The 72089-nt window shown below is 32.6% G+C and overlaps 3 protein-coding genes across 3 annotated transcripts; all 3 read left to right on the top strand.

The window, feature by feature from the left end:
- Positions 1-5084: 5084 nt before the first annotated feature.
- On the top strand, positions 5085-6403 carry LOC131656916 (WD-40 repeat-containing protein MSI1-like). The gene is made up of 2 exons (XM_058926472.1): positions 5085-5738; positions 5843-6403. Exons 1-2 carry the CDS (start codon positions 5085-5087, stop codon positions 6401-6403), a joined length of 1215 nt encoding a protein of 404 aa, XP_058782455.1.
- Positions 6404-61063: 54660 nt separating this feature from the next.
- LOC131644446 (probable galacturonosyltransferase 6) lies at positions 61064-66384 on the top strand. Its single transcript, XM_058914949.1, has 7 exons — positions 61064-61379; positions 61465-61499; positions 62483-62657; positions 62760-63117; positions 63765-64119; positions 64722-65237; positions 65337-66384. The coding sequence occupies exons 1-7, from the start codon at positions 61298-61300 to the stop codon at positions 65616-65618; spliced, it is 1803 nt and encodes a 600-aa protein (XP_058770932.1). The 5' UTR covers positions 61064-61297; the 3' UTR covers positions 65619-66384.
- Positions 66385-66624: 240 nt separating this feature from the next.
- Positions 66625-67389, top strand: LOC131644447 (photosystem II reaction center W protein, chloroplastic-like). Its single transcript, XM_058914950.1, has 2 exons — positions 66625-66824; positions 66939-67389. The coding sequence occupies exons 1-2, from the start codon at positions 66728-66730 to the stop codon at positions 67253-67255; spliced, it is 414 nt and encodes a 137-aa protein (XP_058770933.1). The 5' UTR covers positions 66625-66727; the 3' UTR covers positions 67256-67389.
- The last annotated feature ends 4700 nt before the right edge of the window (positions 67390-72089 follow it).

The following is a 72089-nucleotide window of genomic DNA, read 5'->3' as shown; positions in this document are numbered from 1 at the left end:
ACTTCTGCATCATAATCTCGACTGATTTATGGTCATCTCTAGAGAACATCAAGAGGTCATCAACAAAATTAAGGTTAACAATGTGTAGTTGCTCACAATATTATTATTATTATTATTATTATTATTATTATTATTATTATTATTATTATTATTATTATTATTATTAGGGGTTTGCTAACATAGACTCACTTATTTTTATGAAAGTCTATTTTAGTAAGTATTAACTAAAAAGTGGTTAAATGCACCTTAAGGTGCATGATGCTAAAACACACCTTCATAAAAATAATGCACCTTAAGGTGCATGATGCTAAAACACACCTTCATAAAAATAAGTAAGTGTATTTTAGCAAATCCCTGTGGGCTTCGCTAAAATACACCCACTTATTACAAGGTTTGCTAAAATACACCCACTTATTTTTATGAAGGTGTTTTTAGTAACATGCACCTTAAGGTGCATTTAACCACTTTTTAGTTAATGCTTACTAAAGTAGACCTTCATAAAAATAAGTGGGTCTATGTTAGCTAATAATAATAATAATAATAATAATAATAATAATAATAATAATAATAATAATAATAATAATAATAATAATAAGAGTCTTGCTAACCAATGTCCTCAGCGCAATGGTTAAGATGCACCATAAGGTACATATTCTTAAAATAGACCTTCATAAAATCAAGTGGGTCTATGTTAACAAACCCCTTAGTATTATTATGATAATTATTATTATTGTAATAGTCAATAGTTTATTGATAAATATTTTTTTGGAATAGTTGAAAGAGAGTGCTAGAATATATATTTTGTTAAAAAACTCTTTTTTAATATTATACATACCATAATTTTGTTGAAAGATTTTATTTTAATAATTAAAGTTATAATAATTTTTTTGTTTTAAAACATAATCCAATAAATATATTTTTTTTAAATTATAATTTAAAGAGAGAGTAGAGGTAGAGATAGAGATAAGTTTTCAAGAAAAGAGTGGTAGAAAGAAGATTATAAATTTATTGTTTTTCATAATATGTATTAGAATTATTTAACAAAACATAAATTTATAATTAAAATTAAAATTCTAAATATCAAGAACAAAAAGTTTAATAAGTGAGAGAGATACATAAAGAAATTTCAAGCAAATATTATTGTGAAAAAACAAAATTCATTATATATTAAGAAAGGAATAAATTATATTAGTTAATTAAAAATATTCAAAATTGAATGTATTAATATTGACCACTAGATTTAAAAAATTAAATGGAAAAAATTCAGTGTGGTGTCAAAGTTTACTTTGACATTAAATATTATCATTCATATTTTTTTAATCTAAAAGTTCATATTTATTCATTCAATTTAAATTTGTTCTACTTAATAAATATAATTTATTTCCTTTTTTATAATTAAAGATAATTTGTTTTTCAAAATGAATTTTTTTGAAAATTTATTTCTCACTCTCACTTATAAGTTATAATTTCTCCCTCCATATTTAGCGTTTTAATTTAAATCAAAATTACCAAATTGCATATTATATATATATATATATATATATATATATATATATATATATATATATATATATATATATATATATATATATATATATAGAGGAGGGATCAAATTACACCCGAAGAGTTACACCACGAGTTACACTCGTTCAATAACTACATCTCGAATTAATATATTTTAAATTCAACCGTTGGATTGAAACATAATATCATATAGATCATACCCATACAGTTTGAGCTTAATCTATAATGATTTACTATGTCATTGAATTACATCAAAATTAACGTTATATGAAAGCTCATTTTAACGTTAATCTTTGGATATCTTGATGATATAGTAAATCATTATAGATTAAGCTCAAACTTTATAGGTATGATCTATATGATATTATGTTTCAATCCAACGGTTGAATTTAAAAAATATTAATTCGAGATGTAGTTATTGAACGAGTGTAACTCGTAGTGTAACTCTTCGGGTGCAATTTGATCCCTCCTCATATATATATATATATATATATATATATATATATATATATATATATATATATATATATATATATATATATATATATATATATATATATGAGGAGTGTTATATTGACTCCAACAGTAAGTGTACAACACTTACTCCAAATCATAACCATTGAATATCATTAATCCAACGGTTTTAATTAAAATTTTATATAGAAAAATATTTCCAAAAATAACTAGATTAAATGAACAATTAAAACCGTTAGATTAACGAAAATCAATGGTTATGATTTGGAGTAAGGGTTGAACACTTACTCTTGGAGTCAATATAACCCTCCTCTATATATATATATATATATATATATATATATATATATATATATATATATATATATATATATATATATATATATATATATATATATATATATATATATATATATATATATATATATATATATATATATATATATATATATATATATATATATATATATATATATATATATAGGGGACGACTCAGGTGAGAACACTTGGTTGTTATGAGAAATGAGAACAATGAATCACGACCGTTAAATTTTGATTTTTTGATTTTAATGGACTAGATTGATTTCACTTTCTAAAGTCTTTAATATTTATTTTAAATCAATATAGAAAGAGAAACCAATCCAGTTCATTAAAGTCAAAAAATAAAAATTTAATGGTCATGATTCATTGTTCTCATTTATGATAATAACCAAGTGTTCTCACCTGAGTCGTCCCCATATATATATATATATATATATATATATATATATATATATATATATATATATATATATATATATATATATATATATATATATATATATATATATATATATATATATATATATATATATATATATATATATATATATATATATATATATATATAAAAGTTATAATTTCTCCCTCCATATTTAGCGTTTTAATTTAAATCAAAATTACCAAATTGCATTATAAAAAAGTTATATATATATATATATATATATATATATATATATATATATATATATATATATATATATATATATATATATATATATATATATATATATATATATATATAGTCGTGATATATAATATTAAAATCCTCTATTTTTTAAATAAGATTTTATTCGACCATTCTTTTTTAAAAACTTTATGAAAATACTCATTAAAAACAAATTATTATTATTATTATTATTATTATTATTATTAAAATAGTAATAATAATCATTATAATAAACAATTTTGGAAAAAGAGAATATTTATAATTAATTCATAATCAAACAAACTAATTAGAGAATAAGATCTAAGTAATTTTAATAATTTTTATACCATTTGTTGAGAATTGAGATGATTATATTCTACTAAAAATAGTTTTTTTAGGGAAAATTTTGTTAAGTTATTTTCAGAAAAAACTCTAAAAACTAAAATTTTAAAATTTATTAAAATATTTAAAAAATAATAATAGTTTTAGTAAAATATTAATAAATATTATAGATGAAAATTCATATATTTTTGTTTATTAAGATGTTTTCGTTACACATAGGTAAGAGAAGTGTTAAATATTATCTTTTATTTAATCCAAAATAAAATAATTTTTGATATTATTTTTTAATTATTATTATTATAATAGTTACAATAATAATAATTATTTTATTATTATTTTATTATTATGTTTAATAGATTATTTGATGAATATTTTTTCAAATTTTAGTGAGAGTGGTAGAATATTATTATTTGTTAAAAAATAGTCTTTTATTGTTATACATATCACGTTAAAAAACTTCTCTTTTTAATAAAAATTATAATAATTTTTTATTGAAATACATAATTATAATTTTAAAAAGTTTAATATCTCTTTAGTCCCGTATGTTAATCTTAGAGTTTATTTTACTTCTTTAATTTTAAAAAAAATATCATAATGATCAATTAATTTTTCAAAATGTATAATGTTAGTCTTTTTAGTTTAATTAGCGGCAAATATAGCGACTGATCTATGATTTTTATGTCACTAATTAGACAAAGAACTTATATGTTACATGTTAAAAGTTAAGGAATCAATATAGATTTTTTTTTTTTAAATTAACGGACCGAAATGATTCGATGATAATATATGAAAGAGATAGAGACAGAGAAAAATTGTAAAAAACAAATCTAATTTGGAAAAATAAATCGTATTTAATTTTAAAAAAGAAAATAAATGATATAGGTTAAATAAAACAAATTCAAATGTAAATGAATAAACATTGACCTTTAGATTATATATATATATATATATATATATATATATATATATATATATATATATATATATATATATATATATATATATAAAATAAAGTTTAAATTGAATTTTAAATCAAAATTTGTGTCAGACATTATATTTATTCTTTTTTATAAAAACAATCACATTTTATATAAAAATAATTAAATAATTAAATTTATTTATGAAATCCATTTTAGAAAATATATCTGGTTGAAATAAAACTAAAAATTATAGATACTCTTGAATTAAGAATTAATTGGGATTGTTGGAATAAAATAAAATTAATGGATAAGATTTAGAGTAAGTTTAATAATTTTTTGAGTATATATATTACATAAATAGAAAAGAATAAGAAAAGCATGCCAATATGATAAGAATGATTTTTTTTTTTTTGATAAACTACTTTGACTAATAGGAATATGATAAGAATGATGAGTTGTATCAAATATTTTATCCATTTTTTACTATTTAATTTCACAGGGTTAATACTTTAAATATTTTTTAGTCAAGAAGATACTATATATATATATATATATATATATATATATATATATATATATATATATATATATTTTTTAGTCAATAAAAATATTTAATATTTTTATTTAAATAGTAAAACACTTAATAAAAGATTGAAAAGTAAAAAAAAATTAAAGAATTTTATAAAATTTAAAATTACATTAGTGTGTGATCAAGTGCAACATAATAATAATATACTTGCAATTCAATCTCTATATATTGTGGTATAAGATTTAGTAGTAGATTGTGGTAAGAGAGGTGGTGGAATATTGACTAGTTTGGCGAGATAGTTTGTGTAGAGTTTGTAAATTGAGGAGTTATGAATAGGGATAATGGTAAGGTGAATTCTAATACTATCAAGTGTGCGATGATGAGAGCAAAGATTCGGAAGCCTCCTTTTCTTTATAATCTCATCGGAACACATGACCTTGAGTGGCCTTCCTTCACAATCCAATGGCTTCCGGATCGCAATGAACCGGTAAGTAAAAACTACTCAGTTCAAAAGATCATTTTGGGAATCCACGACGACGAACATGACCTCAATTATCTAATGATAGCTGAGGTCCAAATTCCTTATACGAATTTGGACTCTGATGACTTAAGCAACACCGATCGTTTCAACAACAATAGTATTCACGTTGACAATATTTTTAAAATTATCAAAAAGATCAATCATGAAGGAGATGTTTACATTGCTCGTTACATGCCTCAAAAAGATTCAATCATTGCAACTAAGTCAGATGGTCATGAGGTATTTATATTTGATACAAACAAAAAACCTTCTAAGGCTTCTAATGGTCGTGCTCTCCCTGAATTAAGATTGTTTGGTCATGAAACTGATGGTTATGGCTTGTCTTGGAGCAACTTCAATAGTGGCCATTTGCTTAGTGGTGATTATGTTGGTAATATTTGTATTTGGGATATTAATACCACTCCCAACAATCTTACCCTCGATCCATTGCAAGTTTTTAAGGTACATAAAATTCTTAACATAAAAAACATTTGTTGATTTTTATTTTTAAAAAATTGTTTTCTTTGATTATATTGATATTAGTATTTTTTTTATGATTTTGTTAGGTTAATGAAGGTGGTATATATGACATAGCATGGAATCCAAAAAATGAAAAATTATTTGGATCTGTTGGCGAAAAAAACTTGCGCTTATGGGATGTTAGGGCTCCAATAATGAACAATCCAGTTCAAAATTGTGTTGCTCATTCAAAAAGAATTAATTGTTTATCTTTTAATCCCTTCAAAGAATGGAGTGTTGTTACTGGTTCGAATGATAAAACAGTAAAACTATGGGATACAAGAAAGATAGGTAAAAGTAATGATATGTATGAATGTGTTCACACAATTAAAGAATTTGATGATGATGTTTTAAAAGTTTATTGGAATCCAAATAATGAGAGACTATTTGCTTCTGGAAGTCGTGATAGGAGAGTGATTGTTTGGGATATAAATAAGATTGGTGAAAAGGAAAATGATGGTTGTCCAGCGGAAATGCTTTTTATTCATCATGGTCATTTTGATGAAATATGTGACCTTTCTTGGAATCCTTTTGATGATATGATGATGGCCAGCGTAGATGTTAGAAGTTCTATTCATTTTTGGAAGATGCATTTGGAGATTTATTAATATGATGATGGATGAGATCCATGATAATAATGATGATGATTGTTTTCCATAACATTGTCTTGTTAGTCGTATGGAATTATTATTTGAAATAAAAGCATGTTGATTAGATTTTATAATCATTTTTAAAACTTTATAGTTTGATTTTGTTATTGTTGTGTTTCTGTATGGTGTGAATGGTGTGAACTATGAGAGTCATCATCATATGGTACCATGTTTTAAAGGCAATGTTGTTTATATTTGTTATATCGCTTTATTGTTTTTTTATTTCTTTTAATTATTGATTTACTAGATTTTAACAATTTCAGCCCATATCTTTGTTTTATATTCTCTCAGCTGCCAATTTTAATTATATATTATTTTCTTCTCTCTGTGTTATAAAGATATTTCACAATAAGTCAAAAAATAACTGTCATCATTAGTACTTGTTGTTGTTGGAGCTATCAGTATTCTCATGCATGTAATATTAATCTAAAAAAAGTTAACTAAGAGTGAGTATTTAAACATCGATCGATCTAATCAAATTTAAATTTATTGAAAATTATTATAGCTAAAAATTGAAGGATAGAAAAACACTTAGAAAGGGGGGGGGTTTGAATAAGTGTGACTTTAAAAACTCTAAAGATAAAAACAATAAACACAATACTTTTATCCTGGTTCGTTGTTAACGAAACTACTCCAGTCCACCCCCTTAGAGTGATTTACCTCAACTGAGGATTTAATCCACTAATCAATCTTGATTATAATGGTTGTCCACTTAGAAACACTCTAAGTCTTCTAGAGTATACTGATCACACCTTGATCACTCTAGGAAATCAACACTTAGAAACTTCTAAGTCTTCTAGAGTCTACTGATCACAACTTGATCACTCTAGGAACCTTTTACAAATCAATGTAAAATAAATGTTTACAAGAGTATTCAAATGCTTCTTAGAAAGCTATAATCACAACTGTGATATTTCTCTTAAGTTCTAAGCTTAAATCTCACTAAGATATTACAAGTGAAGTGAGGTTGAAGATGAAGTTTGAGAGCTTTTGAAATTGACAGCGTTTCTGTATTTTTGCGCAAGAGTTGTGTATTCAGCTTCTCATGAGAACTTCTATTTATAGGCGTTTGAGAAAATGACCGTTGGGAGCATTTAATGCGTTGCGTGTTCCGTATAACTCTGCATTTAATGTTTCACTCTTTTGTCAACTACCTCGAGCCTTGCTTTTACTGCTTCTACTGACTTTGCCTTTTGTAGCTTCTAACGTTCCTTTTGTCAGTCAGCGTAGCCTGTCATCTTGTATTTGCTTCTGATCTGATGTTTGTAGATACAACGTTTGAATAATCAGAGTCAAACAGCTTGGTGCAGAGCATCTTCTTGTCTTCTGACTTTGAAGTGCTTTAACGTGATACCATAAGAACTTCAGTGCTTCTGCTTCTGATCTCATGTTCTTCTGATGCTTCATAGACCATGTTCTGATTCTGCTTGACCATCTTCTGATATCTTGCGAGAGCATGTTCTGATGTTGCAACCTTCTGAGTCAGTGCTTCTGGCGTTGAACTGTGCGTACTCCTTATATAATTCCTGAATTGGAAAATGTAAAGGATTAGAGTACCACATTATCTTATACAAAATTCATATACATTGTTATCATCAAAACAAGAATATTGATCAGAACAAATTTTGTTCCAACAAAAAATATTAATATAATTTATTATATTTATATATTTTATAATTGTTAAATATAAAATAGGAAAGAGCAAATAAACTCTAATTCCTTTTGGGTGAAGAAACTTTGTACATACACATATAACAAAACGTACCTATCTCATCCACAAATAAACAAAAGCGACAAACCAACCAAAAACCCAAACCACCAAAAAAACAAACGAGAAAACAAATCTATCTCAACAACTAAAAGCAGTAAAAATTAGGACAAGACTATAGCTCTCCAAGCCAAAACTAGGTGCATCAAAACCAAAACCTGACAAAACACAACAAGAACACATCTAAGGGAGGCCAAAGACAGTCATATCGCTATTAACAAATGAGAAGAATGGGGTTATCAATCAATTCTGAAAAAGTACAAGAGTTTCTCACATGCCTACCAAGATACCATTTCCAATTTAAGAGGATGATCATTTCTTCCATGTCTTTCAATGTCACCAAAGAGACTGAGAATACTATGTCATTATGAGATTTCCAAATCGAACAAATCTTGGCATGCCAAATCATAATGTAACCCCCTAATCTAGACATTCCACTAAGAGGTAGAAACATCTAGAAAAGGGTCAAAAATATCTCTAGGAAAATCTACACACCACCCTTAATTAACGGAAGATCGTATTCCAGACAATAGCAACAACCTCACAGATCACACATAGGGGAGAAGACGACTCAATGGATGTCAAGCAGGAAGGACACGAGAAGGACCCCGAGCCCATTAAGCAAGTTTTCTCTAGTGAAGATCTGTCCGTGAATGAGCTATCAGGAGAACACGATAACTTTAGAATGAGCGGAACTACTCCAGATAATAGGAAGGACTACCTCCCTAGAAGTGGTCGGACGGTCAGAGGGAAACCTCACTAGCCATAAGACAATAATAGGCGGAAGCTAAAGAATAAGAATCATCATTAGAATGACGCCACCTCCATTCATCACTCTAAAATGGAAGAGTAAAGTCCATAATCATTGATAGAAGATCATCAATAAGAACCAAATCATGGTCAAAGAGGAAACTTCTCCTCCACTTAAGCTCCCAAACTAAACCTCTCCCTCCCACCTACCAACCTCCCACTCATGAACCTGGTTGAAAATGGAAAAGAGCCTTGAAAATCTAGATTTAAAAGGAGTATTTCAAACCTAAGTGTCTTTCCCAAAAAAGTAAGTGTTGCACCCTAAATTTTGCCATGCCTTTTCATCCGTATCATTTACATTTGGTATTTTTTATTTCATTAAAAAAAAGGTATATTATATTACATTTTATATATCCATTTGCATGTTAATCTCATTTAAAAAATATAAAAAAAAATACATGATCATTTTCATTTATGCAACTTGTTTGATTTTATGCTAAGTAATTTCTCTTAGTTCATTTTTACTAACCATCTTCGATTTATAATTTTAATGGAGATTCAATTTAGTTTTAGATTGATTTCTTATAAAAATTAAAATCAAGTTTTTCTATTATTTTTTGTTTTTGTTTTATCTTAATTTTTAATAGGTGGTGCAAATAAAATAAGAAAGTCCATTGAATTCCAATTATTACAAACAAAGAGTTACAAGGCAACATCAGAGAAAAGCCCAAGAGCTTTGAGATGCGGATTCATTTTGGGAAATAATACAGAAGAAAAGTTTAAAAAAAAAAGGAATTACAAAATTCAAAATATGTTTAGCATATCAAATTCAATATACATCACAAATGCATCAATACATGTACATAAACCTCTTCTAGAAACCCAGATAATACAAAGAGTAACAAACTTTTGCCAGCAGAATTTTCACGCGTTTTCTTTCTACAAAATCAGTGATTTAATCTTATCCTCTCCTCACCCAATTTCCTAACATACCCTCACTCTCACCGCACTATAAAACCACATGAACCCATCACAAGAAAGAGGGTGGAAGAAATAAGCAAAGTTACTCTACATAAATTATCACAGCTTCCTCCACATTTGCTTTCAATCCACTTTCAAAGACTGATAAAAAAGGAAATCACAGCATACATATTTTTTATAATTCATCTGCTCATTAACTCTCAAGAGGGATTCAGATCCATGAATCACCTCTGAGTTCTTATGAAAGCTATATTATCATTTGTTGTCTCGGTTTAAAAAGAGAAAGAGGAAGAAAATCATAAGAAAACTCTGCTAAATATTCATCAAAACTTCCTCCAAATTTCATAAAGAAACTGATCCAAACAATTACCATTGAGCTACAGCTTCAGATTCATAACTTTCATCAGTTTCCTTTATTTTTGAACCGAAAACACTACAACACAATCCACAAATCACCTTCACCAATCATCAAACCGTCCATCACTCAAAACCCTTCCTCACTTCATAGAGCAACTGCATCATCACCATCCAAAAACCGACTAAGACTTCCATTAACCTCACCATAACTTCCATTCAACCTCCATAAATAAACCTTCGCTGAAATCATAACCCTCACTAACATAACCATCATAGCTTCAATAACACATCAACACCGAACAACACGATTTCATCAACTCATCACAGCAACCTTCTGCATTCAACACTGTATCACAGTCACGTTCAAATTGCGACATCCTCAACATCAAATCTGCAGAACCGAATCGAAACACCGATGAAACCGATCGCGTCACCATCATTGCAACACACTCTTCAGCTTCCGATCAAGCAACTGCAGCACAACAACACGAACCTTCAACGGATTCACGCTTCAATTGGTAGCCTTTTACTCTTTTCATCATCGCTATTCGTTCATGTTTATTTGTTTGATGTTCGTCGTCCCGTATGTTGTGATTGATTCGATTAAATAATGCTACGTGTTAATGCTTGAGGTGTAGTGTGAACCGTGTTGCATTTTGTTGTTGTTCTTCATGGAAAGTAGAGTGTTATTATGATTTTAGAAACATATGAGGGAGAGCGATTTGTTGTTGTAGTTATTCTGTAGAAGAAAATTTGGAGAAGAGACTGAAACAGGGGAGAGGATTAGAGTGTCAATGAAAAGAGATAAGAGACCGAGTAGGTCAGGAAGGCGGATTGATTTCCCTTTAGTCTTTAAGGTTTGTTCCATGCGAATTGGCCCTTTAAGTTTAGCTTTTGACAATTTATTTATAGACCTCCATGGAGTGAAGGCCCCTCTTGAAAACCCAAAATACTCTTAGATTTTAGAGATGCATCTCTGAAATCACCCATTTTCACATTTTCAATTATTTCGGAGATGCATATTCGAAAACACCCATTTTTTGGTGTTTTCGAATATGCATCTCCGAAAACAAAAACCCTCCATGGCCATGGCTTCTTCTTCTTTCAAACACTGAACCAATCACCCAAATTCTCAAAATCAACAAACAACAACCTCAAATTCAATTATCTAAAATTGAACCCCAAATCTTAATGACAGTCTAAATCAAACATAGAAGCTGTTACAGGAATTAAGTATTAGATTATTATTTATTTTTTAATACTTAATTCCTGTAACAGAAGCAAGAATTTTGAATTTTGTGGTAGCAAACTTCTAAAAATGTAAAAAAGTTACCAACAAAGAGGTGGATCTACAAATTGATGGGTTTCAGTTGGTTGGGTGAGTATGGAGGTTATAATCTGTGCGAATAGGTTGAAAAGGTTATGATATGCAGTGATGATGATATTATGAATCGGTGTTTGCTGCTTATGTTTGTGAAATCAACAGGTATTCAGAGCAAAAAGGGAGTTATTTATGCGTTGATGATATTTCAGAAGTGCATTTTCGAAATATCCTAAGGGGTGATTTCGGAAGTGCATCTTCGAATGCACCTTTTTTTTCTTAAAAAATAGTTTTTTTGAATGTCCACATCCGAGATCACTTTTTTCTAGAAAAAGGTGCATTCGGAGATGCACTTCCGAAATATAGGAGCATTTATGGAATTTCGCCACGGGTTCCTAAGAAACCATGGGGGTCTATAAAGAAATTGTCTAGCTTTTTCCCCATGGTCCAACCAAATTACACTTGTCTGCTGATTTATTTGTTTTGGGCTGGTTCATTGAGCCCAATCCGTCCAAATTACTCTCTACCACTATCCTGCAATTCATACACCTCTCTACAGAGCTGAGTTTCTTTTGGGCTAGTTTACATTAGGCCTAGCTGATCTTTTATTTTAATTACACCTTCTTTTTACTATTTTATTATCCGATTGAGTTTTCTTTATTATAGTTATTTTAATATTTGTTTCTTATTCTAATTTTTACATGATAGTATAAAATATAAAAACATTTTAGTAATTTGATTTTTATTTCATTTTCATATTAAAAATATCAAAAAATATGTTCTTAGTTTTATATTCTCTTTAGTTAATCTTAATTAATTTTTGTTAGTATATTTTTGTCATTTATTCATGCATCATTTCCTATATCCGTACTAACATTTTCTTGTTTCGTGAGGTATTACTATCATTGAGCTCTTGGACTATTCATGGACATTTATAATTTGTTCATTTTTGTACATATTATTTTATTTCCGCTTTAATTTTTATTTGGGTTGTAATAATTAGTAGTAAGTTTTATCTCCATTCGTTTAAATTTGTAATCCTCATCTCCAAAGCCTTGTAATAATTTTACCGCTTTCCTTTATCGCTTTATTTTATTATTTCTTGCATGCTTTTAACCGTTTTTCAAAATAAAAGAATATTAGGTTCTTAGCCGTTTTTTATCGTAAGTCGATTTCACTTCATGTATCGCCATCAACCGTACTTACACGTGCACAATGGCACGTATAGCCGTTTTGCTTGTACACTTACACTTTTACCCTTTTCATGTTCATCCTTTTATAACTTTTATACTTGTTTGTATGGATTTTACCCGTATGAGCTTGTATGTTTTCCTCTTTCCATCTTCTTTTTAATAAAAATTCTACCCCCGCATACTTGGTCCATATACCAAACCATAACCCACTCTTTGTAAGTCGATTGCCTTGAACATCGCCATCGACCTATTTTTAAAACTCTTTTCATAATAAAATCTTGACTTTTGTCGAGTGACTTCTTTTAAAACTCTTTTGTGCACATGCACTCTTTCTCTTTTAAAATTGTTTTCAATAAAACCCTTTTTCAAAACTTTTGAGCAGAACTACAAATGCTCTAACTTCTCCATTGCACTAAGGAGGTATGTAGGCACAAGATGTTATGTCTTGCCGAGCAAACTTTTGTAAATAATATTTATTTTCTTATTTCTTTCTTTTTAGCAAATAAAAAATGATTTTAACATGACAGATATTTTCAAAAGGTTCATGTGGAGTACCACAGATGTGAGGGGTGCTAACACATTCCCCTTGCATAACCAACCCCCTTACTCAGATTTCTTTTGTGAGTTTTATCGATTTTTTCCCTTTCCTTCATTGGAATCAATAAAGTTCGATGGTGACTCTTGCTTTTACGAGTTAAGTTAATCAATAGCTTAATCTCAAATTTTCCGCCGTTATAGTAATAAGGCCAAATAAAAATTACAAAATGAGACCATCCATAAACCAATTGGAGGGATCATTAACTTTGGCTCCAAGGAGGAAAAATCCTTTCCACTAGGACGAGGTCGATCGAAGTCAACTAGCTTTCCTTCCCCCAAGATAGAAGAAGAAATAGTTACTCCATATCTTAGAAAAATAAATTTCATATTCAGGGGCTTCTAGGTATTTGTAGTCAGAGCAGGTGGGTAAGCCTTCAATAGTTAAGATTTGGAGAACGTATCTTATGCGAAAAGAACTAGTTTTCCCTCCTCTATATAATCCTATTGTGATGGTATTAAGGTTATGTCATATAGCTTAATCACTGCCTCCCTTGTTTGGTTATTTTCCTTTCTTGGACCCGAGACTCCTAGAGGAACCTCACTATTGAGTGTTAGATCCACCAGGCTTTTAAGAAAGTTGCCCGTGAAATACTTTTTTAGGAGGCGCTCTTAGATTATGTGCTTTATCTTCTTTTTGAGTTGATAACAGTCCTTAGTATGGTTCCCTTTGACTTTGTTGGTTTTGAACCACCTGTTAGGCTCTAGCCCCATTACATTTAACTTTGGAGCTGGTGGTTGAGATGTCGTGCATATGGAGGGATTCTTGCCATATCTGCTCACAAGGAGTGTTTAGGGGTTGATCGCGACTTTGTATGTCTAAAAATCTTGACTACAAGTGTACAGTTGTATCACGTAGTTTTAAAAGATATCGAACCCAAAGGACCAAAAATCAATCTACCGCTATCTAATATTACTATGTAAATCTAAGGCTAATTGATCGCGACTTTACGTGTCTATTAATCTGATGACTGCAAGTGCACAGTCGTGTCGTGTAGTTTTAAAAGATATTGAATCCACAGGGACTATGAATCGATCTACCGTTATCTAAAGTTACTATGTAAAGCTAAGGCTACTAATATTTTGATTGTTCCTAAGGGAGAGTGATTGTGAATAATAAGAAATATAATAGAAGACAGATATCAGTATGTATTTCATTTAACTTAAGGTGATCCGAAGGTCCATTGGCTTTTGCATAATTTAATTAAAAATCTTTACTAATTCAATTGGTTAAAAATCCTCGTCTCAAACTTTCGCTCTGTTGATTTAGATTACTATCCTAATCCTAATGTACGCTTTCGCCATCCCATTAGATTTTAGAAAAGCTTTTTGGAAACAACGTAATTAATAAAATGTCTGTTTTATGAAGTTGTTATCTATTTAAATCTCCTAATCTCAAACTTTCGCTCTGTTGACTCGGAACATGCTAATATCCCTAACGTACGCTTTCGCCATCCCGCTCGGGTGTAAAAACAATTTTTGAAAATAAATAAGTCCCAATTAGTTTTAATACGCTTTCGCCATTCTTAAAACTAATGTCCTATGTCTACTATCCAGTTAAAGATCTCAAACTTTCGCTCTATTGATTTTAACCTTTGACCGTCTTAAGACCTCAAACTTTCGCTCTATTGATTTTAAGACTTACTAATTAAATTAGACATACAAACCAAAAACAGGTGATAGTTAACAAAACATAATTAAGCCAATTTATTTCGGATCCCACAGTTAACTTACTTTACATACCGATACCTTAGTAATTTAGCCAGACATATTAATACAGTTAAGCATGCATGAATTAATTTGGCTTATAATAAAAGGCATGTTAATTGGCATATAATATATCATGCAAATAAATATATAAATAAAGGCGGTAAATATTAAACCTGAATTAAATAAATTGCAATTGAATCTTCGAGTACTGAACTTCCACCACAGGTTGGCTGGATCGTTCTTCAGAATTTAAATGGACGGAAAATAAAACAAGGAAAATAAAAGCGATAAATCTAACGTAAGGCTAGATTTATAAAAGGATCACAACAATTTCCGGTGTAGAAATCGTTGTGAGAAAACAACTGTTTGAATTTAAAGAAGGCAGAAAATATAAAGCACGGTACAATTTCGGCAGCACTTCGTTAGCAGGAAATTGGACATTTAGAACTGAGGTAGCAGGTTCTAATTATAGGGGAGGTTTTGCTGTGACGTTGCGTGAAAAGAGGGAGCTTTTCAGACTGGGCTTGGAGACGTGCGTCTCCGCTTCTTCAGGAAGTGCCTTTGAGTGACTTGAGACGTGCGTCTCAAGTGGAGAAAAAGTAGGGGAATGGAGACGTGCGTCTCCCTTTTGCTGATGTGGCATAGAGACGTTGGAGACGTGCGTCTCCACTTACTTGTGTGGTTTGGGCCACGCACATTTGATCTTCAGTGGGCTGGTTCGTCTCTTTTGGGCCTTTGGGTCTTCTTTAGCATATTTGGGTCTTATTTGCACTCCCTTTTTACTTCAGCACCCATTTTTCGTCTTTTAGGCATAAATAGTGGTCGTTTTAGCTCCATTTCTTCTCCTTTTCACAAATAGTCATAATAAGAGTGTAAAACCTGAAACAAAGCAAAAACTCGCGTAATATCATAATAAATCAACATAATAAACGGAAAATGCTATAAATATCTACGGATTTCAAGCTAAATATACGATATAAAATCGTGTTATCACTAATGAATATTTGTTTTTGTTGTTTTGAAGAATTGGAAAATAAATTCTAATAAAATTAATTAATAACAGGATATCAGTATGTAAATTTGCCTTACTTCGGGGGGTTCAATAAAACCTTGGCGTAAAGGTATGTCAAAATACTTTTCCGTAGAAAATACCAATTTAAAAGGTTTCGTCTCACACTGTCGTGCTATCGATTCCAACTATATTCCTAAACCAAAATGCTTTGCCGTCGCTCACTCATTTGAATTAAAAATATTTTTTAAAAACTAATAAATTCTAATCAACCCTAAAGCGCTTTCGCTGTGTTTAGAATTAATGTTCGGTTTTTACTATCTGATAAAAATCGTAAACTGCCGCTCTATTAATTTTAATCTTTATTGATCTTTTTACTTTCGTTATAAAAAACCATATTAGTTATTAAATTAAAAACCAGAACCACAAAAATAAGTTTATAAAAATTATTGCCAAATTTCATTAAACCCCGTCCAGAAGACGGTCTTACATACCGATATCAAATAATTTAGCCAGACATAATTTTAATTAAATTCATATTGATACGATAATTAAACTTAAAACAAAACGTGATATCAATAACAGGATTTAATTTATACCAATTCGCATGCAGTTCATAACATAATTCATAAAACAATTCAGAGTAAAAATAATAAAGCGATTAAATAAGGAACCTGGAATTAGAAATAGAAACTGGAAATAATTTTTGAAATATAAAATCTTCAAGTAACACAATTGTTGAATCCGTCAAAAAATTCTAGCAAAAAGACCGCATAAAATATGAGCTAGTAGACTGCGTGGACGACACTGAGAAAACAAAGGAAGGGAGAAGTTACTCTCTTGAACAGTGGCGGGGCCATTAAACTATAGCACGAGCGGCCTTTTTTTATGCTGGTGGAGCATGGACCCCACTAGGAAAGTGGTGAGCGCCACCTCCATATTATTATTATTTTTCCTTTTTCTTTTCTTTTCCATTTTCTCTTTTTCTTTTCTTCCAATTTCTTTCCTCTCCTTTTCTCTCCTTCTTCTTTCTTTCTTCCTTCTTTCTTCTCATTTTCTTTTGCAACTATTTTAATAATCGAATACCTGATACACGACAAAATACCGGCATAATAAAACATAAACAAATAAAAATTAAATAAGTACTCATGCGAGTTATTAGGGGTGTGAAGCTTTCTGTGAATTTTTCGCTTTACTTGAACGTTGTCTTGTTTATGATGGATGGGGTGTAATGATTACTTCATGATTGTTGTGAGTTATCGGTATTAGAGGTATGCTTATTAACATATTTGGCCTTTTTTATGATTTCTTTCTTCTCCCTTTATATAACATTTCGCACATGTCACCACTTCATCCATGGAAGACGTGGGTCTCTAGGCAAGATATTAATTAAAGTTCTCTTCCCCGAGGCCAATTTGAAATGCTTCTACAAACATCTTCTGGTTGGGTTGAACGTCCTTGATTATTTCCTCACTGAAAGGGGTGAGGCACTCCTTCATAGATTCAAAGATGCCTTGGCGAATGTTGAAAATGTTAATGGAAGCTATTTTTCTATGTCATCTTATTGCAAAATAGTGGACTAGTTTCTACACCAAGTCCTAATAGCTGGTGATAGAGAACTGAGGCAGGACAATATACCACTTTAGGCTTGCATTTTTTAAGGTACCAGAGAGGAGCTTACATTTTAAAGAATCAAGAACTACAATACTTGTCATCTCTATGTTGTTAGAGGCGACATATTCATTTGGATTGATGTGCCCCTACTTAGCCAATGAAGGTGGATTAAAATTCTCTGGAACATGCCTACCATAGATCATCTAAGAGAGGTTGGTGATCCAATATCTCCACCTATTATGTAAGTTTGACCTCCTACTGACATTGATGGATATGGAGGAAGTTATCCTACAAAGTTTGGATTCAGAAGTATAGGTCGTTCATGGCATTGCTCATTTTTATCATTGCGCTTTCCTCGCAGTTGGATTCCTCGTTAGGCGTAGTTATTGCCTTTTTGTTCACCATGGTAGATAGAGAGGTTGAAAGTGCGTACATCAATTTGACTGAATATTGTAATGATTGCTCAGGTTAGTTTTACTGGGGTCCCACTGTGGGTGCAAATTGTACTTACTAAAAGTAGAATATGTGACAACCTCTAGTAGTTAAGGATTGTAAGAGGCTTTAAGGCTTGTTGTAAGGTTTATTTCTAACTCACATAGGGATGTGGAAATTTCTATGTATGTGGTATTTATAGGATTTTCCTATAGTGGTATCTATGTAAAAATAACATTTTCCTTCTTAACTTCGAGGTTGAGGTATTTATAAGGGTTTATGAATATGGATCCCAGACTCTTAGGAAGTAGCAACAACTTCTGAGAGAATGTGGGAGTGGACAATTAATCCTTTATTATTCAAAAGAGCATAGGTAATTTCTCACTGACTTCTTCTGTATCATTGTGGAATAGGAACACATCACTTTTCACATTCTCCCACTTAAAGCTAGTTATCTTGGAAATAGGTGACATATTTGAGGAAGTTGTTGCTACTTCCATATGAAGGTGTGTCACATCTAGTAAACGAGAGATCAATCAAAGAAACAGTCAATCGAGAAAGAATTGTGGGTGAGGTGTTATAATACTTGCCTCCCACATCACCCCTTGTAAATCCTTTACAAATATACCAATACAAGACCCAACTATTACAATATGTATTTTTTTTTATATTTTGGAAGTAATTCATATGGAAGTTTGAGCAACGGTCGCACACATTTGTGCAATTGTCCAAATCTTTGGCATAGATGCACACACTAGTTCTATGTCATGTGGAACAATGGTTTTGCTATTTCAGTGCATTGTTGGCACTAGTTTCTTTATTTTTTTTATTTTATTGTTGGCTAGGCATACTATTATTTTCTATTCAGAACATAAATGTCTAGTTTTTGTACATGGCCATACTAATAGATTGAAAATCAAACAATCAATATGCAAAATTGTTACATAATTTTTGTATTGTTATACATTTTTTAAAATTATAAAGCTTATACCCTCTTGTTTGGTTTGTTATTGCTTTTGTTCTAAAACTCTTACGTGGCCTTTAAATTTAAATGATTTTATCAAGAACTTTTTATTAGTCTGTTAATAAAACTTCCATTCATTTTCTCCATGTCTTTGAATGTTTCTATAATTAAACATGAGTATGAGATATAGACAAATCCGGTATATTTTTCCAATCTATTATTCTTTAGTTGCTACAACAATTCAATGTTCAATTTCAATTTATACTCCCCAATTCTGCAAGACTAAAAACGAACAAATTTTATGAACCGTATCCAATGTTTTATAGATATTAAAGAATATGATTGTTCATTAACTTTTATAAGTGTTAACACTTTGGTAAGAAACAATATTGTCCCTGAATTCTCGGAACTACACTTCTAGATGCACTCAAAAATATTCACACCTCACACTAAACTCAGACTTGGACTATAATGAAGCTGAAAATTTCGAAAATATGGTTTCGTAGTTATTACGGAAGCATATCTCTAGAAAATTATATGTTTTCTCAAACCATAAACAAATGTAGAAATGGGAAGAACAACATAAACTAATATTAATCATTGTTATCACATATATAAAATATGCAACATTACATAGATAATCATTAAGATTAATCTAACATTACATTTCATCATCAAGAGATGGTTAAGGAAATTTCACCGTCTTTAGAATATCTTTGGTCTATTTTGTAGCTTTTTCATCCACCTCGATCGAACATTCAGTTTAGTAACGCTGAAATATACTCCACATAATAGTTAAATCTTTATTCGTATTAAATAAAAACTTGTTAAAGTGTATCTTCCCTTCATTGTTTATCAAGGGTGAAAGATAATCAAATTTCATAATTCTTCGATTGTTTAGGTATCACAATAGATTCTCTAGTGTGAATTTCAAATCGACAAGACATGTGATCTCTGTTAACCTAAATTCCTAAAGGGGCCTCATCGTTGAAGTATACAAAAGAGAGATGCGAGTATTGAGACATTTTGCGATGATGTTTTCTAACAACGTGAGGAAAACCCATATTTATACAAGTTTTAGATCAATATGAACCATAGAAACTCAATCTTGTCTCAGAAGATATTATGAATATGTACTTACGGATTAAACCAGTTTCATTTAGTAAATCACGTTAAAAAGAGTTTATATGAAAATGCAATTCTGAATTATCCACTGTTAGTATTTTTCCCAATAAAATGGGGTGAGTTCGCAAGTATAGTTCCTTATTAACCCATCACAACAATCGTTCATACAAAGTGTAATTTTGGTTTATCGTTGAATGTAGTATGAATGTTGAGGAATTGAACACATGTACATTATCTTAAATTCCATATTCGTATCCTCCTTTTGATGTGAAAAAATAAAAGGAATGTTGTTTTGAAGTACAATACTTGATTGAGTATGAAAGGATGTTTTGGTAGGGTTTGAAGAAGAATGGTGATATTGATCATGAGTGAAGAATACATGCAAGGTGATGTTTTATTCAATTTTCCGTTTGAAAAATCCAGAACTCCACTTCTGATTTATTCACTTAGCTGTCAAAACACAATCAGCGTAGGTGTTATGTTTGGAGAAACATTTCCGAACTATTTTTCAGAAAAATGAGGGTTATCTCACTTACGTGTTTTGGTGTTCATCATGGGCGTCTGAATATGTCCTTCCAAAATGTTGGAAGGGAAATTTCAATTTTTTTAAGGTGACTCTTCACCACTAATGGTGGGAAGAGAAATCCCTGAAGAATATAGTCGTATATGGGATTAGAATAAAACTTGAATCTTAAACGTGAAAAATTTGTTTAATCATTATAAGTGAAAGATGAGATCGGTCCCTTTAAATTAGTCGGTCACAAGACTAATACCAAAATTCAAAAAAAAAAATTGAAGAATAGAGGACTAACAAGAAATCATGAAAAAGAAAAAAAATGTTATAAAATAAATACTTAAACTTACTCTTTGGAGTATTTTTTTTATAGTAAAACAGACTAAACAATACTAAGAAAAGAAGAAGAAAAAAAAGTATAAGAAAAATTAAAGGGCACCCTAATCAATGTGCATCTCAAGCATAAAAAATTATTGTGAGGATTTCCAAGGGATGGGTTCTGAGTATAAAAAACAACCCATATTATAATTTTGTTCATCATTCTAGTTGTATCAAATTTAATTAAGAGATTAATTTTTAAATTATTTTTCTATTGAAATTAGTTTTGTTCATGTCAGATTTTTTAATTTAAATTTAAATGTTGTAGGTTGTGGACTTGAGACTATCTTAGTATATAGGAAGTGAATTTTACTAGACTAGGAATTATACTAGAAAATATATAATGTTTTTTTTTTTTTTAAATATACGTGTTAAATTTTATATTAGAACGTTATTTATTGTAAAATTTGTAGTTAGATCTATCAGTAACGCTTTCTATTTTTAGATGCATTTTTAAGGTATCATTTGTTAATATTTTATTAAAATATTTTTTATATATGTAAAATTTATATTTTAGTTTAAGAATTAGATTATAATTTTAATCAAGAGTTTAATTTAAATAAAAGAATCTATAAATATTCAAATAGAGGTGGTTCCAAGCATCCACAAAATGTTTCATGACCGTCACAATACGTTACAATGATTTGCAAAATATGCTTACGATATATAAAACCAATGCAACACCACACACACAAAAACACTGCAAAACTCTTATTTTCATGGAGTCATTATAGTGCCACAAAAGAATAAGGAAAATTCAAATGAAAATTTTAATTAGGTATAAATTTTTGAGACAATACTATAAAAAAACACATTTAGTTTTTGTTGGATGACGGTTCTAAAAAAGTTTGCTACCAAAAAAATTACCGGGTCGAGTCGCGGACTAGATTGCTCTCTTTAAGACGTTTCGCGGTACTGTCCAAAATTATGCAAAGCAGTTGAACTACCGCACCGCCTCTAGGATAAAACAACCCAGTTCTATACTGTACGATTACTATTTGTACGATAAATAATCGGTATAGAAATACACCTTCAGATGGTACTAAGACCATTCAAATATGGTATACATACCACCTTAGTATCTGGTTTGACCAGTCGTAATAATTTCTCAAACCAAGAGAAATTTCAATATTTCTCCAAAGAGAATTTAATAATGGTCATTTGACCAATCACAATAATTTCTCAAACAAATAGAAATTCAAATAATTCTCTAAAGAGAATCCAAGAAAAATTATACCTGAAATTTCTCAACTCAAACGAGGAGAAATTAACATTATTCTCTAAGGAGAATTCAAGAAAATACTCGGAAAATTCAACGAGTAGAAAGAAAGGGGGAGAAGTTGGCGCTTCGACAATTCGAAAGACGCGGAGTTATGAGAGTGAGGAAGGAAAAACTCAAAATAAGTTTTTGGTGTATTTTGGAATGAAACAAGTGACTTCATTATATAATGAAGTAAATTAGCCAATATTTTTAATCTAAGCAATGTGGGACTAAGGAGTTTTTGCAACTAACATATAATGTGGGACTTGAACTTTTTAAATTCCTCTCCCTATATATATATATATATTCCAACAATCCCCCACTAGAATTTAAAAAAGTGTTTCAGAAGTAGCGTCAAATGTTTCTAAGATTGTGCATAAGCAAAGGTGTCTACGACTTGAACCTTTGCGTAGCAAGTAGGATTCCGATTCAACAAGAGTGACACTATTGTCTTGAAATCTATCTCAGACATCAGACCCGCACAGAACCTTTTCTTAAGGTGTATTCTTAATAGCCCATGCTTTTAATGACCCTGCACGTGTATCCCGGTTTAGTTAAGGCTCTAAGAATTCTGCCTCAAAATTTCATAGGAACCGGCCTCAGTTCCAATCACATAGGTGAGTCTATCAAGAGTACTCCTGTAGCCAAGGTACTCCCTCATCTAGAGTATAGATCCCATATATATATATATATATATATATATATATATTCCAACAATCCCCCACTAGAATTTAAAAAAGTGTTTCAGAAGTAGCGTCAAATGTTTCTAAGATTGTGCATAAGCAAAGGTGTCTACGACTTGAACCTTTGCGTAGCAAGTAGGATTCCGATTCAACAAGAGTGACACTATTGTCTTGAAATCTATCTCAGACATCAGACCCGCACAGAACCTTTTCTTAAGGTGTATTCTTAATAGCCCATGCTTTTAATGACCCTGCACGTGTATCCCGGTTTAGTTAAGGCTCTAAGAATTCTGCCTCAAAATTTCATAGGAACCGGCCTCAGTTCCAATCACATAGGTGAGTCTATCAAGAGTACTCCTGTAGCCAAGGTACTCCCTCATCTAGAGTATAGATCCCATTAAGAGTTTCTATCATCTCATCCTCTTATGGTTTCAGGATTCATGCTTCTCTTATTTACTCTAGCATGATCGCCTCATATTGCTCACAACTTGTTATTACCCATTGAACCTATTAATTGGGATCTCCAATCATTTAGGTCGGGTTACCATCATGAGAAACTCATATTCCTGTAGTCATTAGTCCTATCTTCTTGGATGTATTATGGACTTTCTCTCTAGCTAATCCTTTCGTCAAAGGATGTGCTAAGTTTTCATCAATGCGTACATGATCCACTCTTACAACTCCTTTAGAGATACAATCTCTAACGGTGTTGTGCTTTCTTCTTATTTGACGTCTTTTACCATTATAATAACGATTCTCAATTTTTGCAATAGTCGCGGTACTATCGCAGTGGATTAACACACCTGGCATATTTTTTCCCATAAAGGAATCTCAGCTAGCAAGCATCTTAACCAGCTTGCTTCTTCACTAGCTATGGCTAGTGCTATCATCTCAGACTTCATTGTGGACTGAGCCAGTATAGTCTGTTTCTTTGATTTCCAAGATACAGCTCCTCTAGCTATACTAAATATATAGCCACTAGTAGCTTTGGAATCATCCGATAAGGTGTTCCAATCTGCATCATTGTACCCTTCTAGCACAGTAAGAAATTTCTGATAATGTTGGTTGATATCTATGATCCTCTTAAGGTACCTCATGACTCGCTCAATAGCTTTCCAGTGTTTGTTACTCGGTCTACTTATAAATTTGCATAGCAATTCTATGACATATGTAATGTCGGGTCTAGTACAATTAGTGGCATACCTAAGACTGCCAATGATGCTCGCATACTCTGTTTGTCTTACACTTGCACCAGTGTTCTTAAACAATTTCACACTTGGATCGTATGGTGTGCACACAGATTTATAATCAAAGTATTTATATTTCTTTAAGATCTTCTCCACATAGTATGATTGATCCAAATAAATTTCTTGCTCGGATTTCGTGATCTTGATACCAAGAACCACACTTGCTTCTCCGGGATCTTTCATATCAAAGTTGTTGCACAACAATGATTTCACATCATTAATGGTATGAATGTTTGATCCAAATATGAGTAAATCATCTACATAGAGACATATGATAGTGCATATGCGATTCTCAAATTTGTAATAAACGCATTTGTCACTTTCATTCACTTTATACTCATATGATATCATTAAGTTATCAAACTTTTCATGCCATTATTTAGGAGCTTGTTTTAATCCATACAGAGACTTGTCTAACTTACAGACCTTGTTTTCTTGTCCGTGTATCACAAACCCTTCCGGTTGTTCCATATAGATTTCTTCTTCTAAGTCACCATTTAAAAAGGTTTTCTAAACATCCATTTGGTGTACTATTAAGTTATAAATAGCAGCTATTGAAATAAGTACCCTAATTGATGTAATCCTGGTGACTAGAGATAAGGTGTTGAAGAAATCTATATTTTCTCTTTGTCTAAAACCCTTGGCTACAAGGCGAGCCTTGAAATTATCAATAGTTCCATCAGGTTTTAGTTTCTTTTTCAAAACTCATTTACAACCGATTGGTTGCAACCAGGAGGCAAGTCTACTAAGTGTCATGTCTTGTTAGATTCTAGAGATTTTATCTCATCGTTTATAGCTTCTTGCCATAAATCTGCATCTATAGATGACAAGGCTTCTTGAAGATTTACTAGATCTTCTTCTACATTATAAGCCGCATAATCAGGCCCATAGTCTTTAAAAACTCTTACTCATTTACTTCGTCGAAGTTCTATTTCTACATTGTCACTACTTTTTGTGCTTCTTATCACAGGAATGTGACTCGATTGAGCACCCCCACTATTTCTTGATTTGAAAGGAAATTCTTCTTCATAGAAATCAGCATCCTTTGATTCTATGATCACTATTCCATTTAGGTCATAAAACATATATGCCTTTTTGTTTGCTGCATACCCAATGAATACACATTTATATGCTCTACTAGCGAGTTTAACTCGTTTCGAATTCGGAGTTCTGACATAAGCCAGACATCCCCAAGTTCTCAAATAAGACAAGTTTGGTTGTCTTTTCTTTAATATCTCATAAGGAAAGATATTAATCTTTGACTTGGGAACTTTATTCAGGACATAACAAATAGTCAATAAAATTTTTCCCACCAGTGAGGTGCAGCATCAGAATTCATCATAATTGCAACTACAAGTTCAGTAAGAGTTTTATTCTTTCTTTCTGCTTTACCATTCATTTCAGGAGAATATGGAGCAGTCGTTTCATGTACAATTCCATGTTGTTTATAAAAATAATTAAATAGACTAGAATCATACAGTTTACCTATCACTACAAATTCTTACTAAATCATTTTCAAATTCTTTACAAAATTTTTAAACTTATCAATTTCATTCACAAAAATATCATTATTTGTGATGATGGTGTACAAATCTACCCCAATAAACTGACTAAATCTTTTCTTATTTAGAAGAAGAAAAAAAACATAAGCATGATTCTTTATAATCTCGGGAGCATACATGACATCCTTCAAGATTGAAGTCTTTTCACAGGTGAACCTTGTTCCACTTTTCCAATATCAACAACATTAGTGGTGTGGACATATTCCAACAACACTTTCTTATCTTTAGTATTTGTGTATGTTTTAAACGTAACACAATCATAACAAACACGACGAGAGACACCTGTGTTTATCCACCAACCATCAGACCCATCAACCATGTTGATTTCAATGATCATATGAATAAATTTTCCATTAGACAAGTTAACCCGTGCATTACGGGCTACACCAAGTTCAACCATTACAGGCTACATCTCTTAGCCATATGACTTAGTTTTCCACAGTTGAAACAAAAGGAAAACAACGTCATTTCTTTGAGGTGGTGTTTGTTGTCTAGTGGGAGCAACTGGGGCCATAGAAGGGTTCCCATTCTTAATTCGGTTCACAAAATTGCGGTTCTAGTTCTTTAATGATTTGCCATATGGCTTCAGAACCACACCGGATTTCTATTTGTTATTTAAAATAACCAAGAATTTTCTTTTAAATCATGTCTCTGAGATTCTTCTTCAATTTAAATGAGAATAATCAGTCTCTCAATTAAAAATTATTTTATTTTGTAACAAAGCATAATTCTTAAAGACTTTCAAACTAGGGGATAGTTTGTCAATAATAAAAGAAATTCGAATTGTACATATAAGTACATACCTTTAGTGATGATCTCATGAGCAATCTTTTGAAGTTTTTGACTTTGGATTTCCACGGACCTTTCATCTACCATTTGATACTTCACGTAGCCGCTAAAATCATTCTTCTATTCTTCAGCTTCTTCAATGTCATACTTACTTTTCAGAGCCTCTTAAACATATTTTGAAGTATCGCAGTTACTGTAATAGTCATACAGATCATTTTCGATTCCATTCAGAATGTTATCATCATTCTTTCTATAAGGTGATTTATTTCCTAAGCTGTAAATTGTTTGCTTTAATCTGTGCAGCAGATTCAACTTCAACACTCTTACGTGTTCCTTTTGAATCCTCAGATTTCTTACCGTTAGTTTGTTCGGTTGATCCAGAAGGAGCAACAAAATGTTCTCGTTCAGAATGTTACCTATCTTTTTCAACACTAAGAAGAAAATCATCTTTTGTTGCCAACATTTGAAGTGACATCCCTCAAACATGAACGATTTGTCAAATAAAGTATCCGCAGAAGTACCAATAATTTCTTCAATAGCCATGGCAATTCGAAACGTCTTAAAATTGTTGGATCACGGTTCTAAAAAAGTTTTCCAACAAAGAAATTAGCGGGTCGAGTCACGGACTAGGTCACTCTCTTTAAGACGTTTCGCGGTACTGCCCAAAATTATGCAAAGCAGTCGAACTACCGCACCGCCTCCAGGATAAAACAGTCCAGTTCTATACTGTACGATTACTATTTGTACGATAAATAATCGGTCTAGAAATACACGTTGAGATGGTACTAAGACCATTCAAATATGGTATAAATACCACCTTATTATCTGGTTTGACCAGTCGTAGTAATTTCTCAAACGAAGAGAAATTTCAATATTTCTCCAAAGAGAATTTAATAATGGTCATTTGACCAATCACAATAATTTCTCAAACAAATAGAAATTCGAATCTAAAGAGAATCCAAGAAAAATTATACTTGAAAATTTCTCATTTCAAACGAGGAGAAATTAACATTATTCTCTAAGGAGAATTCAAGAAAATACTCAGAAAATTTAACGAGTAGAAAGAAAGGGGGAGAAGTTGGCGCTTCGACAATTTGAAAGACGCGGAGTTATGAGAGTGAGGAAGGAAAAACTCAAAATAAGTTTTTGGTGTATTTTGGAATGAAACAAGTGACTTCATTATATAATGAAGTAAATTAGCCAAGATTTTTAATCTAAGCAATGTGCGACTAAGGAGTTTTTGCAAGTAACATACAATGTGGGACTTGAACTTTTTAAATTCATCTCCCTATATTAGAATATATACATAATATTCCAATAGTTTTAGATACGAAATGCATTTAACTTTCGGCTACAGAAGTGAGATAATGAATGACGTCATGAAAGCTGCAATTTTATCCCTTAGTTATTAAAAAATCGAGGAGTAAAGTTATTTGCACATGAGTTCGATCCTCTACAAAATCTTTTTATGTTTTTAAAATTAGAGCCACATACCTCTCGGTTTATGACCAAAACTGATGGAAAAAATAGATACTTTTTTTAAATACTCATTACATTGTTTAGAAACTACATTGTTTACTTAAAATATTAAAATAAAAATATATAACAAATTGTGAATCTGATTTATCGTCATTAGTGTCAGTGAAGAACAAATGATGGATCCTTGTTTTATTAAAATCTTGGAGAAGAGAAAATGTTGGGTGCAATATATTTTCTATGGCTTTTGCATTCATTTGTTTATGATATAAAACAAAAGAAAAAGGATTAGATAAGTAAAATAAATATTCAGTTATATGATTTTTGAAGAATGCAAACCTTAAATCCAAATAATTTTCTACTCTTGCAATCTATCATAGAGAACTTTATCATAGTTCTTTACGCTTTAAAGTTTTCATGTCAAATGTTTCATTATCAATTTTGATATTCATAATGCTTTTATAATGGATGTCTTATAGGTTTCAAGCGGATCACTAATGGAAGTGTCTAGAGCGTTGATACTCATTAAATGAAAATAAAGATTTGTTTAAGGACGGTGAATATCCTCAATAAACACGCTTAAATATCCCCTTGGTTGGACAAAAACTAGGGTAAAAAGTTTTTTTCACATACTCCTCGGTTTTAGTTGAAAACCGAGGTGAATAAGCTTTTACTTTTTATTTTTTTAATAAATTATATTGTTTACACAAAATATTAAAATACATTGTTTAGAACAAATCAGTGTTTTGACACTTTCCTCTTATTCCTGGAGAACAACAAATCTTTGTTGTTATCCAGATTTAGTTGCATACCCTTTGTTCCCCACAATCACTCCATAACTTATCCAACTTCTGATAAACTATCTATTTCAAATATGAAAAAAAAAAATAAGCACTTGCAATCCATTCCAGATATTTGTTCCCCGTGTTCTTTACCGTTTCTAGATCTGTATGCCCTTTTATTAACAACATAGGATTATACAAAAACAACAACATCAATATGTGGGATAGGTTGCAAGGGCAGAAAAAAATGTTAGGTTCAAGATAAAAAAGAATAACATTGATGTTTTTTTTGTCTTGCAATCCATCCAAAAGAATGATGTGTATAATTTTGGAGCGGTTACATATAAGTTAGGTTTATGGTAAAAATTTATTAACGAGTACTTTATAGTAAAATATGATTATATATTCTCTCGGTTATTAGAGAAACCGAGGGATAAGGTGATAAGATTTACAAATAAAAAAGTAAACTGCATTTGCTAGATTTTAAAGCATGTCCTGAATTTGTTTACCCTCAATTTTATTCATTAATCAGAGGATAAGATAATTTGTAAAATAAAGGCTCTTTTTTTGTTTTAAATAAAACATAAAATTACAGGAGTTGGGAATCAAAGTTCAAACTCTGAACAATACCCTGTCAAAAAAAAAACTCTGAACAATATTTTATGTCGATTGTGTGTAAAATCACGGTATAGGATTATTTTTTTAAAATAAAATATGACGTGTTTCACGTCATTTGACCTCGAATTTTCAATAACTAAGGTGATAGATTTTTTTATGAAATGTATTATTTGCAGTAGTGATATATATTATTTAAAAATATAATTTATTTTTATAAATTATTAAAACATATTTGTAAGTGTGAAAATTTAAAATACCGCTATTTTAAGTGATTTTTTATGCATTTTATTTGTTAATAAAAAATAAAAACAAAAATTCAAAATAAATTTGTGGATCATCCACTCATTTGAAAGAAATCAAGTAAACATTTTCTTTTGATTTTTCTTATGAAAATCATGAGTGACCCAATATTTTAGAGTCAAAAGAGTAAATTGGGAAACTCAAATCACTAATACATGCATTTTTGTTAGGTCAAAAAAAAGGATTTTACAAACTCTTAAGATTTATGATAAAACTAGTAACTAATTCAAAATATACCTGATAATATGAAGTTCTTAAGGTTTATATATAATATCAACGAATAACTCTCAAATAATTAACATTTTATGCTTAGGATATTCGGCTCCAAAAGAGAAATCGAATAATTGATTCAACCAGAACTCATTCACTAAAAATCATAATAATATGCATCTATGTATAGTCATAGATAAAAATCACATGAAATCTATCGATGTATAAGAATAGTGTAGCCACATGTTCCATACTAATCTATAGAAGATAAAGATAAGTTTTGAAATAAAATAGGTTAACTACTCTCCTGATTATTGATTTTTAAGGTCAGCCATCTAATGAAATAACAATTAAATAATTTGAGATCTCTCATTAGATCTAGATTTAAGAGAATGAATTAATTCATTATGATGCACTTAGAAATACAAAGACAATGCATATTAATCAATTATTTATTGTTTAACAATAATAAAACATAGTTTATACTAATAAAAGTTCATAATAATCAATTATTTTTTATTCAAATTTGATTAATTAAATAACTAATCAATCATTATCTTGAACTTCATCCTCAATCTTCATTTTCTTATTAATGTGTTCCTCAGAATTCGTGACTTCTGACTTCTTGAATTTTCTTTTATTTATAGAACTCGAAGTACTACATTGTTGCACCTTAGGCATGGGCTGTCCATTGGCTTTCGTTATAATTTTTGGAAGGGTTTCAAATGCCTCCTTTTCTTTCCCAAGAGGAAATAGGTGATTCCTCATGTTTTGCAGACTAATGTCCGCCCTATAAGTAATCAAATATCAATAGATTCAATTCAACTTAGCATAAAAAATTTAAAGAAAAAAAAATACATTCCAACTATAATAATAAATGCACTAAATTGTAAATGAAACAAATAAAGACTTAATATTGGTATTGATTTATTGACATTAGTAATAATATGAGAAAATAATATTAACTAAATGCATATCAACAAATATATTTGTCTTATATTTGTGTCGAATACTACGTACTTATTATTTTTATGAAATGCCAAAAATAAGTGCATCAATAAAACCCTAACACAGACATGAAAATCAAACATAACACTGAAGACAAGTGATTTAATTCAATCTAATGTATCAAATTTACGTCAACATACAACAAAATTATGAAGGCAACAACTTCAAATTAATGTTCAATATATTAATGATACTTAACACACATGTTTTTAATAAAAATTATCATTTATTATCAGCATCATTCAATGAATACTTCAATTCTTTACTTACATTAATAATATATTTAAAATGTAGAAATTATTGCATTTCACTCTTTAAAGATGCACAAATGAAATATATCGCATATTTGAATCTACAACCTTGCATATGATATTATTATATAACTACCGATTAAACTGACTTGGGACCGATCATGCATATTAATAACGTAAAATCATGTCAACTAAATACTCTCTCCCTTTTTTATTATAAGTCGTTTTAGACTTTTCACACAGTTTAAGAAAAATATTAATTGTTGTATGAAAATGAGAAATTATGAAGGTTTTTACAAAATTATCCTTCATTAATGACATATGGAAGATAAATTTATATAATTGAAAGGGGAGAGAATAATAAATATTTAAGGATATAATAGGAAAAGTAGCATTAATTATTCATTGGAATTATAAAACGACTTATATTTAAATACAAATTCTTTTTCCAAAACGACTTATAATAAAAAACGGAGGGAGTAACATAGTACAATAATTACAACAAGAGATCGAGTTTGTGAAAAACTTGCCTCATTTTGGTAAAAGGATCAGTGCCTAAATCAATGTCGCATACAGGACAACATTCCAATCCTTCGTCTTCGATTTTAGAATATATGCATTCCTTGCAAACTAAACAAAATACGAAAAATTAAAACCATAAATTTCAATCAATTACATAAGCATACATATGAATTACAAAACCCAAACCAATAAACTCTAAACATTTAAACTAGTCTTCAACTTATGAGAGAATCAAGATCCATAAAATAATTATATAAACTATATTTAAACTCGATTAAAAAATTCAATACCTATTTAATTTTATTTTTTTTTTGCAAAAAGTCATTTTAATTTTTGAAATAAAACCTAAAATAATTTATGAAATTGGTATTCCCTCAACCTAAATACCCATATTCAAACTACACCAACATACATGTGAGATGGCTATACACTAATGATAAAATAGAACACATAACTCTCTAAAATTTGCAAATAATCAAGACCAATCTTCCCACTTTGATTAAATAAAAATAAAAACGATGCCAAATTATATTTTCTTTGGACCTTAACATAAAAAATAATTATTTTTCAAAATCATTGACTAAATTAGATACATTGCTTATTTAATAAATTTAAAAGACATTTTTTTATCTTAAGGACCAAGGAAGGAGTAGTTTTAATTTAAAGATGATATCATTTGTTATACTCCAAAATAATCAAAGGAGAAGATGTATGTCATATAATTAATGGTAAAATAAAATAGACACTAATGTCTTAAAAAGTTTATGAAAAAATGACATCACTTTTTTATGATGGTTTTTAGAGTTCTCCAAATTTCTTGACCATCGATTTGAAACAATAATTTATCATATATGGATTATAGACAAATTTAACAAACATGTACAGCCTGTAAAATTATTAACACATACAAAAATCTAAAACAAAAATCCCTTTAATTATTAATTTTTAAATGTTCTTATTTAAATTTTACAAATACAAAATAATTATAATTTTAAAATACATTAAAATTAATATTTATATTTTAAATATTAAACTCATTTATTTGTACTTATAACTATTTATAAAAAATAAAAAAACAATTGAAAAATATTTTTTTCAAATGAAAGAAAATTCTCACAAGTATGAAAACACTCGATGATTTTGGTGGCGTCCTTGAGAAGTTGGTTGCAAAGATCGCAAGTCAAACATTTTGCGATCTTGTTACTCTTATTATGAAATTGTCTTATTCTTGTCATCTTTGCATGCAAATTTACCTGCATCATTCATTAACACAGATCTAAATACTTTAATTTATATCAACAAAAATTCTCAAAACAAAATTAAAAATTAACAACCTATTAAATATTGATTAAGTAATTAAAGATGCATATACATTGAATGTTGAAAACATTGAATTCTCAATGGGATTGTGATGTTGAAGGTGATGTGAGTGGAATGAGATTATATAAGTAAATAAATAAATAAATAAATAAAAATGCTTACTGATTACTGTCTCTTTCTTATGCCTTGCTCTTGTTTTTTTTCTTCTTCTTATCCTTGTATTTATATATGGTTTTTTACAACTTCTAGATAAAATAAATGGAGTATAGCTGTGTTTTTCTTTTATTTATTATTTAATTTGAATATTATTTTTATTTTTGAAAAATATATAGAAGCAAATAGAAGATGTGTTGATAATATAAAATAATTTTACATTATTATACGACATGTATTCTGACAAATCATATTAATTTTTAAAATGACTTTGATGATTTGGTGAAGTGGTGGTTTCCCATTAAATAATTTTGTAAAATTTCTCTACAACCATCTGTGTATATCCTTTTTCATTGTTACACGATAATTTATAAAAAAAATTACCAACTAAGAAATATATAAAGTAATTTTAAAAGTATTCTCCAAATTCAATCATAATTTCCAATGCATTTTTCCTAAAAAGATGACTTAATAATATTTTATCTTTTTAAAAAAAAAAATTAAAATCAACACCATCCAACTTTATTAATATTTTTCCATTTAAATATATTCAAACATTTAATACACATTTCCTCTATTTAAACTACTTTTATTTAAAAATATTTAAAATAAAAAAGGTTTAAATATATATTTTAAAATAAATTATGATATAAAGTGAAACTTTTTATTATATTGTTAATAAAGTAATATAAAATTTACTATTTAAATAAAATAAATAATAATAGTTGTACTAAATAAAAATTAAATCATATATTTTGTGTTAAATAATAATAAAATGTGTCATATCACTTTCATTTATATATAAAAAACATATTAAATAATAAAATTTGTATTATAATATAATGTTTTTATATGTGAAAATCAATTGAAACATTGAATCTCATACACATGATACATTGTAAAAAGGACATTACTATTATTAAATAACAAAAGTTTCCCTTATATTATTTTGAAAATTTTAAATATTGAATTTAACTTTTAAAAAAGTTTAATGATATTAAGTTTGAAAGTTATATGATTTTATTCTTGACTCAAAATTTATATTATTTTGAATGATAAATATAAAATATTTATGTTATTTTAATAAATTAAATAACTTTTGTTGTATAAAAAATATTTAATAATGAATTTCTTATAAAGAAATATAAATTATGTATTGAAAATGATATGAAAGGATTAAAATATATGTATTTAAATATATTTTTTAAGATATTTCAAATAATAATATTAACTTTGTATTTAAATATATTTTAAAAAATAATAATACTTTTAGTAAAAATGTCATTTCAAAAACACTTATTAAATAATTTTAATTTGTATTATTTAAATATATCATATAATATATTCTAAAATACATTATATCATATACATAATAATTAAATTAGATAAGTTTTATATTTTAAATCAAAGAGATGCCTAGGCATCAATTTTTATAAAAAAAACACACACACACACACACACACACACACACACACACACACACACACACACACACACACACATATATATATATATATATATATATCAAAGAAAACAAAATATAAACAACCATTAAAAGGGCATCAGTTAAAGCATCTAAGTGAACATATTATTCAAAATTAAAAATAAAAGAAAAAGCAAAACTTTAAAAGATTTGACCAAAATCCAAGGGGTTAAATATATTTAAAAAATGTTTTATTAAAACTAGGGTTAATAGTCATCTCACCCTTACCATTTGGGCTAGTTTTGAAAGAAAAAAAATTGTAAAAGAATTAGATTTCTACATTGTCATTTAGAGATTTCACTATTTTAATCCTTCATTAAATCATGTCACCTAAATGTATTACGTGGCTTCGTTGAGATGACTTTTTTTAAAATTAAACCCTTACATTAATTCCATGTGTCATTTATTTATCTTTATTATAACATTTTTTCATTTAAAATTAGTAACCCTTTAAAGACAAGGGTTAAATTACATGAACCCTAATTCCCAATTAGAATGTCATCTTCCTCGCAATGGTTTTCGTCTCAATCCTTAGATAATGCGAAAACTGGAAAGCGTGGAATCCTAACAAATCTATTGTCCTGACAACAACGTACGGTTACAAAAGGTAAGTATTGTTTAACATTATAACTTCTTTACTGTACATTCGTTGTGGTCCTAATAGTTTAATCGTTGGGTATTTTCGTCATTGTAGAAATGGACGTATTCAGCATCATCTTCTACCATTGTAGAAATTTCGTGCATGATAAGCTCACATTTTATAGGGGCAATGACACAACATTGGAAAGTCAAGAAACCGATACTTGAATTTTTTTTAAGGTTGTGAGCTTAGTTAAGGATTAAGGGTATGATGGGTTTAGGTTGTGGACAAAAATCCCAGGGATTGGCGAAGGGTTTCTTCAAGTAGTTGATGATGTTATAATTGGAGCAATTTCCAAACACAACATTGATAACAAAGTTGATGGCCATATATCATGTGGCAGCCATGCATCATCAAAAATTAGATCCTAAATTATATGTTGACGGATCTTACAAAAGAGATACATATAAGTTGTGTTATGTAAATAATGTGAGCCCAATCAATGGGAAGAACATGTGGCCGAATGTGGAAGTTGGAGAGATGTTGCCCCATTGTATAAGAAGGGACCTGATAGGCCAAAAAAATTAAGATGGAGGGAGCATGCTGAAACAGGCTCAAGGATGAGAAGGCCTGGTGTGGCATATAGGTGCACAAAATATGATAAAATTGGGCATAATTCCAGGAAAATGTCAAAGCACAGAACATGACAGCATTGCATGCAAGAGAAAGGTAAAAGTTGTGTTTTTCATTGTTGATTTATTGTTGATATATCACTTCTGTGTCCTGATTATCATAGATTTATCACTTATGTATCCAGAGAAAAACACCCAGAACCAAGGGTGGAACATCAAGACCTAAGAAACCTATTGCTATTACATTTTATTAACAGGGACGTAGTACAAACTCTACAAGGGGTGTATATCAAACTAGTGGGCTTGACATCTTGATTGGCAAGCCCATTCCAAAAGAGTAACCATTCTCTAAATTGTCCAATTTAAAAGATAGGAGTATACATTAAGTAAAAGTGTGTATCTAATTGGGCTTATTATTCATATGTATATGAGGCCCAATTTTAGGATTCAAAATTATTTTTAAACTTAGGTTTTATAAACTTCCTCGGTTTATCTACAATATTTTGGATTTTTGTAATTATTTGTTTCTATCAAAAGTATAATAGTTTACTCTTAAAACTATTTATATTTTATTAAATAGAAAATATTTGTCTATGCTTCATACATTTTCAATTGGCTTTTTATTGCAAATAAATAACATAGCACAATTGGTAAGGAAGCAAAACTTGCAAATAAATTGTTGTCTCGATCTGACAATGGCCGGCTCCCCTAAAAAAGGGTTTCTGGCCATTGTTGTCTCGATCTGACAATGGCCGGCTACCCTAAAAAAGGGGTTTTTGACCATTGTTGTCTCGATCTGACATTGGTCGGCCTCCCATAAAAAGGGGTTTCTGACCATTGTTGTCTCGATCTAACAATGGTCGGCCTCCCATAAAAAGGGGTTTCTGGCCATTGTTGTCTCGATCTGACAATGGCCTATTTTTTTTATCCCTTTGGCCACCCCTTTTTAAATCAATTAGTGAACAATTGTCAAACCTTTTTTATAAAACCTAAACCTAAAGACTAAAAGGGTCCCCTTGAGTACAAGGGAGGCAAAGGGTGCCTAACACCTTCCCTTTGCCTAATTAACCAACTTACCCAAATCTCTTATTTTTTAAGGGTTTCTCACTTGCCCAAATAAAGTGGATGACGACTCTCGTCTAAACGTAAATTTTTAAGCAGGCTGCTACAGCTGGCGACTCTACTGGGAACATTTTTTTTAAAAAAAATTAGGTTCACCCTAATTTAATCTTTAGGTTTTTATTTTTGAGTTTTTTTTAATAATCTATAAAATAAGAAAACAGATGTACCTGGAAATACCAAATACACCCTTTGATTAAAATCCTCCACATCCTCTTTTTGGGGTTAAAAAGTGTCTAATAATTATTTTTTCTAACTAAAATCTGACTTGGTCAAAATCTAACTATTACTTTATTCATTTTTCTATATTTCGTTTGCTTCTTAGTACTACATACATTTTTTAGTAAGCTTAGTACTACTACATACTTAAATTGAAACCAAATGTAAACTTTTTCACCTTTCCAATGCATACTTTTTGGAACAACTTTTTGAAAAAGTGATTGTCACTTCCCTCATTTTGCCTCTATCCGCTCATTCTCCCAACAACATCAACACACTTTTTATTTCTCCCTTCAATCCCATCTTTATCTCACAACTTCATTTGCATACAAAATTCATTTCTTCCTCTATTCACAGCCTTTTCTTCCATATTTGTTCTTCATCTAAGTTTTATCCTTTGCGTTTTTTACCGGGTTTTAATGCTAAGATATTTTGAGACAGTTTTTGACATCAACGACAAGAAGGAGCTTTGGAAGGTTGCAGTTAAAGTCCACCACCGATGGAATGTGATAACCAATACTAAAGAACATTTCAAGATGATTGTCATGACAATGAGGTGAGTTTGATCGGATAACCCTTCTTTTGCTTCTTTTTCTCATGCATCTGGTTTTCTGAAATCCTTTATCTTTTTAATATAGTGTTTTTGTTATATTTGTCAAAATTCTTAATTTTTAATATAATGAAACCTGGTTTTTGTTTCAACTTTGTGTCATCAAGTTCTTATTCTAACAATTATTTATGATTTTTTTCTTCAGAAAATATCCAATGTAGATTTCCAAACATCTTCAAGACAAGAAAATAAAATTACAAAGCTGCAGAATAAAAACGGGTTAGATTTAATTATTGTTCTTCTTTATTTTTTATTATCAATATCCTTTACTCATATAACACTATTTTCATTGTGCTTTTATTTTATTTACCAAATGTGATTAAAAGAGTTTACTCTAAGTTTACATTTTATCTCAAAATAGAAATATACAAATATGAAATAATAGTTTAGTTTAATTTCTACAAAGAGGAAAGAACAAGAGGAGTTCAGAAGTCAAAATATAAATTAGAAGTAGAACAAATAAAAAATATAAATTTGGAGGGGTTATAGATTTATGGGTTTACGGATTGTGCGGTTCGATTGAACCAGATTGTGCCATTGTTGAGTCTTAATATTCATTGATAGATTTGCATTTTTTTTCTTTCATTTTGGGAACAAAACTTAACATCAAGAGGTAATAACTTATTCACACTTTTTTCTTTTCACAATAAAGAATAATAAATCAAACATGTTAATTTATTAATAGATTCAAATATAAAAAATGGAAAATTAAATAACTAAATAGATTCAAATATAAGAAATGGAAAATTATATAAATAAACGTGTGAATTCAGATCTAAAAATAAAAGTGAGATGCCAGTTCATATATGAATTTTTTTTGCAAAAGATTGTTTCAAAAATTAAATAAACTAAAGAGTTATATACTTTTATGAGGAGAAGAAAAATAAATAAAAGTAGAATTGATTAAAAACATAATAAGAAGAGATGAACTTGAAGAGAAGATGAAAACACATCATTTGTATTTGAGAAAAATAATTTAGAAGAGAGAAAAAGAGTCACGCCAAAAAGAGAGAGGTAAACAAAACATTAAAATATAATTTTAAAATATAAATTCCGTGCTATAGGCTTTAGTCTATACTATATAGATAAAATCTGTATTTTTATATTCTCTGAACTCTGAACATAATTGATGTGACCTCACGAGAGAAGTAAATAATAATTCTTTAAACAAAAGCTGTAAAGTTGTAATGCTCAATGATCTTTTTTTTTTTTTCTGAACATAACTGATGTGACCTCACAAAAGAAATAAATAATTAATTTTTTAGACAAAAGCTGTAAAGTTCTAATGCTCAAGGATCATAAATTTTATAGTATATTGTAAATAAGTTATTGATCATTATTATAAATATAGTTTGTTTGTATACGAATTTAATTTTGTTTTTTTTTACGTTCAATTTGATTAAAATGAGATGAATCCACCGTATGTACAATAAAAAGTATATTATGAATAAAAATGAAAGGAAAAAAAATTAGATATAGGTTGATTGACATTAGTTTCTCTATATACTACATATTATTGTTTTTTATGGCAAACAAATGGTTAATATTGATGGAAGGAATGTAATTTGTAGAACAATGGTTGATATATGACATTGATTGTGGTAATTTAGTTAAGTAACATTAGTCATGATACACACAAAACTGATTGATATATGGCATGGAATGCGATAAATTTTAAAAAGTAGAACCCACCATATTACAACTCAATGGCTTCTTAAGTACTTTCTTTTTTATTGCAAATTTTGTTGGGAGTTTTGTCTATTATTAATCTTGGAAATGTTGTATAGGTTTTAAAGTTGTGCAAAACTGTACAATAGTACCGAGCTATGTACAAAAAGTTTTAGCGTGGAAAATTCAACTAACAGAGATGTACTACAACAGTAAGAAGCTGTACGGGTTTACATTTAGAAATAATTTGGCACAAGTATTCTCGGCCGGTGCGGATCAAAATTTTGAACTCATCCCATCGACACACCCGCCCAAGTACATATACTTAATATAAAAATAACATATTGTACTCATGACTTTACTCTTGTACAATTTCTTTAAAGTAGATAGGATAGACACTATTTTAGACAATTGATGTTATGCACCTTTATTGGGTAATGATATACAGCTTTATTGGGATATAGATTTTATTTATTAATATTAATTAAAACATGATAAGTTACACAACTATAAATATTCATTATTTTATTTAAAACAATTGTTTATTTTTCTCTTTACTCCTCCAATTATATCTCCTAAAATATTTTTATTATTAAATTTAGTAATTATAAGGATTTGCTTTTTTACTGCAACTTCAAAATGATTATGAGATAATTATTTTTAATTGTATCACAATATATATTCATATATATTCTACATGAATTCTAAAATAAGGATAGAATTGACATAATACAGTTATATTTGGATATTTAAATATTTTATTACCAATTTAGTATTTATTTTTATTTGTTAATTTAAGATTTTTACGACAAACTTCACGACAAATTAGTGACGTATCCGCGGTCCACACCAGTACCCGTGTGAACGTACAATTTGTAATGAGATTTATTACTATGCATCTTCCTGTAGCCTCTTAGGACAATTTAAATTTGAATTTAAAGAAGATTTGAATTTTCTTAAATAAAAAATATTATTTAAATGTTGATTTTCTCTTGACCAATTGTTTTTGTGACTATCAAATATACCAATAGACATAATAATATCATATTTTTGTTTGGTTTCTTTTGTTATTTTAGATATGGATGAATATCATATTTATTTTAGGGTTATATTTTATTTATTTTTATTATTATTTGCTATTTATTTATTTATTAGACTTTATGAGTAAAATAGATATTTCAAATACTTTATCAGATATTACCATTCATCAAACTAATTATATTTTTAATCTATCAATAAATAAAATAATTGTAATAAATTTATTGAACATACTTTTTTTCCATTTCTTTGTAATATATAAGGTTCTGTTTGGCAAACCCTTTTTATATACGAGAATAAATTTACTATTAATTCAAAAAATTAAAATTTATATACGGGAATAAATTTACTATTGATTCCAATTATTTTATAAAGAATGTCAAAACAAAAATAATATTTACATACGAGAAATAAATACAGGAAAACATATTTTTATATACAGAAAAATAATAATTATTGTTCAAAAAAAAAGTCTTTTTAAAAATATTATGAATTACTCAAGGTGGCCGACAAAAACCTAAATATTAGTGGTTTATAAAAAACTCCTATATTATATTGGAACACATTTAATATTTTAAATTTTAACTTATATATTAATCTTAGACTTCTTTTTTATCCTTTTTTTATAATTTATTTTAATTTTTTCTATTATTTTTGCAATCCATATTCTAACTGGTAACATAAAACCGGTCCACACTAGAACCCGTGCGGAGGCACGAACGGCACGGGTTTCACCTTTATAAATAATAGGGTTAATAGTAATTCAACCCCCTGTAATGTTAGCGAATTTTGCTTTTCCCCCTCCCTACCTTTTGGCAACGGTTTTTTCAAAAAAATGTTGCCAAAACAGTAGGGGGTAAACCGAAACACACTCATGATACAGGGGGTAAACAACTATTAACCCTAAATAATAATTACCCCTCTTTTATACAGAGAAAACATTGTTTTGTAATTTTGCTTTGTACATAAAATTTATCATATTTCTTTGAAAAAAAAAGACAACCTTCACGTACAAGATATTTTCGATCCACCATCACTAACAAAATCATAAACCTGCAAATTCATCATAATGTACAACATCACCATTAAATCACAATACAGGTTCCCCGTGTCTTGTTCAGTTTCTATTGTTAATTTTTTGCAGAAACAAAGGAGATGGGAATTGAAACAAAATTAGTTGTCGCGGTTTCTTCTCCGATCTCGCCAACCGCGCCGAAGCAGCTTCAGCCCGCACAGATTAACAACAAACTCATTAACACAGAATCTGCAGCATTCTCCACAAGCAAACAACACCATAACTCTATCACTTCAAATATCATGAAAAAACAAAAAAAGCAGAAGGAGGAAGTCGGAAATCGAACAAAGTTCACTTCCGAAAACGCCGCATAACGAATCGGACCTCCCACGCGGATGCTCCGATCGTCGAGTCAACCGCGCGACGACCTCCGGCCATACCTCCGATCCGCTCGAAAACATTCTATGCATAAGCATTACTAGTCGGCATGAGCATAGTCGTTGCATGGTTTAAACAACTACAATAGGTTATAAGGAGATAAAATCTGGGGATCACCATATATACATACGCGTCAGCTTACATACATACGCATTAGCATTAGCATATACATACCAACTAGCACGCACATATAGGCATTTATCAATCAACATATACATAAGCATAATCATCATGCATTCAAACCTGGTCTAAGAACCGACATGTCACATCATTAGATCTTCGCTCATAAACATGCGCGCGAGCATCATCTTCATACATCAACAGGATACCGTAAACAAAATCCTCTTACACATATAACATTTATATTACACATACAGACGGTTCATACATCTACATTGTACAAACGTCAGGGTCACATGCATGTACAGCCGTTATATGTACGTGCATAATATTTATACAAGCAATATACATACTACGTTTTACAAGCTACAATTTACACATTACATTTTACACACTACGTTTTACACGCTACGCTTTACACACTACATTTTACACACCACGCTCTACACGCTACACTATAGCAAGTGAATCTTTTATGCAGATAAACTTGCTAGCAATATAGCAGGTGAATCTTTTTTATGCAGATGAGCTTGCTAGAACTATAGCAGGTGAATCCTTTTTATGCAGGTAAGCTTGTTAGAACTATAGCAGGTGAATCCTTAAATACGCAGGTAGCTTGATAGAACTATAGCAGGTGAATCCTTTAATACGCAGGTAGCTTGCTAGAACTATAGCAGGTGAATCCTTTAATACGCAGGTAGCTTGCTAGAACCATAGCAGGTGAATCCTTTAATATGCAGGAAAGCTTGCTAGAACCATAGCAGGTGAATCCTTTACGCAGGTAGCTTACTAGAACTATAGCAGGTGAATCCTTTACGTAGGTAGCTTGCTAGAACTATAGCAGGTGAACCCTTTATGCAGGTAGCTTGCTAGAACTATAGCAGGTGAATCCTTTAATACACAAGTAGCTTGCTAGAACCATAGTAGGTGAATCCTTTAATATGCAAGAAAGCTTGCTAGAACCATAGCAGGTGAATCCTTTACACATGTAGCTTACTAGAACCATAGCAGGTGAATCCTTTACGCAGGTAGCTTGCTAGAACTATAGCAGGTGAACCCTTTATGCAGGTAGCTTGCTAGAACTATAGCAGGTGAATCCTTTATGCAGGTAGCTTGCTAGAACTATAGCAGGTGAATCCTTTATGCAGGTAGCTTGCTAAAACCATAGTAGGTGAATCCTTTACGCAGGTAGCTTGCTAGAACTATAGCAGGTGAATCCTTTACGCATGTAGCTTGCTAGAACTCTAGCAGGTGATTCCTCTAATACACGGATAAGCTCGCTAGAACTATAGCAGGTGAATCCTTTAATACGCAGGTAAGCTCGCTAGAACTATAGCAGGCGAATCCTTAATGCAAGAATTGACGAATCTTCGCTATGTAAGTCTCAATATTTAGCAAGATAATTCTTTACATCTCTCCTATACACGCACAAGGTAAATTTAGGGGTCTTCCATTATTTAATCACTCTTCGATCCGAAAAGCGTGGGACCGACGTATTCTCACGCCCTTCGATCCAAGAATAATGAAATAGGGGCAACTGTCATACCCCAAAAATTTGCCCTATTGCTATTACATTTTATTAACAGGGACGTAGTACAAACTCTAGAAGGGGTGTATATCAAACTAGTGGGCTTGACATCTTGATTGGCAAGCCCATTTCAAAAGAGTAACCATTCTCTAAATTGTCCAATTCAAAAGATAGGAGTATACATTAAGTAAAAATGTGTATCTAATTGGGCGTATTATTCATATGAATATGAGGCCCAACTTTAGGATTCAAAATTATTTTTAAACTTGGGTTTTATAAACTTCCTCGGTTTATCTACAATATTTTGGATTTTTGTAATTATTTGTTTCTATCAAAAGTATAATAGTTTACTCTTAAAACTATTTATATTTTAATAAATAGAAAATATTTGTCTATGCTTCATACACTTTCAATTGGCTTTTAATTACAAATAAATAACATAGCACAATTGGTAAGGAGGCAAGACTTGCAAATAAGAAGTCGCGAGTTCGAATCCCATGAGTGACATTTTCACACTTTTTCTCCTATTTTTACCAATTTTCAAAAAATGGGCTGTTGCGCTTTTGGATATGGGTTATTTGTTTTTTGGGATTTTTAACCTAAATTTCCCATTATAAATAGGACCTTTGGCAATCCTATTAAGGGGGACTTTTCTTTCAATTTCACGTACTTTTTTTCACACAATCACACACACCCAAAAACTACGCTTTTCACACAACTACATTTTCAACTCTTTTTCTCTTCTTCCTTTGAGGGTTTGTCTTGAACATCCCTAACCCGCCGTTGTCGATTAACTGACAACGGCCGATAAACCCTTTCCCCCTTTCAAACGCAATTTTCAAACCACTCAAACTCAAAGCTTACGGCCGATGATTACCTATGAGGTCTCCCCCAAAAAAAGGTTTCTGACCATTGTTGTCACGATCTGACATTGGTCGGCTCCCCTAAAAAAGGGTTTCTGGTCATTGTTGTCTCGATTTGACAATGGCCGGCTCCCCTAAAAAAGGGGTTTATGACCATTGTTGTCTCGATCTGACAATGGCCGGCCTCCCCTAAAAAAAGAGGTTTCTGACCATTGTTGTCTCGATCTGACAATGGTCGGCCTCCCATAAAAAAGGGGTTTCTGGCCATTGTTGTCTCGATCTGAAAATGGCTTTTTTTTCTTTTCAATACATATGGTCAAGTGGTTTTGGCCTTTGGTCGTTGTTGTCTCGATCTGACAATGACCATATTAAAACCTTTAAGGTTTTATCCCTTTGGCCACCCCTTTTTAAATCTATTAGTGAACAATTGTCTAACCTTTTTTATAAAACCTAAACCTAAAGACTAAAAGGGTCCCCTTGAGTACAAGGGAGGCAAAGGGTGCCTAACACCTTCCCTTTGCCTAATTAACCAACTTACCTAAATCTCTTATTTTTTAAGGGTTTCTCACTTGCCCAAATAAAGTGGGTGGCGACTCTCGTTTAAACGTAAATTTTTAAGTAGGTTGCTACACCTGCAACTGAAGAAGAGACCGTTGTAGCTGAGGAAGAGACACTTGCAGCTGAAGATCCTTTCCATGGTCTAGATATAGATGCTATAATTGATGAATGGGTTACCACTTATGATGTAGATGCTCAGCCATCACAAGTTACTCAAGTAACTCATCCTGAAGATAATGAAGAATCTCAGCCATCACAAGTTACTCAAGTAACTCAGCCTGTGGTTAATGAGGATGCTCAACTATCACAAGTTACTCAAGTAACTTAGCCTGCAGATAATGAAGATGCTCAGTCATCGCCAAAGAAGAAGTATGCTAGCAAGAGATACCTGGTTGGCAAGAAGGAGAAACCACCAACACCAAAACCATTGAGAAGTAATGACAGGCTGAAGTCAATCTTCAGGCAATAGAAAATAGGTAGATCAGGTTCAACACTTAAAGCACCATTGGAAATTGATGATTCTGGTACTGAACATGATGTTCATGCAAAATTGGAAGATGTGTCCCTACTACTACTCCCCAACAGACCCCAAGTTGGAAACTTGTGTGTGTATGATGAAATCATGGGAAGAAATTTCTTAAGAACATGTCTCGGTAATGTCATTTGTTTCAATAAAATATGATAGTTTTATGTCATTTTGGAAGACACTTATATGTAATGTCAACTTTTATCTTATGATGTCATTTTGGACAAATTTAGTATGCCACTTATAATGTCATTAGGCTAGTTGTAATGTCGTTTTGGTAAACCATGTTTTTTGTAACAACTACTATGGCGTTATGCCTTTATTTATCAATGAGACCTAATTCATTTTGTGACAACTACTGTCATCTATTTTGTTGTAAACCTATGGCATTATGCATTTATTTGTACCAACTTATGTCATGTTATGTTGTTATGGTGTGCCTTTATTTGATACAAAATAAACCCATGTCATTCAAATTGTTAACATAACTACTGCATAACAAGCATACATAACTCCAATTTTGGATCAAGTTCTGTCATGTTATGTTGTTATGGTATGCCTTTATTTGATACAAAATAAACCCATGTCATTCAAATTGTTAACATAACTACTGCATAACAAACATACATAACTCAGATTTTGGATCAATCACTAATTCATTTCAAATCAAACTTTTTGTTTACAAATGATTGTTACAATAAAAGAACAACATATTACACTAACATTATGCCAAAGTAAACCCATGAACATATAAGTACAACAACTACAAAAACTAATTTCTTCATTGTGCTCCCCAGCTTGTTCTTCAAATCTTCCATCTTCTTAGAACTAATTTTGGTCCAAAAATCTCTTCCAAATTCCTTCCCAAAATCTCTTTGAAATTGTCTCAAATGTTCAATCATTACATCACAACAATTGCATCCATCATCGACTTCTACAAATTGTTTCCTATCAACTAAGCTAAAGTATTCATCATCCCAATAAAATTTATGACACTCTTCTTCTTTTCCCCAACATTTGCACTTTCAGTATTTTCTCCCTAGATTTGCAGCAGATTTGGAATCGAAAACCTTCATTGACCTTTCGTGTCCACATTTAGAAGATATTATGGCATTAGATGACATGTTGTTCTTCGAACTCTCAGCCATTACTCATAGAAACGCGATGGAAGTGAAAACAAAATTGCAGATGGAAAATGGCGGACGAATGTAATATAAAGAAGGAAGAAGAAGAAGAATAACACGATGAGAAGAAGTGAAATTAGGGTTCATGTTAATTATAATAAAAAATGTTATAATAAAGATAAATAAATGACATGTCGAATTGATGTAAGGATTTTATTTTTTAAAAAAAACCATCTCAGCAAAGCCACATAAGCCATTTGGGTGACCTGGTTTAATGAAAGATTAAAATAGTGAAATTTCTAAATGATATGGTGGGAATTTATTTTATTTTTTTACAAGGGATTTTTCAAAACTCGCTCGAATGGCATGGGACGAAATGGCTATTAACCCTTAAAACTATTATTAAGTGTTTAATAATTTTTAAAAAGTTATTAATTGAAATATTAATTTGTATTGAGAAATTAATAATTTATTTTAATAAACTTTATAAATTTTAACTATTAGCTGGGTATAAAAGTTGGAGGTAAAATGTATAAATTTTCATGATAAGTTTGGGACTATATTGTTAAAATAAAATAATAATTAGAAAGATAAGACTTAACTCTCCATTTTTAATCGGTGTTTTAACCTAATTAAGATATACTTTTAAAAAATTAATATTTTTATATTTTTTAAAAATATTTATCTTTTTATAAGATCATATACTATTTATTGTCACTAGTAGAACAGATGAGTAAAATACCCTCATTTTAAGTTTGTTATAGTGATGATAACCTTCTTAAAACATGAACCAAATATCATTTTTGCAATTTAAGTGTAATTTTTCTAAATGGCGCACAATAATAAGTTGGTATTTTTATAATTCTAACGTAAATTAAATTGTCTTTCAGTTGGATGATGTGCTCGCTATCCCTGTCGACGTTTAGCTATTTGAAAATCTCAGTGATTCTTTTGTGTGGTGGAAAGGCTGCAGTGGTTACTCCATTAAGAGTGTTTATTATACTATCTCTGATTTGGACAACCTGGGCCTTTTGTTGGAGACTCCTTCTTAATCATCTACCAACCAAACTTCAGCTTGAAAAGAGGGGAATCCTTGCTGGAAGCCACAACATCGTGTGCCCGCTCTGTTTTTCTCAAGAAGAAGATGTGAACCATCTCTTCCCTTTCTATCGAATCAGCGTTATGCTTTGGTTGAATGTTCATGCTTGTATTATGCTTTGGTAGATGAAGTTCTTGGTTATATGTGCTTATAAATTGTGTTTTTGGAAAGGCAAAAACATTGAAATAAATAATGAAGGTTGGCCCAAAGTTTCTACCAACAAATTAATAGGGAGATGAGGAAGATTGGACACATTAATAGCAACTTATGTAGGGGGTGTGAATCTATGTGCTTGCAGGTAGTGAAAATCAGACTCTGGAGTTTTGATGACGACAACGTATGACGATAAATAAATCATCTTAGAAAAACTCAAGACCAAAGTACTTTTACAATCAGACAATACACAGCAAAAACCTTGAAGCTTCCTTGGTGCAAAGTGTGATAGTTCGTCGAGTCATGTCTGGCAGTCAGTGTAAGTGAACTGAGTACTGTAAAGATAAAGGAAGTAGCTTAAGAGTACTAAGGCAACACACACACACACACACACACACTAAAAAAACTTTTTTATCAAAAGAAAACATTTAGAAAATGCCTTGAAATTATGCCATATGACTTAAGAGCTATGTAAATGGCTAGATGGAAATTTTGTATTATCTAATCGATTAGGACTTTGATCTAATTAATTAGATCTACTCAAACTTACGCCCTAAGTCATTGAGACAACGCCTTAAAGATATGTAACATCTATATATCAAAACCTTACTTTTTGGGCATCTCAACGGTCATATTTAGAGTATTTAATCAATTAGATAATTAATTTAGCCCATGGATCTTTCCCCTTTTGGGTGATCCCAACTACTATATAAAGGGAGGTCTCCCTCACTTGAAACCACGTCACTTTCCAACGATTTTCTATTTCTTTGGAATTTATTTTTTTCTCTCCTTAGTTTTTCCATGGCATTGTTGATTGCCTAAATGCTATTGAGCGAAGCTCTATATGTGAGGAGAATATTTTTGTAAGTGGTTGTGTTGGTCATTTATAGTTTGAAAGGTATGATACTTTTAAGAGATTGAGTATTAGTTCTTGAGATCAACCATAAATCTCTATTATTAATTTATTAAGCTTTCCCAGGAAAAGCTTTGCGTTGGTTAAAGAGATCAGACATAAATCTCTGATTGTCTCGATAAAATAAGTTAGGGTAAAAGTCGTCTTTAGGTTGGGGATAAGCCTACTTTAAGTCTCAAGATCAGGTTGTATTAAGTTTTGTAGGCATAACCTTTAAAATCTCAAAAGTCTTTAGTGAACTATCACAAGAAGACCTCTTGGGGACAAGACTAGACCAACGGTTGGTTAAACCTCGATAACTCTCTGGTGCAATCTTTCTATCCTTATCCTCTTTATTTTCAGCAATTTACTTTCCTGTACTTTACTTCTTCAACATTTACTTGTATATAAATGTACTAACATGATCTTAATCGATAAAGGTTTAAGTTAATCACGTTTTTAAATACCACAACTCACCCCTCATCTCTTGTGCTTGAGGTCACTTGTTCAACAAGTGGAATCAGAGCCTAACTCCTGTTAAGGACTAATCATCTCAGAATGAAAGATAACTTCAAGCTATTCATTAAACAAACCTCCATCCTTCAATGGAGAAGGGTATGGGCTGTGAAAAGAGGTATTTGGAATGTCGTGAAAGAATGACCATTTGTTCCTACGCATGATGTTAATGGTGTTATAGTAAACAAACCTAAAAAGGATTGGTCCAAAGAGGATAAAGAGAATGTGCATCGTGGTTTGAAAGCTAAGAATATTATCACCACCGCACTCGTTCTTGATGAATTCTTGCGAGTTTCTCTTTGCAAAACGACAAAAGAAATGTGGGACATTCTCCAAATCACCCATTAAGTTAGTACTAAGGTGAAAAGGGAAAGGTTGGCCACATTAACCTATGAGTATGAATTCTTCATGATGAAACTTGTAGAGAACATAAATTAAATGGAAACATGATTCACTCATATCATGAGTCATATGAGAACTCTGGGAAAGTCCTCTTGTTATGACCTAATTCAAAACATGTTTTACACCTATGACTGGTATTAGTCCTTTGCCATTTTGTTTGGTTTACCTCATATGGTTCTTTCCTGCGTAGTTTCTTTGGTCTGCCTAGGCCACGTTTAAACATGGGAGGTAATGTCATAGGATCAGATATTTTAGGTCATTTATTTTGGCCATTTAAGGGAGTGATCACTTCATTATAACATTTTTCATATGTGCTCTTGTAATAACATTTATGCACATACTTAATGGGGCCGTCTATTTTCTTATGGATTGCAACCATACCATGTATACATGGTATGTCCACCAAATCCTAGTAATTGCATGAGCATGTATGTTTTTCCAAGTCCACTACAAAACTATCAGTAGACAGGACGTGTGAAACTTGAAAAGTTAGCCTACCTGCATAAGATGTTGTCTAACTAGCACTTTTTCAATTTCCCTATCTAATATTCTTAGTGGTTTGGTCATTATATCCCCCTTATAACCATCTACATTTTCTCTAAGGGTGGCAAACCTTCCCATCAGATAATTCCTTATCCCCTCAAACATGGTTATTATTGGTCTGACCCTTTGTAACAAAATTGTTGCATTAAACAGTTCACTTAGATTGTTCGTTAACACATCACACTTAGAGAAAAAAGGAAAAGAATGCTTACACCATTTAGTTTTATGAATAGCCTCTAACCATTCATATGCATCCATACTGACCTCTTTGATTTGAAGCATCTTAGATTCATGTGACTCAAAATAAGTTGCCTTGGCTGCCGCCATCATAAGATCCCTAAACAATGTTTCTCATCCAAACTTCTTCTTGAAGTTGGCATACAAGTGCCGTAGACAGAATATATATTCAAAAGTTGAGTACTCCTCTTAAAACACTTGAACTAGACCCTTTGAAACAACACAAAAAATGCTTCATTTAGTATAAAAATTCATAACAATATGTAGATATAAAACATAGTTAAAGTGAATCAAACTTAGCTTTTGTTGGTCATATATGAAACACCATATGTTTTCTCCAATGTCTTCAAGAAGCAATTTAATGAACCAACTACATGAACAATCAGTAATTTACCACCATACTTGTGTTTCAAATGACATCCATCTAAGCCAATAAATGGTCTGCATGCTTTTGTCAAAGCTTTCTTGGTTCCATCAAAGCATATGTAGCACCTTTCAAATCTTACTTGAAGCCCTAGAGCTGGATATGCAATGTTGACCTTAAAAGTGTTTTTTTGTTGAAGCCCTATTCAACTCAGCACCATAAGACCATAATAAGCCAAATTGTTTGCTAGAGCCCCCTTCTACAAATTGTCTAGCAATTTTCCTTTGTCTTGAAACCTCTACAACATGGGATTTCAATTTCATACCTAAGTCTAGTTTCTGCTACCATCTCATTTAACTTCATCTTTGTGTTATTCTTCAACCCACCAACAATAACCTTTGCAACCCATCAGCTTTGACACTTTTATTAAAAAATTGTTTTCCACACCCGTGCTTATGAGATAATACTATTTAAAAAATGTATATTCTCTCAATTGTGTACGTGTTAGCTTTAAAAAAATATTTATTCCCTTTAACTATTTTTTAAAGTAGTATTTATTATTGTTAAAATTACTTTTAACTATTTTTTCAAAGAGGAAAAAAATAGAATAAGAAATAATTTATGATGTCATTTAAAAAAATATTTTGAAAAATAAAAAATCGATTGTTGCTTTTCTTGATAAACAATCCAAAAATAATAATTAAAAAAGCGGGGGGAAAAGAAAAAAAATCGAAATAAGAATATTTTTAAATAACTAAATTTTTCAACAAAATTTCCCAAATAACCATCTTTCTTCATTAATTTGCATAATATTCATGTTTCAAACAAAAAAATTTCACGCAGAACACTAGCCTATCCAATTGGCGACAACATTGAACAATTAAGAGCCCTGGCCAATTGAACTGTCAACTGTATTATGTTTAGTCAATTGTATTGACGGCCATGTTAGGAGCAATCGCCAATAAAGTATTGCAATTTTTTATTTTAATCCAATTAATTAATAGACAATTGAATAAAACTAATATATTTAATTTAAATCGAATTACATACGATAATATTTTTTACACTAATGATGACGATCCGCTTGATCATTCATGCTACCGGTTCCACACCCCCTAAGTACCCTTTCTCGTAGCGGTCTCTATTAATTCATCCCATGTGTTTGATACGAGGTCCCTGGAACATCACCATCACTAAATTCCCTAATTTCGCCATTCAATCAACCAGACGGCTCACTAATAACCCCGCCAACCCAAACAAAATAACCTAACTAAAACGACATGAGTAACAAACTAAGTTGCGGTAATGTGTCAATGCATACTCAAGACTACGTAGAATTACAAGAAATGATTAGGGAGTCTGGTGATGGAGATGTTCCAGGAACCTCGTATCAAACACATGGCATGAATCATCAGAGACTGGCACAAAAATGGTACCTAAGAAGTGTGAAATTAGTAGCATGTACGATCAAGCGGGTCGTTGCGTTGCGTTAGTGTAAAAAAATATTCTAATATGTAACCCGATTTAAATTAAATATTACTAATTTTTATTAATTATTTAGATTAAAATAAAAAATTTTGCTACACATAGAAGCCAATTGAATTGGAAAATCCTCCTATATAACTTGTACATAGTCGTCAATCCAATTGGCTAGACATAGTGTAGTCGTCAATTCAATTGGCTAAGGCGCTTAATTTTTCAATGTTGTTGTCGTCGATTGGATTGACTAGTCCTCTTCGATACATTTCTTTTCAATAACGAATATTTTGTTGAAAATTTTGGTTATTTAATTTAATTAAAAATAAAAGAAAAATAGTAATATAATGATAAACCACAAATGACTAGAGCTGTCAAAATGGACAACCCGGATCTAAGCGAGCCGGCCCCGACGGGCCCTGAGTTTTTTAGGGCTGGGCCAAAAAGGCTCTGTGTAATGTGGGCTCTAGAATTACTACCTGAGGTCGGCCCTAAATGGCCTTCGGGCTATCCGACCCTAAACGGGCTTTTTTATTAAAAAATTAAAATAGAACTCCATAATATTTATTATAAATAAAATTAAAAATTATATTATTTTAAACATAAAACATTTTTAAGTATTATATTATCTCTTATAAATACTATAATTTGTTCCTAAATACAATATATTCCTTATCCCTCAATCATACAAACATATGCCTTATCCCCAAGTGTACAAACCCTCACACCATGAAGGAGCTCCGACCTATTTCGTTATGCAATGTTGCGTATAAGTTGGTCTAGAAAGTTATAGCAAACAGACTGAAATAGTGCTTGGCCAAATTCGTTTCTAAGGAGCAATCGAATTTTGTGGAGGGTCGATCCATCTTGGATAACACTATGATTGCTACCGAGATTCTTCATGCCCTTAAGAGGAGAACTAGGGGTACCAAAGCTCACCCGGGTCTTAAGATTGATATTAGTAAGGCGTACGATAGGGTGGATTGGGGTTTCTTGAGGGGAATGCTTAGTAGATTGGGGTTTGCAGAGAGGTGGATCCAATGCGTGATGATGTGTGTGACTTCAGTTAATTACCTTGTCCTAGTAAATTCAGAGAGAATATATACAACCAGGAAGAGGATCGAGACTGGGTGACTCACTGTCCCCGTATCTCTTTATTCATATTTCAGAAGGCCTATCTACTCTTATTAAGGGCACGGTGTCTCGAGGGGATATCCATGGCGTCCAAGTATGTAGGGACACCTAGTGTGTCCCACCTGCTTTTTGCTGATGATTGCTTTTTGTTTTGCATGGCTAATCTTTCAGAGGTGACACATATTATGAATTTACTGCAAACCTATGTAATCGCGTCGGGTCAGGAGATAAACCTAACTAAGTTTGAAGTATTCTTTAGTCGTAGCATTAGTACACACGCCCAAGAGGATATTGCAAAAAAATATGGGAGTCCGCCATGTGTTGGGTACATGTACATATCTAGGTCTACCATCGATGATTGGTAGAAGTAAGAAGGAGGTTTTCGCTTTTATAAAGGATCGTATTTGGAAAAGAATAAATTCTTGGAGAGGGAAGACGTTGTCTAAAGCAGGTAAAGAGGTGATGATAAAATCAGTGTTGCAATCTATTCCTTCGTATATCATGAGCATGTATCTTATCCCGGATGGAGTAGTGAAAGACATTGAGAAGATGCTGAATTCTTTTTGGTGGGGGGGGGGGGAGGTAGTAATAATAAAGGGATTAGGTGGATAGCGTGGGAGAAGCTGAATGACACAAAAAGGATGGAGGTTTGGGGTTTAGAGACTTTAGAGCTTTTAATCTGGGTGTGGTTGTAAAACAAGGATGGCAGTTTTTGACAAATCCTCACACTATGGTCTCTAGAGTTTTCAAAGAAAGATATTTCCCTAAATCTTCCTTCCTTGAATTTAATCTGGGTAATAGTCCGAGTTATGTGTGGAAGAGTCTTTGGAAGGCTAGAGATGTTCTAAGGGTTGGTTGCAGGTAGAGTATAGGCGATGGAAGTAATATTAAGGTCATGCATGAGCCATGGTTGAGGGGCACAAAAGAAGTTTGCTTAGGAGGGCCTCAAATGCAAGGTGTGTATGATCTTTATGTTCAAAATCTTATGCTTCCTAATACCAAGAAGTGGGATGTTAATGTCATAACCTCTGTGTTTGATCCTATAGTGGCTGAAGTCATCTTAAGTACTCAGTTGGCGGTTGAGGATGGTTTGATTTGGAAGGAAGAGAAAAAGGAGGAGTATGTGTTAGGTCTGGATATAGGTTGTGGAGGAAGATCCAGACAAACCAGGAGCATAAAAAAGTCAAAAGCGGTTGGGATAATCTGTGGAATATTATGGCACCCCCTAGAGCCAAGCATTTGTTATGGAGAATTTGTAGGGGCTGCTTGCGGACGCGTACTAGGCTGCAACAACATTATGTCCAATGCCCATCTTTTTGTCAGAATTGTGAGCTTGAAGAGGAAGATGATTGGCATGTTTTTTTCGGTGTATTTCTACTAGCCAGTGTTGGCGGGCAGCAGGTTTATCCTCTATAATTGATCCTCGATTACACTCTTTCAATGATGCTAAATCCCTTATTCTTGATAATTGCAATAAAGAGGGCAGGAGGGAAGCTAGTAGATTTGTTGTGCTATTAGAGATGCTTTAGAGAAATAGGAATAATGTCGTTCGGAATGATGAGCGGATGAATGTTACGAAACTAGGATTACAAGTGTACTACAATTGGACGAATTGGTTCTTGGCTCATGAAACTACAAAGATTGATAATCCCCAACCCAATCTGACAGGTTGGACTCCGCCATGCGAAGGGTATGTGAAATGTAATGTCGACGTGAGGTTCAACAATCATCTTAAATCCCCGAATAGGGGATGGTGTTTTAGAAATAATATGAGTGGTTTTGTTTCTGCGGGTGTAGCTTGGGATTTCGGTCTTTTGTCCATTATAGAAGCGGAAGCTTTGGCTCTAAAAGAATCTATTCTTAGCGCTACTGAGTTGAGTTTGAATTGTTTGAAGTTTGAAAGCGACTCTCAAATGGTGGTTCAAGCCATCCATTCTAGAGCCACTAGTAACTCTGAGTTTAGTCTTATTGTTATGTCTGTTAAGCAGTTGTTACTCTCTTTTCCCAACTTTGAGGTAAAGTTCATTAAGCGCCAAGCGAACATGGTTGCCCACTTGTTAGCGAAGGCGGCCAATTCTTGGTTAGGCGCAGTTTCTTTGATTGTATCCCTCCTTGTATTGAAACTCTTTTAATCAATGATATGAGTTAACTTTGTTGCTATAAAAAAATACAATATAAGACTAAATTGTATAAAATAATACTTGAATATTTAAATTAAGAGAAAAACTAATATAATACGACGAAAAAATGTTGATTATATTAATGTATAATATTTAAAAGAGAAAGATTGAATAAAATAGAGATAAAATTTAGTGATGTGAGAAAAATCAATATGTTATTTTGGAGTAAGACAATATAAATATTAATAATACATTTTTAAAAATTTATAATTGTACGAGTCTAATGGACTACCCACGATCCATATGGGTAGCAGATTTTTCAGAGCTGAACTAAAAAAAACCCTAAAAAATATGGATTCTAATTTGGTAATTTCTTTATGCACCCATATAGGATGGAAAACACCCATAATATTCCCAAAGTACCATTCGGATATGCATATCCGAAGGCACCCTTATGACATTTTAACTGATTTCGGATATGCATATCCGAAAACACCATGAACCAATTTCAGATATGCATATCCAAAATATGCTCGGATTGATTTTTTTCAAAACAATAATATTATTCTTTTAAAAGTTCCTAGTATTTGACAAAATGTAACGAAAAATAAAGAATACGCAAACTAAAATAAATAGCCGATATCAAAATTTGAAAATATTGAACCGCCCTACTCAATGATCCCTCTCTCCAATGCCTCCTGCCCTATCGAGTGTATCTGCTGGCAGATCGGCAGGAGATCAATGACATGGTCATCCTCAGCCTGCTGGTTCTCTAAGAGCTCCTCATGTGCTAGTCTAGGTGGACGACCAGAAGCATCGGGTGTCATGATAGGATGTGACACCTGATAGAACCATGTCACGTACCCATCTACACAGTGCCAGCTCTGGGTTGCCCGCGCACGCCGATACTCCTCTGAGACTAGATGATACGCTCAATCCTCAAAGATAGCAGTGAGCTCCTAGCGGGTGACGGTGTCAGAAGCAATCTCAAATGGAGACCTCAGTATCATCTGCACACGTCCAAATTGTATCATGCACCGCTCCGGCAGATACCTGACCATGGTGTTGGCCCCACATGCCAACCATCCAGAATATAATGCGATGTGGTTGAATAGGACAAGATCACCGTAATCAATGAAGGACGTCCGCTGGATGTCATCGTGAGTAGTACGATCTAGGTAAACACGATATGGCCCCACTTTTTGATTCCCGTAGTCACTCATTGCTGCGCGGCTCTCTCGCGTCGAGCCGATGCTGTCTGTGTCTGCCTCCTTTGTCTAAGTCATTGGTCGGTAACTGATTATCTGTTATTTTACTGAAAACAAAATTTCGTAAGAGTATGGAAAATAAAATTGGAAATTAAAAAAAAAACAAGTCAGACCAAATTTTGGAAGTGCATATCCGAAACTGGTTAAGAGTATGGAAAACAAATTTCGAAAATGCACGTCCGAAATTACATGCGAACAACCATTTTTGCAAACTATCATTTCTTGCCATAACTCATTCAAAATCCAATTTTTACCAACTAAACACTATCATTGACCTATAATAACTTCAACCTACAACATTTTTTTAATATCTAACAACCCTAATAACATTTTCAATCTAGAGTGTAAAGTTGTGGAAACTTACAATTTCTTGAAGCTTTGAGTAGGTGTTGAATGGAGGTTTGAATCCTTTATCAATGTTTGGAAGTAGTTATAGAGTACGAATGCGTTGAATACAACTTGGTAGAAATGGGTTGGAAGATGATTTTTTTTTGTTGATGTTTTGAAGAGAATGAATATAAGGTGGTGTTTCTTTGGGTTTTGGTGAAAAAACGCAACAATTTTCAGATATGCATCTTCGAAGACACTTTTTAAAAAAATGAGTGATTTCGGAGATACATATCCGAAGTTACACTTTTAAGTGTATTCGGATATGCACATCCGAAATATAGGGGTATTTTGAGTTTTTCACATCTGATTTGTAAGAAGTTGCGTGGGTATAAAAAGAAAGAAAATTTTTTTAGCCACCTCCCTATGGGGGTCACCCCCAGCGGAAATCCCAAAATACCCGTGCTTCGGAAATGAACTTCCGAAGCGCTTTTTTTTTTTAAAAAAAACTTCCACAATTTGGAAGTGCATCTCCGAAAACACCTCATGGGTGTGTCTTCGGAGATGAACTTCTGAAAACACCTCATGGGGGTGTCTTCGGAAATGAACTTCCGAATTATGCAGAAACTGGTTTTTTTTTTATGTTTTATCTTAACAGTCTCGCATTTTAATTAAACGCAAACGCCAAATAAAATAAGCAACAGATAAACTGAAAATACTAATATGATAAATCAAATCCAAATAATATATACAAGCCGAAAATAATAATAATACTGTGCGAAAGATACAATCCGAAATCAAAAAATAAATAAACCCGACCACTACTGGGTGTGCCTAACCCTCTCACCCTGGGCCCTCATCTGCCGCCTGTACCCCGCCGCACGGACCGCATCAGTGACGATCATCTCCACCACAGCCACAGCCTCTGGACCACCCTGCTGAACGACACCTCGATCCAACGCGTCCTGCCCAAGCATCTCTATACGCTGGCAGATCGGCATGAGATCAATGGCGTGGTCATCCTCGGCCTGCTGGTTCTCCAGGATCTCCTCGTGTGCTGGCCTAGGAGCGCCGAGAACGTCGGGTCTCAGCAGAGGATGTGACACCCGATAGAACCATGTGACGTATCCCTCCTCACTGTGCTAGTCCTGTGTGACCCGAGTGAGACGGTACTCCTGCGGTACCACATGATGCTGCCAGTCCTCCCATATGGCAGTGAGCTGCACTCGGGTCACTGTGTCGGGAGCAGCCTCAAAGGGTTACCTGAGTATCCGCTGCACGAATCCGAACTGACGCATGCACCACTCAGGGAGATACCGAACCATGATGGTAGTCCCGCATGCCAGCCAGCCAGAATATAGAGCAATGCCGTCAAAGGGGACAATCTGAGCGTAGTCGCTAAACGGCCTCCAGGTGACGTCGTCGTGCATCGTGCGGTCCAGGTATCCACGGTATGGTTCCATCGCATCGTTCCCCCTCTGGAGAACGTATCTGGCGGCCCTGGGCATGGCGTCCACGTACGCAGGATCGATGTGAAAGCCGTGGATGCGGGAGAAGTAGGAGATGATCCAGCTCTGAAACAGAAACACGATAATGTATTAAAAATAAATACGAAACATAAATAAATAAATAAATAAATACGATAATGTATTAAAATAAAACGTACTGTAAGTAGTGTGCAGGATCCGACCAACTGCCTCGTCCTCTAGTTGGAGGCCTCATTCAGCTTCTGGTAGAGGTATGCCAGAGTAGCTGCCCCCCAGTTCCACTGGTGAACGGTATCCAGGTCCATGAAGTAGTGGAGGTAGGTCACGTCGACGTACCTTGCACTCTTGTCCACAAAGCATGCAGCGCCTACCACATGCATGTACCAACACCGGAGAGCGCAGCCGCGGTGATACTGTGTGAATAGCTCGTCACCCTCCTGCTCGGCATCGGCCGCCGCGTCCAGGTGGTGCTCAAAATAAGCGCTCAGTGTGGTGAACCGGATATGAGGCCCAGATGTCGTGACGCACTCAAAGTGAGCAACCTCGTGCTCCATGCCCAAATAAAGCGTCATCCACTCAATGGCCTCGACCCTCTGGATCCGGGAGTGGTGCAACAGCGGCCCCCTAATCGGCAGGTGGAGAAGACACTGCACGTCATGCAAGGTGATCGTCATCTCCCCAACCGGGAAGTGGAAAGAGGACGTCTCCTTGTGCCAGCGCTCCACAAATGCCCCCTGCATGTCGGTGCTGATGGTGGTGTACCCCGTCATGCAGAGCCCGCTAAGCCCTGAACCTCGCACATGGTCGTTAAACCACTCAGCTGCTGGTTTAAACAGACTGAAAATCTTCCGGGCGTGGTTCACCATTTTCAACGGCTCTCTCTCCTGTTACAAAAAAAAAACAAATAAGCGACATATATTAAATAAGCGACAAATAAACGGTTAAATTATAAAAAATGGTGACAAATAAACGGTTAATTTATAAAAAATACCTCTCCCTCCCAGATACGCCGAGCGACGTGATCGTGGTAGTGAATCAGCACGGAAGTGTCAATGGGCCCTCCCGGATAGCTGTCCTCCTGCTCATCCTCCTCCCCGGCTGGAGGGTCAACATCCGGTACCCCCTCCGGCTCGTGGTAGGGCACTTCCGCCACCTCCTCCTCATCCTCCTCCTCCTCCTCCTCTCGCTGGCGGGAAGAAGATACCCGAGCCAGCCGACTCCTAGATCCTGAAGCAGATGTACCCTCTCCCTCGCCCACGGGAACTCGCACACGTCGTCCCCGCGGCCCTGCCCCCGTCCCTGTGTCGCCGCCAGCTGCGCCGCCGCCCGCTCGCGTTTAGCCGACGCAGTCTGGGTCTCCCTACCCTGTCTGATGCGTGCTGGTTGGTTGCCTGACATGTTCCTGTAAACAATCGAAATCGATTAATATGCGAGACAAATGAAAAAACAAAAAAAAAAAGCACTTCTGATACAGTTCGGAAGTTCATTTCCGAAAACTAGGATGGAGGTGTTTTCGGAAATGAACTTCCGAAACACCCCTGCGCAGAACTTCTCTGCAACCTCCAATGGCAGACCCCAAAAACCTAAACCAAAACTATTTTTATGCCTACTAAACATCCTAATATCTGTACTAACCTATCTTAATGTGATTTTTTCAGTTTCTAAACACCCTAATAGAGTTTATTCAAATGGATCTAAAACTTGAAAAAACAATGATAAACTTACCAATTAGTGTTTGATGATGAGTTTGGAAGAAGAGTTTGGCTACTTCACACTTGCTTTTGCAGAATTTTTGCAGAGAGTTTGAGTTTGGAAGAAGATTAGGGTAAATGATTAGGGGGAGGGGGCTGTTTTGCTTAATCTGCAAAACGCGCAGTATTTCGGAAATGAACTTCCGAAATGTCATTTTCGGAAATGAACTTCCGAAATAAGACAATTTTTTTAAAAAAAATGCGCTTTCGGAGATGCATCTCCGAAAACACCTTTTTCTTGCATTTCGGAAATGCATTTCCGAAATTAGGGGTAGTTTGAGTTTTTCACCAGAGGTGACCAAGAAGACATGGGGGTTGATAAAGAAATTTTCAAAAGAAATTCTCTTCTAATTTTAAGATTTATGATTTTTCGGGTTTCGCGAGGGCCCATATGAGCTACAAATGAAGAAGAAGTTGCAATCACTCGCGTGACGCGCCTCAGTAGCACGTGCAGTTGTCACACCATATACCTTGAACGCGAAAGATAAGACAGAAGACAAAAATACTCTGGTCTTCGCTTTTTCTTCCTCTTCCAAATCCATATACACTCTTGTGCTACGAAGAACAAGCAAAGAACAAGTTCAAGATCATTCAGATCAAAGCACTGAATCTAGTTTGGGATCTGAATCTTCGAAATGCACTTGCTTCCCACACTTCCATTATCAACCTCATGAAGCAAATTCGTCAACGCCAAAGGATCATTATTCTCTCTCTCCTCTCTCTTTCCGTTGTTGCTCCTCTCATTTTCCTCGGTATTACTTCGTGTAATTCCGCTATTTCCGTTACTTGTTTTGACTTTAATTTTTTTCTGTTTTTTCATAACTGTTGTTGTTTCAGGGAGAAGAGAGTTCCTTCAAGATTTGTATCGCGCTGTAAGAATTCTTTAACTATCTATTTTTTTTGTTTATTGAAATGCGATTCTTTAACTGTTGTTAAACTAGTGTGTTATAGTGTCGGTGAGTTTTCAGGTCAATGGAATTTATTGTGCTTTATCTGGTTTTAATTCTTGTATAATCTAAATATTTGGGAATTATTCATCTTTACTCTTTGTAGCACCGACTCCTCAGAAAAAGTGTCTCCGTGTCAGTGAGTGCCAGAGTCTGAAATCCACACAACACTTGTGATTAATTTAATTTATTCTTTTTTTTTTTTTTGTATTGGTGTCGATCGTATGAGTGCCTTGTTTCTGGTGTCAGCGCTTCATTTACTACAAGGGATTTTATTCTGAGTAGTCATTTGGATTAATATTGGTTAAACTTCTCTCAACAATCACTTGTAGTTGAAATAATCTTGCAATGACAATGAAGCTTTGAATGTAATCATATATGACATGATTTGAACAGCATCTGCATTTACTCTGATTGGGATCTATAGAGACATAAACACCTATGAGATTGTTAGGGAGAGCTTATGAAAAAAACTTATTAACATGTCCATAAGCTCTTTTTAGCTTATTTCCATAAGTTTTTTATGATAGTTTCAGTGTTACCAAATAATGGCCGCTATGGCGGATATACATGGCGGTTTTTGGGCTCACCGCAATGGTAAATATCTGCCAATAATCCGCTATAACGGCACTGCAAATCGGCTGGTATGGCAGGATTTTGGCTCTCCGCCATGGACCGCCATCTGCCATTGACAACACTGGATAGATAAAAACAGCTTATAGTTTTTATGAAGATAATTCTACTATATTTTATCTTTTGTTATAGAAGTAGCTTTATACATAAGTAGTTTATACAAACATTAAGAATTTTTATCCAAACATGGCTTAATAATGGATTTTTTTAAACGTAATCCGAATTCATTATCCCCAACTGTGGAAATTGAATTTGTTTAATTGTTTTTATTGCAGACATACAATACAGATAGTTTGAAGTTAAATGTTGTAGAACAGGGAGGTGCTGAAGAATTTAAAGAGCAAAATCTAGTTGGTTACAAAGAAAAAGATGTTGTTTCAACAATTGGTTACGATTCAAAAAGGAATAATGATGCTGAGGAGTCTAGAATTGCAGCATTGGAAAAAAATGGTTGGTATATGTAGCCATGTAGGTTTATGTTGAACTGTTAATCTTTTGAGCTTTTCATAATATCCCTAACTGCAAAGGACTGAAATTTGCATCTTTATCAAGTTTCAGGATTCAGACATGATGAAAGACAAGATGAGGATGCTCGAAAAAAAGATTCATCCTCCACAGATGAAGATATAAATGTACATGATGTTCCGTATAGAATGTCAAAGGAGAATATTAAAGTGACAAATAGGCCATCAGGTCGAAAAGAAGACCGTCGTCATATTTTAAACCCTCCCTCTCAGGAAGTGAAAAATCAGAAGCTTCAAGAGATTAAGGATCAAATTTTAATGGCTAAAGTATACTTGAAGTTTGCACCGTCTAGCAGCAACTCACACTTGAAGGAGCTGGAGCTGCAAATGAGAGAGATGGAACGAAAAGTAGAAGGAGTCACCCGGGATTTAGATTTGTCAAGGAGGTAAAGTTTCTCATGTAATTCCATGCTTGCATTTAGTTCAGAAAAGTGTATTTAACAAACACAACCTTGAAATTCAAACGAAAACTACTATGCTTGTGACACCTTTTTTCACTTGGTCTGTCAAATTCTAGTTTTCTCAGTTGAACCCTTGTATTATTAGATAGTAATTAGCTTGTAACTGATTTCATTAATCAGTTTTGATAGTTCTCATATCTAGCTAAGTTAGTTAACAGTACAATATTATTCAAATACTAAGTTAGTTGAAGATAGGTATTATAAATTTCCTCTTTTTACCTTTTCTCCTTCTCCTTATGTAATCACAATGATTTTACATCAATAACAGGTCTACATTCTCTCCATAAAATGGTTCGTTTTAAGAGTCTCACATCTACTTATTAGAAAGTTAAAATGAACACAAGTTAGAAAATGAAAACACAATATTTTCATATGGTAAACGGGGACTTAAGGATCAAACATCTTTTTTTCTTCTCAAGTTCAAATTATAATGAGTGAGAAACTAATGAGTAGCGTGGCTAATCTTCCAGACCCAGTGAAACAATATCGATGTATATTCATGTAGAAATTTGATTTGACTTGAATCCTGAAAATGACTATTTTTCAATATGAAAACAATCGAAGTTTCACAGTGTTTTGCAGGCAATGAGACACATGGAAGCCTCGCTATCTATTGTTAGCCGTTCTTTCTCAGACTGCTCTATGGTTTCTAAGCTTCAAGCAATGAAGCGCAAAACTGAAGAGCAAGTTCGTTTTCAGAGAAGCCAAGCAACATATCTTCTTCATCTTGCTGTAAGGACTGCCCAGAAAAACTTTCACTGTCTCTCTATGAGGCTGACTACTGAATATTTTTCCCTGAGACCTGAGGAGAGAGAGCTTCCAAATGAAAATAAGATTCATCTTCCAGATCTTTATCATTATGCTGTCTTCTCCGACAATGTTCTGGCATGTGCAGTTGTTGTTAACTCTACTGTCTCTACTGCTAAGGTAAATAACTGTTCTTTATATTGATTTAACTTCCGCCAACTAGGGTGGGAGCTTTGTAGCACTAGATTGCTTGTTGTTAACTCTACTGTCTCTACTGCTAAGGTAATAACTGTTTTTTATATTGATTTAACTTCCGCCAACTAGGGTGGGAGCTTTGTAGCACTAGATTGCTCCTATTTCACATTGCCATTCGTTTCTTTTACTTTTCAGCAAATGCATTAGTTTAACTCCTAATCCAACTGCTGAAAAAGAGAAAAGGAAAAAACAAGAAATGGCAATAGGTTTAGTTATCAAGTTATTTCAATGTAGAGGAGCTTAAACTTAGTCCCTTGGTGGTTATTTGGACTGTTGATGTTTGTCAAATCTCTTCCATTCTTTATTGACCAAAATTGCTTGTTTTTCTTCACTATGTTCTTCTCATTTGAGCTGGGGCTTGTACAAGTAATAGTAGGCCTTCCCATCAATAGTATACTCAGTGTTATTGTTTGTTGTCTTTCCTCGTTTTTCACTATTCCTAAACCTATATCTATTTTTGACTCGATGTTAATTATTAAGTTCAAATATAATGGCAAGAAAGCTTGATAGTGACTTTTTAAGTGCAGGAACCAGAGAAACTTGTTTTCCATATAGTGACCGATTCACTCAACTTGCCAGCAATCTCAATGTGGTTCTTTTTAAACCCTCCTGGCAAAGCCACAGTCCATGTACAGAGCACAGAAAACTTTGAATGGTTGTCCAAATACAATACATTCGGTATAAATAATAACAGCGATCCAAGATACACTTCTGAATTGATCTACTTGCTTTTCTACCTGCCAGACATTTTCCCTGCCCTAAATAAGATTGTGATCTTTGATCATGATGTGGTGGTTCAACAAGATCTCAGTGGACTATGGAATACCGATATGAAGGGAAATGTTATTGGAGCTGTTGGAACTTGTCAGGAAGGAAAAACCCCATTTCATAGGATTGATGCGTTCGTAAACTTCTCAGATCCACTAATCGGAGAGAGTTTTGATGCCAATTCTTGCACATGGGCGTTTGGGATGAATTTGTTTGATTTGCAACAATGGAGGAGACATAATTTAACAGCTGTTTATCACAAATATTCGCAAATGGTACGGTTAAATAAGGTTTTTTTTTTTACTTTTAGTACTTTGAGCAGCCGTTATAATGCATTGATAATCTAAGGTATTTGTCGGGGTGAATGTTTGCAGGGTTCTGAGAAGCCATTATGGAATCTGAACAATGCACGCCTTCCTTTAGGTTGGCTCACCTTCTATAACAAGACGGAGGTGTTGGACAGACGATGGCACATTCTTGGCCTCGGTCATAACTCGGGAGTCGATCGAAATGAGATTGAGCAGGCTGCCGTTATACACTATGATGGTATTAGGAAGCCATGGTTAGATATTGCAATGGGCAGATATAAAAGTTATTGGACCAAATATTTGAATTTTGACCACCCTTTTCTGCAACAGTGCAATCTTCAGGCGTAGTTCAAAAAATTCCTTCTTGACCTGGCTACAATTGTTGACAAGTCTGGTCGCACATTAATCATGATTCACTTTATTCTTTTTGCAATTCTTGTTGTATAGCTCTCAACGCTTCCCAAAAATGTTGTCTAATTTTTAGTTACAATCAATGAGGGGTGTGTTAGTGGTGGACACTGATGCTGCTGGTTCTTGTAAGTCTTAGACTCAACATAATTGCTTGCTCAACATTACATAGTGGAATGGAAAGACCATTGTCTAATATTTCTAATACCCAGACTCAGTTGAACTAGTGAGATTTTTGGGTCATAGTTCAACAACTTTAAAGTGCATTAACTAAAACGAAACCATGATTGAACCATAGCAGTGTTATCAAATAGCGGTGTCATGGCCGTTATGGCGGATATACATAATGGTTTTCTGAGCTCGCTGCAATGGTAAATATCGGCCGATATTACAGGGTTTTTTGCTACAATCCGCTACAACGGCACTGCAAAGTGGATGATATGGTGGGATTTTGGCTTTTCGCCATAGACTGCCATCGACAACACTGAACTATAGACAGTGTCAATTAACAATTCAACCATTTAAATTGTTTGGTCAGCAGGTTTATAAACTTTGCTTTTAAGTTTGAATTTGAATCTTAGGCTTTGTTTGAATGAGGGGTTAATGATCAAATCTTACTAGATGGAATATCCACATAAAAACTGTAAATTTTTCTCAACCGCAGGCAGAGGATATTTGGTTTTTATAAATAAATAAAAAAATACTAAATTTAAACTCAAACTTCACTTTTTTTAATATAATCTAAAAACTCTCTATCATCTATTAATCTAATTATGTGGAGGAATGAAGAAACTTAGGCTTATTATTACGTGAGGAAATATTGGCCATCAAATGGATTACATGACACGTGGAAAAATTTCATTGGATCGATACAGATAAGAAATCCAACCATGAGCATCCAGTCTATCCTTGTTTTGTGGTACATGGTCTACCTTTGCACACATATTATTATTAATTTTCACAAACTTCACCTAAACTTCCAAGTAACTTGTTCATACTCATTCACTTCACTCCATAATCATCCAAACTTCCACAAACAAAACATAAAAATGGCAACCATCTCAGCTACCACCGCAACCGCCTCAATCTCCCGTGCATGTCTTGCACAGAAGAGACCTCTTGCAGTCTCATCCTCACCTGTTCTTGGTATATTGTTGTTCACAATTTCTTGTCTGTTTGTCTGCTATTTCTGTATAATCTTTATTATATACGTTTTGAATTATTTTAGTTGATGAATAAACTTTCAAATATTTTATATAGGATTGCCAACAATGGCTAAGGTTGGAAGAGTTAAGTGTTCAATGGAAGGAAAACCTTCATCCGTGAATGAAAGCAGCTCAAAGATGGGAATGACAGCATCTTTGTTATCAGCTGCATGTGCTGCAGCCATGTCAAGCCCAGCAGCCATGGCATTAGTGGATGAAAGAATGAGCACTGAAGGAACCGGTCTTCCCTTTGGACTCAGCAACAACCTTCTTGGTTGGATCCTTTTTGGTGTGTTTGGTCTTATTTGGGCTCTCTATTTTATTTATGCTTCCGGTCTTGATGAGGATGAAGAGTCTGGTTTGTCCCTTTAAGTTTGCTTGAAATGATCAATCATGGATTGTAGAAAAGTACTCCAGTTATTTTCTGTGATGATATATTGATATGTATCTAAGTAATGACTTTTGTTGTTGATTATTAATTACTACCTTTTCTTTCCTTTAACTAACTCTTAATCTTCATTACTTGTAGTTGTTTAGGTTTTGTTTGATTAGTTCCACTAACACACATGCACATAATATGCTTAGTGCATACTTGGTATTCATGTTTGTTAGAATTACGAACTCGCATGATTCTTGTGAATCTGATTTTTATTCGGTGAATCTAAAAAGTAAATTTTCTCTTATAAATTGAAAGTATCTTTAGATGTTTAGGAGTCTTTTGGATTGTAACATCAAACTCACCATTGTTGTTATATTCACCATCAAATTCACCAATTATAACATCTAATTTACCATTGTCACCTCTATTGTGATTAAAGTGAATTGATGTCATGACTTTATATTATCATATATGTATGTAAGTGGAGTTACATGTGAGGTGCTTATGTGCTGTAAGCCCTTTATTAAATTTGGTAATGGCTGTAACTATGATTATGTGACTTTATGTTGTCAATAATACTATGTGCCATTGGTTTCTCAAATTGGGACAATGAAAATTAATGTGTTGTGATCTCCAATGTCCATTTCTTCTAAATATGGCTTACATGGTGAAGGAACCTAAACCTTTGTTTTCCTCAAAATTTGTTGAGTTTGTGGCTAATCATGCATATAAGCTCAAAATAACATGTAGGCAAAACACTGAGAGCATACGTCATAATGCATTTTTAAAACTATGGGTTAGTGACAATGAAAAAGTTGGAAGAAAATTGAAAAGCAAAAATAATTGTGATTGGATTAGTGACAATGAAAAAGTTGAAAGAAAATTGTTAAAGAACAACATGGCTGACTATCAGATAAAAAAGCAAGCTAAGAAGGTTTGGTATATGAAACACAAACATAACAAGAAATTATGACGAAGCACCAGAAGAATGAGGTTTTACGAACAAATCAATATGTTAACCAAGAGTGTCAATAGAGGTAAGATGAAGTTCACCACAGAGAAAATGTTGACGAATGAAGTAACAATCAATTTCAATTTGTTTTATTCGCTCAAAGAAAACATCTTGTGGACAATTTGAATGACATTGCATTTGTCACAATAAAGATCTGTCAGGGAAGATTGATATGTCTCTAAATCAACAAGAAGCCATAATATCTCAAAAGTCGTATTAGCAAGAGCGCGATATTCAACTTCAGTGCTAGAGCGGGCTATCAAAGTTTGTTTTTTGCTACGCTATCTTCAAGAAAAATACAAGAACATGTGGTGGATCGACGGTCATTAGGACCACCAGCCCAATCGGCGTCAGAGTAGGCTCTATCTCTAAGAATCAATGAGGATACAGTTGAGTAGTGTAGACCATAAAACATAATGCCCTTAATGTATCGAATAATATGGAGGACAATAGCATAATGAGTGGTACGTGGAGAGGTCGTGAATTGACTAACAAAATGAACAACATATTATATATCTGGTCTAGTAAGTGTGAGGTAAATCAAGCTAGCTATGAGTTTCTGATAAAGAGAGGCATCATCGAGCAAATACCATCTTAAGGAGTAAATCAAACATTGGGTTCTATAGGAACATTTTCAATTTTATAATCTTTGAGGTTTGGTCGAGAGACAAAATCAGAAGCATACCTAGCTTGTGAGATAAAAAAGCCATCACTATAAGATAAGACCTCAAGTCAAGTAACTTAATGGTCCAAGATCCTTCATCTCAAAATGCTCACACAAGAACATCTCAAGGTCTTCAATTTCAACAAATAGATCGCAAGTGATAATCATGCCATCAACATAAAGAAGCAAGACAATGATACCATTGTTTGTTTTTGAGTAAAAAGAATAGAATCATGATAACTAGAATAGAAATCCAACTCAGTGATAGTATTGTGACATTTAGCAAACCAAGCTCGAGGTGCTTGCCTAAGACTATAGAGAGCATTACAAAGACGACATTTTAGTTTCCTAACAGGTATATCCTGGAAGAGGACGCATATAAACATCTTTTTCTAACTCACTATTGAGAAAGTTATTTTTGAAATCCATTTGTGTAAGTATCCATTTTCAAGTGGTTGTAATGGTATGAAGAGTTCAAACAGAGGTGCATGTGCAACAAGAGCAGATGTTTCTTCATAATCAATACCATGCTCTTGGGTGAACCATTTTGCCAATAGACGAGCTTTGGATCACTCAATAGATCCATCAGAAAGAATTTTTATTTTATATAACCACTTGCATCCTACAAGAGGCTTATCAGAAAAAGGTTTAACAAGGTCCTATATGTGGCTTCTCTCCAATACATGTAATTCCTCCTTCATATCTTGCTACTAATGTGGATATGTAGAGACTTCCTTATAGAATTATGGTTCATGAAGGTGAATCATAGTCGGGAAAAACGGTAATCACGAAGATCGGTAGAAATATTTCTCATCCTCGGAGGAAGCTCAATGGTGAGAGGTGCAAGAGCAACAACCGAAACATCATCATCTGAAGTAGATGGAACATCGAAAAGGGTTAAAAGCTCACTAGAAGAACCTGCATATGTCCCATAACCTATATATGTGTCACTAGAAAAGTAATTCATATTAGGGTTAGTAAAGAGATGAGCGAAAGTGGACGAGATTGAAGTAAATTTTAACAAGGAGAAGAACATTACGTGTTCCCAAAATATAACATAGAGAGAGATGCAAATGTGTTGATATGCTGGCTCCCAACATCTATAACTCTTGTCTTTAGTCGCATAAAGAAAAAAACATAGATGGGCACGAGGTTCAAATTTAGTATATTCAAGAGGATAAATGAGGATAAAATAAGCACAATCAAATACCTTAAGTGACTTGTAATATGGTGTAGTGAGATAAAGATGCTTAAAATGGGAGACATTACCGAGGACATAAGAAGGGATACAATTGATGATATGGACAACAATAAGAGTGTCCTCACCCAAAGTGTGTTTTGGACGAAAGGCTTGAAATTATGTTCTCCCTCTGGAAATATGTCAAACACAATGTGCCAGACAAAGTGTATGACAACATTAATGCAGTAACAATTAAAATGTAGATAAAGAAAATATGGCACAAGCTTATGAATTGGTAACTCAGTTCGGTGCAATATCACCTAAGTTTGGAAGGTGTTAACCCAAGAAAGGAAATCCACTCTTCATAGTAAAAATAAAAATTGGCCTTAGAAGAACTCTTCTAGTTCATTGCTTTTTCCCTAATACTACCCATGAATTTATGTTTATGACTCCTTCTAAATATGAGACCCCTCTCACTTTCTCTCAACAATATCCTTAGTGTTGGACAAAAAAAAATACTATGAATGATGAAACTATTACAACTAAAAAAACTCTATTCCTTTGTGTATGAATGATTCAAATGAATAAAGTTTCAGAAATTAAACACACGAAAACATAAAGACTCAACAACTGAAATATGCCTAGACATCTCTCTCAAGGTCCAAGTCTTCTGTATGGAGAAAATCTCATTAAATAGCGAAGCATCTAGCTGCATGTAGCATTGGGGTTTTGGAATTCTTGTGGCTTAAGAAACAACAAAAATTGCCACTTGAAAAATCCGATTTAATTTAATTTGCAATCTATCATAAATTAAAGGCAAAATACCTTTTTTGGTCCCTTATGTTAACCTCGAGGTTCATTTTGGTCCCTTAACTTCAAAAAGTATCATATTGGTCCCTTAACTCTTCAAAAGGTGTAATTTTAGTCCTTTTTGTCACATTAGCGACTAATTTTTGAGTTTTTCCGTCACTAATGTGATAAAAAAAAAGACTAAAATGACACCTTTTGAAGAGTTAAGGGACCAATATGACACTTTTTAAAGTTAAGGGACCAAAATGAACTCCGAGGTTAACATAAGGGACCAAAAAGAGTATTTTGCCTAAATTAAAGGTTTAAATAAGTTTTTGGTCCCTCTAAATATTCCAGAATTCTTTTTTTAGTCCCTCTAAAATTTTCCTTCAAGAAATCGTCCCTTCAAAATTTATTGTCTAAAAAATTGATCCCTAACGTCAAATGCCACTAACGACTGCTTATGTGGCAAGACGGGTGGATTAAATATTTGATTTTTTATTGAGTTAGATTACATTAAATTATGTGGCATTTCTCATCTTGATAAAAAGCCTTAAGTGTTTCAAAACCCCCAATTCACGTTCTTGTGGTCCCCGTGTTCCCTCTCCCCAAAACACTCTTCGTGAAGTTGTGTTCTTGTGGTCCCAACATTGATGAAGCTTGAGTTGCTTGATGCGGTCCCAAGAACGAAAAGGTAAGCCCCATTTCCTAATGTTTATTCCTTTCCAATATTGATAGTGAAAAACGATAGATGCTTGTCTTGTTGTGTTGACTGCAAAAATCGAGGGTTTTTGTTTTGACTCTGATGGTAATGTCTGATTTACCCTTATTTTTTTCTTGAAATATGTAGGATATGGGAATATTTAAGGTTTTATTTTATACCAAAGGCTCTTTTGTAAAGGATGCAGGGTTAACATATGAAGGAGAATATTTATGTTATAAGTGGGCAAGACTCTGATTATTGGTCATACTTTGAAGCCTATGACTTAATAAAGGAGATGAATTCTTTGTTTAAAATAAAAAATGTGAAGATGTGGTGGAAGGATGAATATGGATGTCTTGAAAATGATCTTAAACCCTTTGTAAATGATGATGATGATGATGATGATGATGATACAACAAAGTTAGCTCTGTGATCTGAGAAGACTAAGTGTGATGTGAAGATATATATAGAGGCATGAT

The sequence above is a fragment of the Vicia villosa genome, linkage group LG1, assembly GCF_029867415.1.
Source record: "Vicia villosa cultivar HV-30 ecotype Madison, WI linkage group LG1, Vvil1.0, whole genome shotgun sequence".
Classification (NCBI taxonomy): Eukaryota; Viridiplantae; Streptophyta; class Magnoliopsida; order Fabales; family Fabaceae; genus Vicia; species Vicia villosa.
The sequence above is the reverse complement of the archived record's forward strand: the minus strand, read 5'-3'. Positions and strand labels throughout refer to the sequence as shown.

What these genes read in the sequence shown, in the direction of transcription:
- LOC131644446 (XM_058914949.1), top strand. Translation starts at nt 61,298, where the DNA reads ATGAAGCAAATTCGTCAACGCCAAAGGATCATTATTCTCTCTCTCCTC. An exon ending in TGCTCCTCTCATTTTCCTCG is followed by an intron (nt 61,380 to 61,464) that starts GTATTACTTCGT and finishes TTGTTGTTTCAG; the next exon opens with GGAGAAGAGAGTTCCTTCAA. An exon ending in TTCAAGATTTGTATCGCGCT is followed by an intron (nt 61,500 to 62,482) that starts GTAAGAATTCTT and finishes TTTTTATTGCAG; the next exon opens with ACATACAATACAGATAGTTT.
- LOC131644447 (XM_058914950.1), top strand. Translation starts at nt 66,728, where the DNA reads ATGGCAACCATCTCAGCTACCACCGCAACCGCCTCAATCTCCCGTGCA. An exon ending in CTCATCCTCACCTGTTCTTG is followed by an intron (nt 66,825 to 66,938) that starts GTATATTGTTGT and finishes TATTTTATATAG; the next exon opens with GATTGCCAACAATGGCTAAG.
- LOC131656916 (XM_058926472.1), top strand. Translation starts at nt 5,085, where the DNA reads ATGAATAGGGATAATGGTAAGGTGAATTCTAATACTATCAAGTGTGCG. An exon ending in ATCCATTGCAAGTTTTTAAG is followed by an intron (nt 5,739 to 5,842) that starts GTACATAAAATT and finishes TGATTTTGTTAG; the next exon opens with GTTAATGAAGGTGGTATATA.